This window comes from Adelges cooleyi, unplaced genomic scaffold (genome assembly GCF_023614345.1).
Source record: "Adelges cooleyi isolate 19-005CV unplaced genomic scaffold, UGA_ACOO_1.1 ACOO_flye_CR_arks_rails_tigmint_CR_PRNA_651, whole genome shotgun sequence".
Classification (NCBI taxonomy): domain Eukaryota; kingdom Metazoa; phylum Arthropoda; class Insecta; order Hemiptera; family Adelgidae; genus Adelges; species Adelges cooleyi.
In genome coordinates this window covers 12235953-12308041 of record NW_026096352.1, presented here as the reverse complement: position 1 = coordinate 12308041, position 72089 = coordinate 12235953, and the positions used below count along the sequence as shown (strand labels likewise).

General features: G+C 30.1%; 4 protein-coding genes and 2 pseudogenes across 4 annotated transcripts in view; all 6 read left to right on the top strand.

Moving 5' to 3' along the window:
* The window catches only part of LOC126845033 (probable cytochrome P450 6a14), a 3696-nt gene extending 1476 nt beyond the window's left edge, over positions 1 to 2220 (top strand). Inside the window, exons 2-4 of the mRNA XM_050583611.1 lie at positions 674 to 898; positions 981 to 1232; positions 1302 to 2220. Of these exons, the coding sequence (XP_050439568.1) occupies positions 674 to 898; positions 981 to 1232; positions 1302 to 1471 (647 nt within the window). The 3' untranslated portion in view covers positions 1472 to 2220. The remainder of the gene's footprint in view (positions 1 to 673; positions 899 to 980; positions 1233 to 1301) is intronic.
* Positions 2221 to 22597: 20377 nt separating this feature from the next.
* Positions 22598 to 24546, top strand: LOC126844828 (probable cytochrome P450 6a13; annotated as a pseudogene).
* An 894-nt stretch (positions 24547 to 25440) lies between these two features.
* Positions 25441 to 37030, top strand: LOC126845035 (probable cytochrome P450 6a14). The gene is made up of 9 exons (XM_050583614.1): positions 25441 to 26176; positions 26932 to 27156; positions 28761 to 29012; positions 29202 to 29343; position 32462; positions 33741 to 34653; positions 35572 to 35796; positions 35898 to 36149; positions 36241 to 37030. Exons 1-9 carry the CDS (start codon positions 25537 to 25539, stop codon positions 36408 to 36410), a joined length of 2820 nt encoding a protein of 939 aa, XP_050439571.1. The 5' UTR covers positions 25441 to 25536; the 3' UTR covers positions 36411 to 37030.
* An 840-nt stretch (positions 37031 to 37870) lies between these two features.
* LOC126844827 (probable cytochrome P450 6a14) lies at positions 37871 to 43850 on the top strand (annotated as a pseudogene).
* A 162-nt stretch (positions 43851 to 44012) lies between these two features.
* On the top strand, positions 44013 to 52474 carry LOC126844826 (uncharacterized). The gene is given in 10 exon segments (XM_050583250.1): positions 44013 to 44552; positions 44554 to 45277; positions 46663 to 46887; positions 46989 to 47149; positions 47151 to 47241; positions 47353 to 47508; positions 48958 to 49869; positions 51341 to 51565; positions 51668 to 51919; positions 52005 to 52474. Coding segments are annotated over 10 exon segments (3108 nt in total). The 5' UTR covers positions 44013 to 44360; the 3' UTR covers positions 52175 to 52474.
* Positions 52475 to 58742: 6268 nt separating this feature from the next.
* Positions 58743 to 62779, top strand: LOC126845034 (cytochrome P450 6k1-like). The gene is made up of 4 exons (XM_050583613.1): positions 58743 to 59721; positions 61672 to 61896; positions 62034 to 62285; positions 62350 to 62779. Exons 1-4 carry the CDS (start codon positions 58857 to 58859, stop codon positions 62511 to 62513), a joined length of 1506 nt encoding a protein of 501 aa, XP_050439570.1. The 5' UTR covers positions 58743 to 58856; the 3' UTR covers positions 62514 to 62779.
* The last annotated feature ends 9310 nt before the right edge of the window (positions 62780 to 72089 follow it).

Below are 72089 nucleotides of genomic sequence, written 5' to 3'. Positions count from 1 at the left end.
TAGTTTCGGTTCGGTAGACAATTCGTCAAAAGTGACTTCGTTTGAGGTGCCCCTAATGTGGGGTATCCTCCTCATGTTAATCATGTGTATAGTTTATTGTAAATAGTTTATAAAAATACTCATTGTAAAATATAATTTACAGATTGTATGTTTTTCAATAAAAGTCAATAAAAAAAAAAATTTTTAAAAAAAGTGACTTCGTATTTTAAGTCTTTATTTGTACTTGACGCTTTCCATTCCTCTTAGGAAATTTATTTTTTTAATTATTTAGAAACTTGGTAAATTATTATAGATTTAATAGAACATAAAAGATAAAATAATTTATATAATTTTTTTGTTAAATTGCCATTTGAAAATCAGTTTTGGGGCAAATATTTTACATTCAGATTGAAAAAGAGTGAATCTACAATACTTAAAAATAATGAAATAATTACAAATGTGCCAACAAAGTTTTTCATTAAAAAGACAAATTCAAAATTATTTACCACTTGACCTGTAAGGCACCGAAAGGTTCTTTTTCTCAATTTTTACCGCTAGTTGCGCCAATGGGTTCTATGGCAAATAAGTCATTTGCCTTATACATTAAGATCAAACAAATTGAGTATATACAACTAATCAAATTAGAACAGTAATGATTGTATACTTATTTTTCCTAAAACTATTTTATTTCCAGTGAACTTCACAGAAGTAGACATAATTGCCAATGCTTTTATTATGTTTGCTGCTGGATTCGAGACGGTGTCTACTACAATGAGTTATTGTCTGTATGAGCTTGCGTTAAACAAAACAATCCAAGACCGCGTTCGCAAAGAAATGTTAGTGGCAAAAACTAAGCACAACGGTGAAACGAACAGTGAACTCTTGACGGATCTCAGTTATTTGGGAATGGTGATAGCAGGTAAGCGGCCATCCAAAATTGAAATATTATTTTTTTTATTTTACATGAAGTATTTTCATTCTATGGTTGTTTGCAATTCTAGAAACACTGCGCAAGTATCCACCCACGCTTGTACTTATGAGGTCATGTACATCGACCTATCAGGTTCCCGGCGACAATTTGATAATAGAAAAAGGCACAAGAGTATTGATACCCGTTTACAGCATTCAAATGGACCTGAAATATTTCACAGACCCGACGACGTTCAATCCAGAACGTTTTGCTCCTGAAAATAAGTCTAAGCTGCTGGGCGGTACTTATATTCCTTTTGGAGATGGTCCCCGTCATTGCATTGGTAATACCACGCTGTGTATATGTTGTTTGAGTGGTTAAATTGTTTTAACAACATTGTGGCCGTTTACAGGAAAACGCTTTGCAGAAATGGAAATGAAATTGGCACTTACCGAGTTGTTGAGCAAATACGAAGTAGAGCCATGCGAGAAGACCCAAATCCCCATCGTTTTTGCTAAAAGAACTCCCATGGCTATACCCGAAAAAGGAATATGGCTGAAATTTAAGGCCATCGACTGCTAGCCATATGATTTGGTTTTGCCTTTTCTTATTTGCATCTAATTGAAACCGACTTAAAAACATTTGCATCCTAATTCCAAACTAGGTGTACACGGTGTATCGATTGAATGCATAATGTTCTATGATTATTGAGGCACTGTATATATTATAATAATTATAACCAATGTATCATAACAGTTTGTAAAATTAGGTCTGATATATTATGTATACTATGTGATCATTTTGACTCGATACATAATATTGTATTAGCTTAATCTTTCAGCTATAGTATTATCGGGCTCGAATTAAAATTATCGTCTAACATTGGCTATATTATATAGAAGTGTATAGCGTGCTAATAAAAACCAAGAGTTGTGGTTATAGTGAATGTTTTTATAGTCTCTGGCAGGTATATATTATAATATTAAAATATTATAATATTATATTATATTTATTGATTTTTAAGATAAATTATTATAATATTATAAATTCGGATCAGAGTGTTGGCCTCTCCAACTCTGTGGATTTGTGATTAGGTATCACTTAAATCGTTAAGGCTAAACATAAATACGATATTATATGTCTCTTTTTAGCTAGTAGTGATGTGTACTAACTAATTTATGCATACGACTAGTAGCTGGTAGGCGGCTGGATAGATCATAGATTCCGAGTGGGTTGTGGAGATCAGTGTCTAGCGGTTAGGCTAGCTATCTGTCAGATCAGAAAGGACCTACTAAGAAAGCGAGTGTCTGGTGCTTCTTGCTTAAAGACAGGGGTTAAAGTGGGGGGGGGGCGCAGAAAATCCGGATATTCACAAAAAAACGCTATTTAAGCTACTTAAAAATCATATAAGTGTTAAATAATTTTACAATATAAAGCTCTATATCTAAGTAACATTTTTTTGATAAAAATGTGAAAATAAAACAAAACACCAAAGAGATAAACTGCTTTTGAATTTCAGATTTGTTGAAATCCGAAAATCCGGAATCCGAAATCCGAAAGCATTTTATAGACAAAGTTAAGAGTTTTTTTTAAAAAATTTTATCAACAAATTTTACTTAGGTACCATCATTATATTGTAATAGTATTTAACAATTATATGATTTTCAAATGACTTAAAAAGCGTTTTTTTTAAAAATCCGGATTTTCGGATTCCCATCACTAATTTATTAAATTTAAAGGCTAAAAGTTTATATCAAAGTTACCGGGTGGCGTTTGCCCACGGTTGGCGTGTAGTAGGATTAATGAATCATCTTATTATAACAGTAAAGTTGGCGGCTGCCTATTACAAAAATTATGAGAACTCTGTAACACTACTACCGGGAAACACCGTACCGAATTAAATATTAATGTGATTTCGTTGTAAACCGTGTTAAACGAACGCCTCGACATAATTAAGACGTGTCGAGTTGACCTCTACAAGCCGCGGTGTATTATCTCAGTTTACCGTAAACACCCTTAGTCGGCTTTTGATTTACACATAGCGACCGCCCATTGTCCTAAGTATGCCGTTACTACGGAATTCATCCTATTCTGTACGGAATCGTTAATGATGCCACATTTGCTTCACGGTTTGCGGTTCAGCCGGATATGGATTACTAATATACTTATATCCTTTTTATTTAAAAATGTCTTGTGTACTAAAATATGTTATTGTGTAATATTTCTAGAACATGAAACTTCTGTCCAGGAAGTTTATTTTAATAAGATATTTGTAAAATGTTAAAAATATTTTCTGGAAAAATTTGTTTTGCTGTCTGGGTAGCGTTTTGCGAAGTTCTTTGATTTTTAATTTCTTCGCGAAACTGAGCAAGACCATAGTTTCACAATGATGTGTTAACTTGTTTTCCTCTGGGCCGATTTATTCGAGTAGCAGCTCTATAGATCTGAAATCATGTGCAGGTGAGTCTTTGGTTTGTAATCTATTACAATGTGTAAAATGTATTGGTTTTATATTTATTCTAACAGAAAAATCATTTTCAGGGACAAAAAACACTGTAGAAATTCGAAAACAACAATATGCATAATGTTATATCTCTTTTTCCATACGTCCATGAAGACTCGGGGGGGGGGGGGTGGGCCCGCTTGGTGAGGCATTACTGCCCCCCGTGTTTCTGACGCCGCTTATTAGGACACAATAAACAATTACAACTTTGATGAGAACGTGCTCCACACACCTACCCTACAGCATAATGTTATACCTATATCGGACAAAAAATTAATTGTTTTCAGTGAAATATTTTCGTTTTCAAATCATTTGTACAAATAAGAACAATATTACAACGACAAAAACAGCAGAAAACACTAAAAACAATTTCGTATACTTTGACCCTATTATGTTTTGGCTTACTCGGATAAAATCACTTTCAAATAATAGCTTTGATGCCAATCTGTGGACACCGCACTTCACTTTAATACATTCTTACTATGTCTTACTTCTCTGATTTAGAAAAAGAGATGGAGCTATTTGTGAGGATAAATTCTTTAGTTAAAAATTATAATATATTACAAAATAGTACAGTGGGGTCGGGGTATAGTGGGGATGTAGAGGTCACAGGGATACACGTATTATTATAACTGAAAGTAATAAAATCACTTTTGAATAAACGCTTCGATGCGAATCTGTGGGTAGTTTGTGTAAACCACACATAGAAACCTAAAAACTGACTACGGTCATAGTGTAATTTTCCCCTATTTTTTGGTTTTTCCTTAATAAAAAAAATGTTTGACTACAGATTTTTTAGGAAATTGTATATGTTATAGCCCCATTCTAGATCTACCTTTGGTCTCATTTTCATACATAAACCCTTAAAACTTTAATGAAAATGCGAAAAAGAGAAAAAAATTTCACCCATTCTAGGAGAAAGGGTATACGATAATTGTATAGATTTTCAACGTTTATCGGTAGTACTATATCTTAAGAAAGTTCTATACAAATTTGGAACTAATTGGACTATTTTGAAAAAAATAGGGAGCACCGTAATTTTAAGTTGAAAAAAAGTAAATTTTTCGGGGGTTTTTCTCGATTTTGAAGGGAAAGGGATGAACTTTTTAAATTTTTGGTCTAATTAAGTACCTTATAGGTACGATTTCTATTCTTAAGAGCTGCTACACGAAGAAATTGGTTCAGTGACTTAAAAATATCGTGAGTACAGACAAAAAAAAAAAAAACTTCATTGTAAATACGAGTACAATACCTTAGTTATCTTGTAATAATAATTCAGGTTTGCTGATAGACACTACTATGAAATTTTTTTAATCGATGTTTACTTAATTGTAGTTCTATTTGTTTAATTTTTTTTTTTAATCCAATAGATGCTGAGTTATTAAGTATTAATTATGACGATTTAGCTGTTGTGTAATAATAATAATAATAATATATAACGAACTACTCTTGCCTAGTAGCCTGGAGGGTTTAATAAAACAGTGGTTTCCATTATTGGTGCCACTTGCATAACTATATATTGTATTTGAACGCGGTCGATTAGTACGGGGCAAATATATATACCGAGCTCTCGGGGGTCGGTTAATTTATAATGGCTGACCCTCGGCATTGCTGTCCGTATGTGTAATTATTTAAAGTGATACAATTTAGTTAAGCTCCGGTCTATTAATGAAGGCTCGGCTTGTAAATCAGTTAATGACAGTCGAGCTGGTCGGTGTCGGGACGCGCAGAGGGCGTGTGCAGGACCTACTGTATGTTGTTGGGCCGGGGTTGCAATTGGAGAAGAGGGGAGGTATAAGGTATAGGATTATAACACCCTCCCTACCGAACGATGTGTTTTAAACAATATTGCGATTATTATACTATTATAATACATAGCCTAACCTAAACGAATGGCGTACCATACCGATATTTGTATGTTGGTGTGTGTGTGTATAATAGATACGCAATTTTGGCTATGACAATACACTGTTTTGACCACAGTGCACATATATAATGAATATATTAATTATTAGTTGGGTAAGTGAACGCCGATAATTGGACATTTGTTGGGCAAAAGCAGCAGCAGCCGGCTAGTGAGCAGGTATAGCTAAGTGCACACGACATACATTATATAAACGTGACGGTATAATATGTATAGCTGGTGACGGAGATAGCACGTAGGAATAGAAAAAGGGGAAGCCGATGGAAACTTACACACACACACATTGAATTGGACCTAGGGGACGTCGCCGACAATATACACGCGTATAAGCACTGTTCACTATTTTAACAGCTACCTCGTGCCGAAATTGTCCATTTTGTGGTACATAATAAAAATAACAGTTCTTTAACGTTTTTCACTCCTCTGTTTGTTCTATTTTTCTGCCAAACCCGAAAACAATGTCACCAGACTTTTGAATGAAAATATTCCAATCAACAGCTGCAGTTAAAACGATGTAATATTGTTATTGATAACCTACCAGTACAGTAGAATTAATGTACTACACAGCTGTAGTCAGCACATTTGATAGCCGAATACTTTATTAACGTGTCTATAAGAACCGTAGTCCATGCCTGTCGTAAGAGGCGACAAAAATGGACCTGAAGGTGGGCGGCAGCGCCTTCAGTAGTGGCTATAGGTGGATGCTTCGTAAGCAGGTACAGCTATAGCCAGGTAGTAGTAGTAGGCGTGCATGGAGACCATGAACACGGCTACTATACTGCGATGTGGAAGGCAACGGGAAACCACCACATTACAGTCCCAAGACCAAATTCCTACAAACTCACTATCTATGAGGAAAATAGAAGACAGGGAGGAATGGAGGAGAATTGTAGGAAGGCAATACCAGCCGGAAGACTGAAAAACCTAAAGAAGAAGATAAGAACCGTAATTTTTTGAAGCTACTTTCTTGAAAAAGTAAAGACAAGGTCGTCTTGTCGATCCTTATGCAACTGGGCAGATTTTTAAATTTAACTTTAAGAGAGTGTTCTCAAGGTATAATGTTTATAGAAACCACTATCAAATTATCGCATCTTTCACTAAGCAATGTTAATTTTCTAAAAAAAAAAATAGCTCCTCGCTTTCATACTACCACTTTCTAAAACACTCAAATTGAGAAATATCTTTTTAGCTTTTCGAAAAAACGGGAACTTCAACTGTTCTCCCTTCGAAGAGTTTTTTTTTTAAATTAATTTTAAAACTAAATTTTTCAAGTTTCAAAAAATCATATTTTTTCGCTATTTTAATTTAATGTAAAGCAAAAAATAATCAAGAAATGAAAAAAAACTTCAAGACTTAGACTTGGAGCATAGAATTGACCTTTTTTTTAATGTCAATACCTTGATTATATAATAAAGTATAATATGTTCAGAGATATATACAATTAATATTACTTTTTGTTTTTGCATAAAACAACGACAGCGAACTGTGTGGCGTTCTCTTAATATTGTGATATTTTTTATTGTTTTTTGTATATGTGATGCGGAAAGTGAAAAAAAACCTCTTTTGGTATTTTCTGAATCTAGATTAATTTTTTAACAACTTGAGATTGTTGACCTTAGATGAATCTTTGTAGCTAAAAACAATGATAGATCCTTTTCCCGAGATCAATTTATACTACTTTAGGTTGCTATTCGGTTCCATGTTTTAACTTATGTCCTAATCCTAGGGACTCCAAGGTAAATCTATTAATAATTATTAAGAATCGATACTTTCGAACTTCATAAATATTTCGGCGTATTTCTCGAAATCAATATTGTCCTTTTCGTTTTTCGCACAAGATATTGTACATCTAAATTCAAATTATTTTGTAAATGGATTTTACTAATTTTACAAATTGCAATGGAAGTGCAATCTTGTAAATACTTAAGTGCAACACAATAGTAATATTACTTTATTTTTGAAAAATGTTTTACTGACGAAAAATTGAATTCTTTCAATCGGCGATAATGACAGGCAACTGATATTTCTTCTATAATATACTCTTCTATGTATTTTATATTGAACACTGAAATGTAGGAAGCCCTTAAACATTTGAACTCTAAACTCAACAGGACATTTTTGTATGATTCTTATCAATCATATGACTCCTTCATATGATTGAAAATAATTATACAGGATGATCCATTATGGTCATGACATTACTTTTTTTTTTAATAAATGCTATTTTTTAGTTTTTCTTTTGGAAAACATTTTTGCTTATGTCATTTTACAATATTATAAAATTACTAAACATTGATATTTGTTTAGTAATTTCCAGTGCTCTATTAACTCTTGAATCTCAAAAGGGATCGTATATATATTTAATTCAAAATAATTTGCTGAACTTTTTGATTGGTCAATAGTCAATTATAAATGATTTCTTATAAAGTTATTAAAGATTAAAATTTAGGATGTGTGAAAGTGTGGAGTGTAGTTTAATTTTTATTAACCGCAAAAAAAACTAACACAATTTGAATAAATATCATAAACTAAATGCTTTTTGTTTCTCGAAACATTAGTTTGTTAGAACCGCGTACCGGTTTAAGACCTGCTTAACTATTTCGTTTTGGTTTTAAGTCCCATTATCGATTTACATTGGTGTTTTTTTTTTAGTGTTATATTAATTATAAAATGATTTTTAAAGATCTATACAAAATACATTATCAAGGAGGCCGATTAAAAAAAATCATTTTGAAATTTTCCCCTTGAAATGTGAACGATTAATTGAAGAATCCGCCAACAATATTATAGCATACACTTTAATTATTATTATTATATTTTTTCGGCCATCCGGTACTTAATGCAATAGCGAAATGAGTATACGTTGTAATAAGGAGAAGTCTATTTTCTAACCATTGATGTCAATCGTTTTAGCTCTTGACCGATGTTAGATATTACATCCACACGTGGAAACGCTGCTGTATCGAAATTTGCGACCGACTGAAACGTGGATTTCGCGTGTAATCATCCGGACGGTCGTTAATAACAATATACAAGTGCACGTTTCCAAGACAGGGCCGATGTTTTTCGGTTTCCGATGTAAAAGTGTTAGGAATCCTCGGGAAAACTTTCGGTCCACCCCCCCTAAGGTGGTTTATCGGTGGTTAAGTCGCGGTCGGAGTCATTTTTCAGGATTTCTTGCACGCGGCGGCGACGTCGGCAAACCGAACCGATTGCACCGCCCTGCCCGGTCGTGCGTAGTGTTGTTGGTTTTGCCTAAGCCCGGCCGGATACACGAGTACACTCATAAAGTTCACGTTTTATAGGTAGGTAGGTGCAACTCAGCTCTCGGTTCGCCTGTTGAATTTACGTTGCCCTCGGATGGGAATTGATAATTCGAATTACGAGCCGGAGCCGCGGACGTGGTGGGGCAGAAAATCGGAGACGGTATATATATTGTGCGAGGGTTTATGTGGGTTCGGCGGTGCCCGTGGATTTTTGGACACATCCGCTAATACGAAACTTTAGAGGTGTATTCGTTTCGGTTCTGAGGGATTTGGCTAAAGAGAGATAAAAATTTACGAGTGCTGGGAATTGCAGAACCTCGGGCGGGTGGCCTTAACTCGGTCGGCGCAGGGGAATGCGACACACGGTGGTGGTGGCGGCATAACGAATATATGTACAGCGGGTCCGCCGAGGCAGTATTATTCTATGTGGGCACACAATGTTTATTGCCAGGTGTACCTATATATATATATATGCGTGTGTAAGTATACGTTTCTTTATTCTTGGATTTAAATGGCTGTCGTTGCGGCTAATGCTTTTATATACCTCCCAAACCACGAGACGGATTTTTACAACCATTTGTTTGCGCCACACGAGAACGAGGAAATTGCAAGTCGCTCGAGCCACGACCCGAACTGCCTACGAACCGGTTAGACCCGGCAACATAATAATATTATTACAATTTTTGTACACACCAACCTAACTGTCAACTCTGTTGACGGATAAGATTGCCTGTATAAGATATATTTAATAGGTATTTCGATTCAGCTTAATAATTGTAAATGTTCGATAAAACGTGAAATCTACCGAATTTCCAAAGAAAAGCAAACGCTGCACTGTAAGCTTTTTAGTTAAGAGGACGCTACAAGTCTGTAATTTTTGGTGTCTATTTTACACTATATTTTTCTAGTACCAGAAAACCATGGCCACAAATTACCATATTATCTAATATATTATTGACCCTAAAAATGTAGAGTGCAATTTACTATATCCGTAAGAGTAGTCGAATTAGTTCCAAATGTACATGGAATACTTTTTAGTTATAACCAAATGTCTAGATTCTGATAACAAGTATGCTACCAGAATTAAAAAAATGTTGTGATGTCAGCTATGTTCTACGATTCAGAATTTTGGGTAGTGGGTATGAAATTGGAATCTTGACTTGTCGTTAAGATGAGTTAATGTTGAAGTGGATGTTTTGGCAAACTAAAATGGGTATAATATTATGAAAGGATTTTGAAATAGAAAACTTAAAGTGGTGTTTATTATAGAAAATATGAGAGAGAAGCGATTATTGTGGTTTATTGGCATGTTATGCCGAGAAATGAGAGAATCGCAGTAAGGCCGATACTGGAAATTAATGTCGAAGGCAAAATAAAAACAAATTAAGGACAATAATGCCGACCCCAAATAGCTGGAAGAAGAGTTGAAGGAGAAGAAGACAACTTGTGACGTTGACGTGCTATCATTTTGTTTGAAAATTATTTTTGCTGAACATCTCATATTTGACAATGTACCTACATAAGTGGTTTTAAATGTTATGTACTTCCGTGAGAATACAGCCACCGAATAATAGTAAATGAATCAGAAGAGATGAACTCGATTCCGCAAAATGAATATTCATATTAATACACTGTACAGGTATGGGACGATTTAACAGAAAATGACAATTGACTGTTGTTTTAGTAATAATGTTATATTACTATATCGTGCGCTTTGCTAACGAACGGATGAAATGACATGGGTATTGGACGGATCAAATATTGTGTTACCAACGATGCAGCAAGGACATCAGTAGGTACTTGACATTGGTATTATTATTATAGTTGAGAGTATAATATTATTATACATATAAGCACTATGTGCGGTTGGCACAAAATCAGCGGTGTAACGAGACTCCAGTGCAATACTACAGTAATTCAATGCAAATTCAATACAATATACAATTTATGACTTGACGAATTTACAATACAATATTGTCGAGAAGCGTTTTCTTTTTATTTTCCCTTAATAAAAAACCGTCGTGTCGGGGGGGGGGAGGTGCACAAGTCAGGGTTGCAATATTATTTGATTCGGTTATGACTTTGCGGTCGACGTTTTACATTTATATTTATTTATAACAAGTCGACGATAGAGAAGAACTACATTACATAGCATAACTTTCGTTTTGTTTTTTTTTTTGACTGGTTAGGGTTTATTACATCATCCGAATAGCGTTATGTTTATTTCTATTTTATTCCCAAAATGTATTACAACACAAAACTGTCGTTCTATCGCTAAAATCTTATACCTAATATTTTACAGCATAACGTTGACAAATATGACAAAATACACAAATTTAACATTAAAATGTTCTTATAATAAATATTATATTTATGTTTAAGAAAAGAACGCTGTTTAAATTATTAATTTCAAGGAATTATGTATAGGTGTTCCTTCGATTTTTTTTTTTATTTAAACAACTTTTATTTATATTACATTTCAGTTAACTCACCAATTGTATGTATTGACTTAAAACTAAACAATACAATTTTAACCTGGTTGATTTACACAAATTACCGAGTCAAAGTCTCTATGATAATAATTATACACGGAATCGCCTATTAAATATAATCTGTTGTAATCTGTTCTATAAAATCTGCATTGTTTATGAGCTAAATCAATAATACTCATAATATATTTTGCGAACTGCAGTGGGTCAGCCACCTAATTTTAATCCTAATGCTAATTGAAATAACCTCCATTTGTGCGTCTGACCATCTCATGTGCGGTCCAAGCCACTAAAATGGAATTAAAGGGATTATTTTCGGAAGTACCTAATAATTCAGGCCGGTATTATGTTATTATTACATTGGTTGGATTACTACGTGTGTATTAAAACGTGAACGTTGTGTTATTATGGCTTAGTATTTAAACAATCTTTCATTCTACATTTTTACAGAACAATGATTAAATAAGACAAATTATTGATTTACAAAAATAAAAATATATCTATAGATGTATGTTGTGGCATAAATCTTATGTTTTAAAAAACATGTTTATAAAATATTGTTATACTATGATTTATATAGTAAAAATATTTTTAAAACGTTTTGTAAATAACATGTTTGTAACACTAAAAATTTCGTGTCAATACATTTCTTTAGCATATTCAAAAAATATCAAAAACGTGTTTGACAGCAATGATAATTATCTGATATTTACACTATTCACATATTTTTCGGTTTCTTAGTTGAAAAAATTGACTTGTCTGTAAGTTTTGTTTTGATTGACAAATCAGTCTGTGCAAGTGGGAGTAACCGAAAAATATGTAAATAGTGTAAATACAATACCCAATTCAAGATTCAGTATTTTTAAATCGCTGTTAATATTAAAATTGTTGAGTTTTAAAAAAACTGTCGTGAAAGTCTGAATGAATTTTTAAGAAGGCTGTTTGATTGATACAAACATATTAATAATATAATGTTTTTACATGATTTTGTAAGGTTATAACCAACAAAATTTGCCATTAAACGTGTAAAATGTTTAAAAAATATTTTCAAAACGAAAAAATAATTTCTTCAATTGTACCCCCCCCCCCCCCAAAAAAAAGGGTTTTAAAAATCTAGTAAAATATATTATACAGTTAAGTAAACATTGTTGTATTTAACATAGTTTGACAAATTTCGATAAAAATATGTTTTCCGTATTGTAGAATAAAAATAAAAATGCTAAAACCATAAAGATTAAAGTAAATACTGAAGCCTTGTACATAAAATATTTAAATGTTGGTTCTAAAATATTTTACAATGCATTAAAACTGGAACATTGTGCCGTACTTTTACATGAATTTTTTTCAACATTTACACTCTACTTTGGTTATTAATTACTGTGTGCATTATGATACATTAAAAGTAATGTTTACAGTGCAGTCCTTATAATATTATCAGTTACATAAAAGTCATTAACCTCCTCATAAAATATTAACGCCGCTGACATAAAAATAATAATCTCAAATATTCGTCATATTTAACCTCCCTCTCTTGGTTTGCGGTTTAGTTTTGTGTGCAACAATGTATGTATCTATATTTATTTATAATAAACTCAAGTGCTATTTTGACGGACAAAGGGTGATAGATTTTTCAACAAGGGGAGTGGGTCCGTGTGGATCGGACAGCGGAGAACGTGTCGTAAGTGTAGCAGTCAATTGCAATTACATTGGTTCAAAAAATGTATATTTACACATACATTTGAATAAACACAAGTCGGAGGATTAGTCAATACATATATGTATAGCACAACGAAGGAGTAGCGTGCTAGTTAAGTTATCGGTCTTGTGGGAGAGCTCCTCGTGGACGGTCTGGAAGAGGGCATATGACATTTTTGCTACCCAGCCTGATAAATATTAAAACGGCCCCGGTAAAGGGACACGCGATCGCGTTATTAGCAAGGATCATTTCGTATAATTAAACAGTGTCATCAGACCGAGTGGCAAGAGATGGTGTGATGAGCATCACAAGAATGGTGGGAAGGCGTCTTGAATTATCCAGTTCAATGAATGGCAAACGAACGACGACGACGACCGCCGCAGATATAATTTATAAAATATATCAGTGTAGGTACGGTTAGTAGGTTCCACAGGCTCGTACCCTTTTTCCCGGGGGATCTTTTGCCGATAAGCAGCGTGGCTGGCGTGTGGACGGAATACGGCCACCGTCGGTCTGTAGAATGTGCCGGTTCCTTTTCTATTTTCAATAAGGTAAAGTAAAGCGAGTGCATATTATGTATAACGGCGATGATACGCGAAACAAAAGTACACAAACGTTACCCGCTCGGACTTTGAGAGAAAAAACCACCAGCTCAACGTTAGTAACAGACCAACGACATGTTTTGTTTCTTAATTCACAGTCGATAGAGTCTGGCAATGTGCGTTGGTCCCGAGCTAACCGCGCGGTGGTAATTTAGAAACGTTGTACACTTAGCTATGGGTTGCAGAAGTCGCCGTGCCGTTTTCAAAGGCTCAACTGGGTGTTTTTTTTATCTACGATAATGCAAAACGTTTTAATATTGTAACCAAGAAAACAATTATAATAATTAGCAGAACAAAACGTTATAAAGTGAAAACATTATATTACACAATATTATTTTTAAAAAATGTAACAGAAAAAATAATTAAAAAAAGTAAAATAGTTTAGTGAATTTAGAACGTGGCGCTTATAGAGCAAATGTGTATAAGTTAATTAAAAAAAAAATCTTAAAAATATTCACTAGAATAAAAGTTATTTCATTTGTCGAATCATTGTGGAACACCTTGTATAAGGTTTTTAATGAGTTATGTGTAAAAAAAAGTAGAATGTTTACTAGATTTGATCATAAATGCTATTAATAAAAGTTATAATTGCTTTTTAAAGAGTATTTATGGAGATTAAAAGAGATTTATGGTTTTCAGATAAGCTTAGCTGGCCGATAACCCGGTTTGAACAATATTGATATTTGTCTTATCTATTGAACTACATTATTAAAAGTGCCATCAATCAGCATGATTAGAGTACCTTTTTTGTCTAGTATCTACAATACAAGAAAATATAATGTTGTTGGTAAAAGTGAAACGCTTTAGCTCAATTGTCGTTTAACTGATTTTGGTTATTTCTTTCTGTGGCCTTAATTAACATATCTTTTAACTGACCATGAACCACATTTATCCTACCAGTTCATAGTAGCACTTGGCCGGAAGCTCAGTCATGACCTTATTATTGTAGGCCATTTTATTACTATTATTATTCAACATTTTTCAGAGTTGCGTCGTAGACATCCACTCGTGTACGTCATAGTGCCACATCAAGGTCAAACAATTACGCCTACTCGTTTTGAGTGAGTAACAAAATACATACCAACGTATATTACACGACCAACGACCAGCTTCTTGTCTGATAAAATTAAATCAAATGAAATTTACACTCTTGGTATTTGTTAATAATTCAATAGAATTAACTGAAAGTCAACTAGGTGCCGAATTATTACCGTAACAGATGACAAACTATTAATAAAAATAATTATCGAAAGACCTCATACGAATCGAGAACGTTTGCATTTTTTGTCGGTGTGTGAGTGCTTTTTACATGTCTACATTTTTAATTTGGACGATTTTTCCGTTCGAACCGCTCGGCAGTAAAACATGTGTATTGACGTTTTACTAGAGAAGTAATAAAAAAATGAAAAAAAAAAACGGACGAACAAAAACAATCTGTTGTCCATATATAATATATGAAGATATATGCGATCAATCTGTTATTGATGAAACGAAAAAAAAAAATAATAATAAAAAAAAAACATTAATGGGACTGAAATCAACAAACCAGCAGGTAGAAAAATTAATATTGTTATGGATGTTCGGTGCAGGTAAAACGGCGGACGGCCATCCTATACTTTATGTTGTTATATAGAACAAAATATACACAATATAATAATAATATAAGCTGCATCCTTCTGGCCGGGTCAGGGGTGGGGGCGAATCGACAGAACAAACATGCCAATGGCAGGGCGGAAACTCACTACAAATAACTTGATCAGTGAGAAATTTCACGTATCCCCCCGAGGGTCGTATATGCACAACGGTCCCGGCCGAGTGATCCCTTTAAATAAATTAGCTAACGTGATTAATATGCGAGCAAACAAATCTACAGCCGTATTGATATGACCACGATTCCTTCGTATTCCAGTCGATGCTTTTGTGTACGATGTTCGAATTAGCGAAACATAATATAACATAATATACGGCATAGGTCGCGACCGGTTGTAGTAGTGGTCAACAGATGGCTGTTGGCGGGTTGGGAGGGGATTGCCGGCAAGTCTGGACCCCTTAAGTAACTCTTACAGTTCTCTTAGAATTTCGGTAAAAACTGTGAAACGTCACGCAGCAGCAGCAGCAGCTGATGCTTGATTGGTTTATCCAATTAATTAAACTATAAAATACAAAAAAATATAATTTATTTTATTTTTTTATCCATACGACATAACAATGAGGTGATGACATATGATTTAAATTGAGACAGATAGAGATGTAACTATTTCAGGTAACAAATGATGAAAAAAAAACTAATAATAGGTAATAAGACATCAAACAGAGCGACAATGATATCAATTTATAGGTCGATATCTAGATTTTTTAATCCACTCGATAGCTTCAGGGGACGCATTGCAAATCCTGCCTCTCTTCTAAGAAATTTTGACAAATGCTTTTTATTGAATAATTATACAAAATTATGAAGCTCTGAAAATAAACATTGAAATGACATAGTTTTCGTTTTAAAACTGTTCTCCGTGAACGATTTATAAGGGTGTTGAGTGACCTTTTCAAATTATAATTTAGAAACACTACTTATCACACTTACGCTAATAATGTAAGATTCGTTCAGTTTTAAAATTGCGCCACGATAATCGATGCCTTGAAAATGTTATGAAGAATGAAAATAATTTTTCAAAACCCAAATCGAAGTATTTTTATGAACAGTATTCTTGAAAGTAGTTTTTTCTAGCTTTAAATTAGCTTGGCATTCTAAAACCGTAGGTACGCCAAACGTTAGGTATTATTGCCAAAAGCTATTTGTATAGCGTGCGCATGCATGATATCATCGACCACATTACAAATCACTCGATACCATATTTGAAAAGAAAATAACACGATTATACACATAATTAGGTACGATTTGCTTGTTTTTAATCTTTTTATAATAACGGCCATTGACAACGATGCGGCAATGTTTGAAAATAACTATGAAAACCAGTTCTTTATAATAATACAGTTCGTTTGAAGACTTCAAGGCATAAAGATTATATTAATATTATGACGTCAGTCCACCTTAGTTTGCCATTTACATGCATGTCGCCTACACTCTTTAATCTGTTGTTTTGTACCTACACCATGTCTACTCGAATGAAACGTTATAACAAAATATTATATAATCTACACTAGCCCATCCGTAAAGTAGATAACCCCAAAAGTTAATGAAGCTTACCCCTACCCCCTTCGAACCCGAATGAAATCACAATGCAGTGGAAACCTGTTTTACTCTGAGACCAATATTTTACTACGAGTCATCTTTAAAACTGTAACGACATTTTAAATAATGATTTCTTTTTATATACCAGATCTAAATAATATGTTTTATCGTTTTACCTTTGATATGAAGCTGAGAAGGTGTAATGTGTTTTAATTTTTTTTTGTTTCTGGACCCCCCGATATCTTTTAAACCGCTGAACCGATTTCTTCTTGTATCAACTTTTAGACCAGAAATCGTAACTGGAAGGTACTTTAAAATAAAAATTCACCCCTTCAAATTCAAGAAAAACACCCAACAAATTTACATATTTTTCAACTTAAAATTACAATTCTCAAAAAATATTTTTTAAAAATAGTCAATAGTCTTTAAACATAGTACTACTAATAAACGTTGACAACCCAAAAAAATATCAAAAACCTTTTCCCCTAAAAGAGGTGAAAACTTTTATTTATTATTATTAATACTTTCTTACTTTGCTTGGTTTGGACAGTACTGGTTTGTACTTACTATCCACGGATTCGCATCAAAGAGTTTATTTAAAACATTTAAATTCATGTAGATCTGTGCCTCCCCGTCCCCACTGTACTGGATTTTTGTTATTCTTATACAACATAATATTTACACGGTTTTGTGAAATTACTCATATTTAAATTTAGACTGGAAAAATTGTTATTTTTAAATAACAAGTTCAATTCAGCATTTATGAGCTATATGTTATAGTTTAACTAAAGAGCTTTTTATCATCCTTCGAAATATCTTTATTTAAAAAGTTTGATTTGTCATGAAATCTCATTATTTTCAAATAATAGAACTTTATTCTATTTAGATTTTAACGGGAAACACGTTTTCTAATCGATTATTGCATTTTGGTTTAGATTTGAAATATCTCTTAACTTATATTTAATACTTTTCACTATTAATAGGCCACGAATCTGTTTTTAAATGTTATTTTAATTACCGGATAATTAATTACTGGAAAAGTACCAGTTATAAAATTCACTGAAACTCCTTGGCCAGTTTACATACCGGGTTATTTTCTGGTATAATCTTAGAACAGAGAAATACCTATACCATCAGTAGTTGAGCATTAGTCTATATTAAAAGACAATAGCAGCTATTTAAGTTTTTATTATCGACAGTAATTATAATTATAGTCTACTCGTTTAAATATATTGTTGTTAAATAGGAAGTCAATATTACCTATTAATAATTATTTTTTACTTCATTACATATACTTTAATGTAGGTCAACTATAAACATGAAATATTACAATGCTTCCTGTAAACAATCAATATTCATAACTTTGAGTTCATTAAAATATAATAAATATATAATTATTATAATATAACATTATGAAACATTTATATTGTATTGTGATGTACATCTATAATGCAGATATAGCCTATATGAATGGGCGTATTTTGATTGTTTTCATTAAGAATAGTGGCTTTTGTTAATTAAGATATTGATTTGTTACTACCATATTTATACAGTTCTCTAACAGCATTTACCTAGTAGCTAATAAATTGTTGGTAGTTTTGGGCTACAATAAAGTAAATTATTACAGTGACCTTCTAGTGTTTTCAGTAGCCCATTTTGATAATCTAAAGATAATCCTAAATGTACTGATTTACCATAAGACTTAAATAGTCCACAATTAATCATTTTTGTTGTTCAGTCGGGAGATCATAAAAAAAATGTCCGCCAAATTTCAAAACTTTCCGATTTATTTCATTATAAAATCGTTTATCGTACTGGACTACTTAATATAAGATGCCATCAAATAATGAGTGGTCGTCGCCATACATTAGGTTAGGTTACATTACATTCGAAGGATTGACGGAAATAATGATAAATGTTGCCAGTAAATCCAGATATTATAAAACTACTAAAAATCTTAATCGCAAGGGGTTATAGATCAGAAATAATCGCTATTCAGGCTAAAGCATTTTTCATGTTTTATAATTTTAACCGTTAGGCTTTAGGTAGACTGTAACTTTTTTTTTATATTATAGTAAAATAATAAATAATATTCAAATTGTTATCTTTATTGGTATTTTTAGAGCCTTATAAACTTAAATGGCACCGTACATATTTTATTAACTTTTATTAAGAACATTTTGTTGAAAATATTGACTGTTCGATAAACAATTTTGAATAAATAGTTTTACAGTTATGACGAAGGAAGGATAGAGTTATGGTTTTTATCTGCGTTTATTACTCAACCGCACTCCACCTCCTGTCCTAAATTTTAAACTTTAATAACTTTAAAATAATTATTCAAAACTGGTTATCGACCACCAGCATTTTTATTACAGCTTTGAAGTATTAATTTATTGACTTACCGAGAATAATTAATAAATAACGCTTTTATCCAATATTGTGGGTATAAAAAATAACATAAGAATCCAAATAAACACTTGGAGATTTAAATAGAAATTTTTTATTTGCATTCAAACCTAGAAGGGACCTCCTGGATGACTTCTCGGGTAATCTGGAGAAATGTTGCACAGATACCAGGGGAGTAAGCCTTTTGAATCATCTTTTGATCTTATAAAATAAGATTTTTAGCACTTAATACTTTAACGGCGCTTTATACTTTAATAGTTCATTCATTTATCAGAAAATAGCGTAATTAAATTATTGTATGTCGGTAGTTATCAGACTTCTTTACACGATGGTCGCACAATGCGTATATAACCTGGGTCAAAGAGTGTAAGTTATCTTTAAAGTATTTATTTTTAATTAGCTGCAAATTTTAGGTATAATATTCTTTTACTATATATTTCGTATAATGGTGTTCATGTGTTAAGCGCGCAACCGTGTTGGTGAAATATATAAATTAAGATATATTATACCTTATGCCATTATTATCTTATTTCACACATTAATTAATTAGAAAACAAACAGTTGAAAAATATTAACAATGAGAGAACTCGTTTGTATATAATAAAAAATGAAGTTTTATATATTATATTAGTCAATAGAATATATATGTTTAAACTGTATCTTCCTTAGGAAATAGTAAGGTGAAAACAACACTGACTTAAGGTAAGGAACGATTCAAATTTCAAGGTAATAGGTGCATCCGGTTTGAAAATGACATTTTCCACAGAAAATTAAACCGTTCTAATATTGACTTCTAGCTGTTGTTAAAAAATTATTGTCAACCACTGCATGAATTTTTTTAATTTTTATGAAAAAATTAGAAATTATTAATATTTTAATAAAAATATATACAGGGTGTTCCAGCATGAATGGTAATTAATAGGTGATTCGACATCTGGAGGACCCCCAAATAAGCCCCCCGTCAGATAGCGATGTAAGAAAATAAATATTAATCATAATCACAAAATTATATCAATATAAATAACCTAATACATATATGCACTTACGTGCACTTACTTACTCCCTTGCTTCACTTATTTTTCATTTCGTTTCTGCAGTTCGTTAATATGTCCTTTTTTTTGTTCTTTTTAAAATGAACTGATATCAATATTTGTGTGTTAATGAAGTAAGTCGCTCATATTGTAATATTTCACGTTGTACTCATAGCCCAGGTTGGGCGTTCGTTTTGAAAATAACAACGTAAAAAATACAGTAATACAACAACGTGTTATTAACGTTGTGTTATTTGTAAGAATACTTCAATATCAAAGCGGCAATTTAGTACATGGTACTAAGATATTATAGTAATAATATACTATCAATTACTTACACTACCGTCACGCGCCATATGATTCTAGTTGATGGACGAGACCTTGTGTACTTAATCATTATAGTTTGCCATAAGAGTTTTAAAGTGAACCTATTTAGATGCATTTTACATGTAGCATGTCATGTTATTAGTAAATGGCACTAACTGAAAACTCACTGTTTTATTCATAGTTGTATTATTGATGTTTCTTTAAGTTGAAAATTTGTCCAGAGTCAGAACTCATATGTATCCATAACATATTAAACGAAGAAAAAAATGGGAATACAGCTTTTTTTTTAATTTGCGGAAAACTGTGTTGTTTGCAGTTTTTAACATAAACACGTTTAAATTAAAAAAAATATGTACCTACCACAAAAACATATAATTTGACCACTTTTGAAGTCTTTTACACAAAAATCCAGAAAAATGTTTTAGCTACGATGCGGTTAGGTTTATTTTAAAGTGGTTTTTTCCGAGTAAGCCAGTACAGTGGGGTCAAGGCATAAAAGTATTAAAGCATAGTGGGATAGAGAAGTCACAGGTCTACAGGAATTATTATAAATATAAGTGATAAAACCACTTTCAAATAAACGCTTTGATGCAGCAAAAAGGAATGATTTTCCCCAAAAATACCAAAAACTGTGAAAAAGGACAGTTTCATACTAAAGAAATTCAGCCTATCAATGTACTGATATCTACATTGTGACCAAGCCCGCTCTTATTTTAGTCGATAATCTTACTTCATTCCTACTTTCATGAGAAACACTGTTTTTTACATTTTTATTGCTTAACACTTGGCCATTGTTTCACGGTTAGGTTTTTGTTTGGGATAATAAAAACAATACTATATTATAACACATAAGGTATGTTTTTGATTTGAATGACTTGTTAAAAGGTACCTAAAAGACGGTCTAAGATTTAGTATACTTTTGCAGAGTAATAAACAAGGTATTCATTTTCAATAAGAGTCCATTTTCAAATCTACCGATAATATTAACTTTTAGTATGATAAACATCTATGGGTATTTAATCATGTTTTTTCTTAATAAATGCATTAGCTTAGTATGTAGACTACTTATAGATATATTATTTTTTGAAAAAATTATCTTATTGATATATTACAGTTTTGTAGGTGTAATAGAACTAGATAAGATAGCAAAAACAAACTTTACAATATTACACCGTGAGTGCATACAAATTTGATTAGTTTAATCAATCAATCGCGTGACGTTTAATGATACATAAAGTTCTACTAATATTTATTAAATCATTGAATAACTTCATTATCGTCCATTGAATGCCACAAACTTTTGATTTTTAATTAACAATCTCTATGTTTTAAAACAAACTATCGACCAGTCATTTCAATGTAATGTATATAGGGTGATTGGTTTAATATTGCCTCTAAAAAAACATATTAGACTTTTTTTAAATATTTTATTTTTTATTTTTATTGTTTTTAGTCATCTCAAATACAATATATTTTCCCACAATATAACCCCATCCCTTTCGTGTTAATACTTGATAACCTATGAACTTAAAACTTTTAAATGGTAATGTAGATATACATTATATTAACTTTTAAAATTTTGAATAATTGATTTTAAAGTTATTAAATTTTAATATTTTAGGTAGGGATGTAAAGTGGAATATAGTGTTATTTATGCGTGTTATTCAACCGCACTCTACTTCCCGCCCCAAATTTAAAACTCTAATAAATTTAATAGTAATTACTCAACGCTGATTTGTTTTGAACCAGTCAAAATGTTCAGTTCATAATTATCAATTTTTAAATTATCAGATACTATACGTTACCGTTTAAAAATCGTATGTTTTTTGGTTATTATCATGTAAAGGGTGGATTACAATGTTGAAAAAGATATCAGAATTAGGTGAATTATTAGCTAAAAAAAATAAAAATGAATAATTTTTTAAAACTATTTTTAAAATTATAAGAGTTTAAAAGTTAGGATAGGAGAAGAAGTGTGGTTGGGAATTGCGCGCAGATAAAAATAAGACTACACTCCACCTTTCCTCCTGCCCTGAACTTGAAACTTTAATAGCTTCAAAAACAGTTATCAAAAACTGGTTATCGACCAGTCAAATGTTTAATACATTATTCTCAAATTAAAAATTTAATAAAATGTATGCGTTACCATTTAAGTTTCAAAAGTTGTTTTAAAAAAAACTAAGATGGCAGGGGAGTAAAACAAAAATGTGGAAAAATTGTGACCAATTAATCAAACATTTAGAATTGAAATTAATTCAATCGGACGTGTTGGAAGTGCGTGACATCATGGGTGATTATTCGACGGACGTAATCGGTACTTGTGCTTTCGGGCTGCAGTTAAACAGCATTGTTGATAATAATTCTTTATTTCGAAAGTTGGGAAGAGCTATGTTTGCACCGTCAATAAAACTTCAACTGAAAGATATGTGCACGTTTATCTCACTTCAGTTAAGGAAAATGTTAAAAATTACCGACTTCCCTAAGTTTGCAACAGATTTTTTTGAGAATTTCTTTCGTCAGACAATGGAATACAGAGAAAAGAACCATATCACATAAAATGACTTTGTGCAATGCATGCTACGGGCCAGGACAGACTTGGTCATCAATAAATCAGAGCCATCAGGTAACTGATAAATACTATAGATGTTAAATATTAACAATTAATAATATATTTATATGAATATAGCCGAATAACATTACATTTTTTACTTGGGCCGTTAGACAAAAAATATTAATATTTGTTGAGACTAATATTATGTGGTTGCGTTTTAACATTGACATGTAATAGATATCAATATACAACACAATACAAATTTAATTTAATAGTTATTCGTATTAGCTGAGCAATTTTATTAGAACATTTTTCGACTGAGTACCACTTGGTCTTCTAGTACTTAAATTGTACTACCCATATGAACTTAGATGATTGAACAATTAATATTGTTTTAATAATATTGTTATGTTATTATTTTATGACAGTCAGCTATAAAGAAATGGATATAATAGCCAACGCTTTCTTTATGTTCCTGGCTGGTTTCGAGACGGTATCTACGACTATGAGCTTCTGTTTATATGAGTTGGCTTTGAAAAAACACATTCAAGATCGTGTTCGCGAAGAAATCATAACCGCAATGTCAAATCATATCGGTGAACTTAACAATGGTCTCTTAGCAGAGCTTCCATATCTCGATATGGTTAGAGCAGGTTAGTAGCATAATTCTATATCTAGCTATTAAATAAGGTCAGTTAAATTGTAAATTTTGTAATAATAAGTAATATGTTGTCCAGAAATTTGCTCATTTAAGATAAGACTTTTAAGTTACTATACATTTTAGTTTCCGTTCTTTGAAAATAAGAGAAAGCAGATCCATGATCCGTGATCAGTTTCATTAATTTTTTATGACGGATAATTTATTTGTTTCTACATAACAAATAAATTATTCTAATTATACCAGAATACCTGAATCAGAGGTATGACATAATTTGACACGTGCCACAAAAAAAATTGATTTTCAGAATTAAAATTTTTAATGAAACTCTAAGGATTTGTCCATATTGAAAAATTGATTGAGAGTATAATAAGCTAATTTAAACTAATATATATTTTTCTTTTGTAGAAACTCTACGTATGTATCCATCATTAACGGTACTTAACAGAGAGGTTTCAAAGTCCTACCAAGTTCCTGGAGAAGATTTGGTAATAGAAAAAGGAACTAAAATTGCTATACCTGCATACAGTCTACACATGGATCCAATGTATTTCCCTGATCCGATTACCTTCAATCCGGAACGTTTTACTCCCGAAGAAAAAGCTAAGAGGCCAGGTAAAAGGTGTTGACATGCCTTTTGGAGACGGACCTCGTCTGTGTTTAGGTAAATGCAGCTTTTCGGTTATCATTAGATGGCATAAGTAGAAAAATTAATTTAAATCATTTAACGATAAAATATTTGTATTGCAGTCGGAAACCCCGCATTAATAAGTGTAAACTACTATATTACTGATTATAAGTTTATCTGAGTTTACTAATTATACAATTTTCAATATTCATAGGTAAGCGTTTTGCCGAAATGGAGATGAAATTGGCACTTTCAGAAATATTATCAAAATACGAAGTAGGTCCATGTGAAAAAACTGATGCTCAAATAAAATTTAAAAACTAACTTGGCCTACTGTGCCAGAAAATGGGATATGGTTGAAATTTAAGAGCTTTAGTTCCTAATAAAGTAACATTAAAAAACTGCAAAACCTGATTATTTTTTAATGTTGAACAACGAATAACAAATTATACGCTGTTTCACTTATTAATATTCAAATGATTTTTGATTGTCTTATTTACTATAAAAAGTTAATAATTTCTGTCCTTATGATCTTATTTATGAAATGTATCAATATGAGTTTAGAAGCGAAGACCACCAGGGTAACTTTTTCCATGTCTTATCTATATAACCACCATTAAATAAAGATAATAATTTTCATTGCCACTTAAAAAGAGTATACGCAGTAGTATAGAAAAATAAAAGTACATATTAAGACTTTTTTTTCACAAATTCACTCTTTTGTTACCACAGATAAATTGAAATCTGAATGAAAAGCTGTTCTGTAAACAAAAAATGGCGACAATTCTTCTCAGCGAAAAGAAAAAAAATAGATATAGATAATAGATATACAAATAATAGACCTTAAAGTATATCAGTCGCATGGATAATGCGTCCTTTATTTCTTATGTTAAATTATTAATGAATCCATTCTGATTTCGTTTATTCAATGTTCGACAGTTTAGATCAGCACATTTAATTATTAATAAACACAGCTATAAATATTTAATATTTAAACTAATAATTGAATACAAAGTCAAACTACGTCATACGTTATTTACAACAACAAATTTATAGAATAAAAATATATTACAGAATTACAGCTTTAGTTGTATATTGGATGTAATGCAATCATGTTATCTATAGTAGGTACATCGATTTTAACCAGTAGCTGGTTTTTGTACTCAGGCGCGTTGTTCGTAGTTTTAGGATTTCTATTGTATTACTTTAGCATCTCCACTCATGGATACTGGCTCAAAAGAAACGTGCCCCACGACCGGCCAGTGCCGCTATTGGGAAATTTTACCCGCAGTTTGATTGGACTTGATCATCAGACGGAGTTCTTTGGAAGGCTTTACAAACAGAGTTCCGGGCACAAATACTGGGGACTTTACATGATGAGAACGCCAACCTTAATGCTTCGCGATCCGGATCTTATCAATAAGGTGCTCAATAAAGATTTCTGGCATTTCACCGATCAGGGTTTTCCCGTAGATATCAACGCTTCTCCTATAAACAACGGCCTGTTTTCTATGAAAGGTCAGGAATGGAAAATCATGAGAAGCAAATTGAGCCCAGCTTTCACATCCTCAAAACTAAGAAGCATGCTAGATCAGATAAAAGATTGTAGTGACCAATTAATCAGAAATTTGAAATTGAAATTAATGCAATCGGACGTGTTAGAGGTGCGTAGCATCATATGCGATTATTCGATTGACGTGATCGGCACTTGCGCTTTTGGACTGCAGTTAAACACCATCGTTGATGACAACTCGTTATTTCGTAAAGCGGGAAGAGCTGTATTCGCGCCGTCACTTAGACTTCTACTAAAAGATATGTTCCAGTATATCTCACCAGTATTGAGAAAAATGTTAAAAATTTACGACTTCCCTAAGTTTGCAACAGATTTTTTTGAAAATTCTTTTCGTCAAACAATGGAATACAGAGAAAAGAACCGTATCACAAGAAATGACTTTGTGCAATGCTTGCTACAGGCCAAGACAGACTTGATCATCAATAAATCAGAGCCATCAGGTAACTGATAAATACTATAGGTGTTAAATATTAACAATTAATAATATATTTATATGAATATAGCCGAATAACATTACATTTTTTACTTTAATATACAACACAATACAAATTTAATTTAATAGTTTCTTATTAGATGATCAATTTTATTAGAACATTTTGACATTTTCATGTATTAGCTCTGGCACATAACCCTGGCACATTTCCGAAAAAAGCGTTACCAAAAAAGAAATGGGGTTGAAGATGAAGTTGGGGTGGGAATAGGAATGGGGTGGAATTAGCTGTGCAAATAATCGAAAAAAGCATAACGAAAAAAGTGTTACGAAAAAAAGCGTTACGCTGTTATCTGATATGAGATAAGATAAGATATGTTGTACGTTCAACGTTCAAATTAGAACTAAATAATAAATTCAAAATAGTTTAATTCTCTATGTTAAGTTACTTTTGGCCAGATAATAAACACTACAATTTTAGTCAGAAACTTGATTGTACATAATTTTTTAATCTCCTTGGCCTTAAGCTGTAACTGGAAGCTCCATGTAATTTTTTTTTTTTAATTATAATTCCACAACTAATCTAAATTTATTCGGTACTTCAACGAGACATTAAAATGCTCTTTCGTGGTTGCAGACTTGACTGAAAAACTTTTTCGACTGAGTACCACTTGGTCTTCTAGTATTTTAATTGTACTACCTATATGAATTTAGATGATTGAACAATTAATATTTTTATGTTATTATTTTATTATTTTATGACAGTGAGCTTTAAAGAAATGGATATAATAGCCAATGCTTTTTTTTTGTTCCTGGCCGGTTTCGAGACGGTATCTACGACTATGAGCTTCTGTTTATATGAATTAGCCTTGAAAAAACCCATTCAAGATCGTGTTCGCGAAGAAATCTTAACCGCAAAGTCGAACCATAACGGCGATCTTAACAATGGGTTTTTAGCAGAACTACCATATGTCGAAATGGTTTTAGCAGGTTAGTAGCATTAATCTATATCTAGTTATACATACGAGGTGTGTATGACAGGGGGATATTTTAAAACGTACTATTTCTATCTTTTGTTCTTTCCAGAAACATTGATTTTCTGTCGTAGCTTTAAAATATACAAAAATGGTTTTGTAGGTTTTAAAACAACTGGAAATAGTACCCTTCGCATTTACTTTAACTTCTTTTGCTATATTTATAGTATAGAACCTAAAGCGTTTTGACGTGATCGTTTGTAAAATATCTGGAATGTGTTTTGCCGCATTTAAAAAAACAATCACTTATTTGTCATGGGAAGTAGAATGTTTTGATGCAATTTGTAAATAGTTAGATTTGACATAATATTGGACATGGAAATAGTACTTTAAGTCACAATTACCGATTTTTAAATTCAATTAAACATTGGAAATATTACGTTTTGACAGATATAATTTGACCACACCATTCAATTCCTCGTCTATTTTTTCATAAAAAAAGATGTATAAATAAATTTATGCAAATTTTGTAATACTAAGTACAGTGTAGGCAATATTTTTAAAGAAATTTGCTCCTTTAGGATATGTTTAGACAATTAAGTTACTATATAAACATGTTTGCATAGCCTCTACATTTTAGTTAAATAACAACATGTTTGTTAACAGTCAACGAAAATGTTTATGAAAATCCTGAGAAGTAACTGTATGAAAAACTTAATTTAAAATAAACATAAAATTTAGTTCGTCGTTCCTTACTGACAGATCGGCACGACGTTGTTGCTGACCGCAGTTTATCGACAAATGACAATGTGTTGTGTCTTTGTTTAGCTGTGACGATTTTTGTGTGTTAGGTATTTTGTGGTATTAGTTGGTATTGTTGTGATATGATCTGTAATTATTATTATTGTATTCAAAGTATTATATTTTACATTCACATATACTCGTATAAAAAACTACTGATATCCCAACAAAAACACTTCGTTAACTCGGTGTAAATAGTTGCTAAGTAAAAAAAACAAAAAGTATTTCAACATAAGCCTTAAAATACGTTATATAATATAGGAACTAAGTAAATACCATAATGTAATATATGTAATATGTATTATATATTGTTGCCAACAAATAAAAATCTGTCTACATATTATTACAGTCTTGAAAAAATGTAAATTTAGTTTACTTGGCCGGAGGTCGAAGTTTGTTTTCCTACTTCCGACTTAGTAAATATACCAGTTGTTAAAATAAGAAATCTATAACAGGAAAACAAACCTATATTATGGTATTTACTTTATGTTGAAACACTTATTCATTTTTTTTTTTGACTTTGCGACCCTTTACACTTTTAAATAACTCTACAATCTGGTATGTTATTTAATACGAAGTTTCGTTAATATATTTCTACATAACAAATATTTTTTTATGAATTACTCAAGAATACCCAATTCAGAGGTATGGCATGATTTGAAGCGTGTCACAAAAATTATATTATATTTACTAATGATTTTTTAAAAAAAATACAAAAGTGCTGTCCATACCGAAAAGCTCTTTAAGAGTAAAATAAGCTAATTTATATTATTATATTTTTCTTTCTATACATTTTTTACATACATGATTTTTTTGTAGAAACTCTACGTATGTATCCACCTTTATCAATAATCTTCAGAGAGGCCTCAAAGTCCTACCAAGTTCCTGGAGAAGATTTGGTAATAGAAAAAGGAACTAAAATTGCTATACCTGCATACAGTCTACACATGGATCCAATGTATTACCCTGATCCGATTACCTTCAATCCGGAACGTTTTACTCCCGAAGAAAAAGCCAAAAGGCCAAGCGGGGTTTATATGCCCTTTGGAGAAGGACCTCGTCAGTGTTTAGGTAAATACAGCTTTGCGGTTATCATTAGATGACATAAGTTGAAAAATTATTTAAAATCTTTTCACGGTAAAATATATTTTGTTTTGCTGTTCACTAGACGGAAACCTCGAATTAATAAGTATAAACTATTATGTTACTGATTAAATGTTTATCTGAGTTTAATAATAATACAATTTTCAATATTTATAGGTAAGCGTTTTGCCGAAATAGAAATGAAATTGGCACTTTCAGAAATATTATCAAAATACGAAATAGAACCATGTGAAAAAACTGATGCTCCAATGAAATTTAAGAAACTAACTTTGAATACTGTACCAGAAAATGACATATGGTTGAAATTTAAGAGGCTTGATTTATAATTCAGCATCATTAAGAAACTATAAAAAACTTATTGTTTTAAAATGATTTGTAAAATACTTTGAACAACTACTAATAAAGTATACACTGTTTTGTTTATTGCTATTATTTCATTTTTGATCGTCTTATACACTATAAAAAGTTAATAATTTCTGTTCTTATGGTCTCTTTTATATGAAACGTGGTAATATGAGTTTAGAAGCTATTGCCACCAGGATATACTATATCCATATACTATCTAAATAACCGCCATAAAGTAGGGACAGTAATAATTCTCATTGCCTATAAAAAAGAGTATACTTAATTTCTTAGAAAAATCTTAGTTCATATTAGCACTTGTCTAATTGATACTTACTTAATTTGCTGACTGTTGTTTTATTTTTAACTAAATGAAATCGTAATTGGTCACTTCGATTCCCTAATAATAACTAAGCTTGGTAGTTTATGAAGCTGTAAATTGTATTTATTTATTTTATTGTTAAGATAACGCTTCCGGACCATAATTAATTGTTGTATAAAAGCAGAGTTTGCACGAACGAATATTGTGGCAATGGTAATAGTACTAAATTCACCTTATTTTCTTAGAAAAGTATTTTTTTCTACACCGTCATTTAAAATTTTTAAAAATCGAATGGAACATGAAGATAGATATTTTTTAAATAGAATTCATAGAATGGGACACTCAAAACAAATGTTTTTCTTATAGTTCAGACATTGTATTATTAAAATAGGTATTTTTGGAAAAAATTTGAATTAAAATAAAATATTCTCTGTAATTGATATTTAATTCATTAAGTAAAATAAAAATACAAAATAAACTTTGTCTACGTAAAATTTTCTTTTTCTTTTGGTTTTAGAAGTATTACAATCAAAACGGTGTTCGTGAATTCCTCTACCTCTTACATATGAACAAAAAAAATCATATTAAATACTACTCTAATAATAAATGTATTAATTTAAATAATCTATTGACAAAAATAAATTCTTGGCATAAATTGAAAAAAAATATTTGAAAAAAAAAATTCCATAATATGACTACTACCGTTTTTCCCCTGTGCCCTTCAACTTTTTTTTTGAAAAATAACAAATTCATCTAAAGACAAAATAGGAGTAAAGAAAACAATTAGAGATTTATAAAATACACCGTGAAAATGTAATAAATGTTTTGTAGGTAATAGGTTAGGTTTAAAGAACATAAAAATCAAGAAGTGCACCAAGCTCCAGCGAGGGACATTTATTGGATACTAATGTAGTATAAAATTAGTAAAATTTCTATAAATTATAAATAATTTTTAAGCAAATCATATTAAAGAGGCAATAAAAATGTTAAAAATTAAGAATAATTTGTTTACTGTTAAGTCTATTACATCTCACACATTTTACTAGTTCGTTTTTGTTTGGCCATTATCAGTCTCAGTCTGTTGTAAACGCTGATGATGATAACATTAGTTAAGGTTATTTTTAAATATTATTATATTATTTACTACGTATAAAAACAAAACAAAAATCATGTAAACTAAAATCTGAAGATTAAGTTAGTTAATTAATTATGTATTATTAATTCTTACAATTATTTCCTTCTAATTTAGCTTTAAATTTTCAAATTTTCTAAAATTTACTAAAGAAGATAAAGCAATATATATATATATATATATATTAAATAATTAATAATTCATCTATCCTCAAATTATATATTCAGCTTATATATAAAATAAACAAAACAGGGCGTTATAATAACTCATTTTGGGTATAACATACTCGATTTGTTTTTTATTAATGAACGCACTATTTACACTAATTTTTTGTTTTATATTTTTAAATAGATCATACACAAATATAAACTTTATTTCGAGATACCAATACTTGTCATTATTGTAATTAAGCTACTCTAATCCACTTGTCAAAAGCTTTTGCTATATCTAGGAAAACTGCAATTACGTTTTCATTAATGCCAATATGTTTTTGATAAACTAAGTTGTATGATAAATCATTTACCTGTGTTGAACCAAAATGGTTCCTTATTATAGTTTTATCATCTTCTAAAAAGTTTATAAGTCAAATAAAGTCAATCAAATTGGTTACAAGGTTTAAAAATCCAAAAATTATTTTATCGAAACCAGCGTCCTTCAATTAGTTTATCATACTTATCACTTATTTTTTTTCTCTCGTTGTATTATTAATTTCTTTCTAAGGAAGTTTAACGTTAGGACTAACTTAAACAATTTAGATTTAATAAATTAACTATTGTTGTCCTTATAAGAATGGTAAATTTGTTTTTGTAAATATTATAGAGTTTAAGTGATGTTTTATTATGAGAAAACGATTAAAAAAAAAATGATCACCTTTTCTAGTGAACATATTTATAAATAACTTGAGGCCATAATGAGCCATCATATATAAATAGTCATTATCAACGTTTGGTACCTACAATTTCAATATAAATATCTCCTATTATTTCAGTACATTCATTATATTACTTTTCTCTATCATTAATAATGCCTAGCCTTATTATAAAAACATAACTATTATTAGGTGATGATCTGTACACATAATAAACAAACGTATGTTTACTGATAGCCTTAATATAATATTTCACTAGCCAAAACAATATTATTTATATAGGAATACCATTACAGCATTTTTAGTAAAAATAATCATTCCATCATTATGTTTTCCTTTATTAGTTGAAAAATACGTATTGTAACCAGAAATAAAGTAGTTATATTAAGTTCTCAATATTAAATATCAACTTTTTATCATGTATATTTAATATATATATATGTATGTATATATAGTTCCCCAAGAATAACAATAATTCAAGTTTGCATCGACACTAAGTATATTAATATACATTACACTTAAAAACGTATTATTATTATTTTTGTTTAATTTAAATTGTTTTATGTAATCTATTATATTATCTATTACGGTCACATTAAAATAATAATTTGTATAGTCATTTGATCATTGAGGTATACATATCAATACTTTATTGCTGTTGATCCTATAAATATTTTAACACTATAATAATGCAGTGTTGGTAAGTTGTGACAATATTTTTTTCATAATTTAAATAAAGTGATTTTATTGAGGGTTGATAAATAATGTTTATACAAATCGATTGTTATTTTTCTTTGAGTGTTGTCGAGTCTTTCCATGTTGTATCAATATTCTTAGCAAATAATTTTTTTTCTTAGTATGTACCATAGTTTTAAGTTTAAATTCTGCCAAGTTAATAATACGCAGACGTTTTTTCTGCTTGTCTACAACTTTTAAAACAATCCGAAAATTATTGTTAATTGTAAAGTTTATAACTAACTTAAATATGTTTGTACAGGTTTCATGTTTAGAATCTGGGACGCCAACAATATTTACAATATTGACACAAGCTTTTTTACTTAAATTTGTTAACTTCTCCTACTGAAAATTAATTTTTTTTTTATTTAAATTATTGACATATCTTTATTAACTCTACAAACCTCTAAGAAATTGCGTGTTTGGTTTTTTTCCGGAATAAATTTGATGTACGTTAACTATTATGATGTAATTATGTACATAACTTGTTTCTTTCATACTCAAATTGATTATTGATATCATATAAGACAAATGGTTTAATCATCTGGAATACATAAAGGTTTAAGCCAAACAGGTTTTGAATACAAAAAAAAAATGGACTATACCGTATGGTTAACAACCTTGGGTATGATATTAATAACTGAAAGTCGTGATCCCTTTCTGAGAACTTCTAATGCATCAGCTATTAACTAAGAACCAGGTAAGAACTTTAAAAAAAAACTGATGTTCCCACAAAGTAGAAAAAGCTAAGTGTAACTACTATTCCTGATAATCGGATGTGGTTAAGATAAAAACTAAATAGATCCTTAGTTTATTATTATTATAGTTAAATATTCATAAGTCATTATTTTATGTTAAATGTATTTTTTTAAATGTAATAATTCATTATATTGTAGGATGTGAAATTTTAGGAGTGAACACTAAGAGTGGTTTCATGTCCTTGGTCGGAACCATCTAAGTCCCATTATTTATATGTGCACTAAGTTAGTGGCTGCAATGCTTTCAAACAAATAGGAAAGTATAAACAGATCGCAGAGCAAAAAATTCCACGATTTGAAATAATAGTAATTATAAAGTTAAGATACATTAGGGATGTCATTGCTTCTCAACAATTATTAAATCATCATTATTAAATTGAAAAATATAATTGAATGTGCGTGATACGACAATGGAAAACGCTCTCACTCAAAACCAGTTTCACTACACGACATGTTTTTATACATTAAAATAAGTAGGGACTGAGTTAACCGTACTCACAATTATTAATTTTTACTTTTAGTCTCCTTTCATGCGCAGAATAAATCAACCATGTTATCGTTAGCCAGTACGTCGATTTTTAACGGCACTTGGTTTATGAACACGTGCGCGTTGTCCATAGTTTTAGGATGTTTATTTTATTACTTTAGCACTTCTACTTATGGATATTGGCAGAAAAGGAACGTACCGTACGAACGGCCAGTGCCATTGTTTGGAAATTTCACAACAATCATATTTGGATTCGAACACATTACTGATCTATTTAACAGGTTGTATAAACATAGTTTCGAACACAAGTACTGGGGAATTTACCAGATGAGAACGCCAACGTTAATGCTTCGCGATCCGGATCTCATAACTAAGGTACTCATAAAGGATTTCTCACATTTCACGGACCACGGTATACCTGTAGATATCGACGCTACTCCTTTGTCAAACCATCTGTTCGCGATGAATGGACAAAAATGGAAAATCATGAGAAACAAAATGAGCCCAGTCTTCACATCTTCAAAACTGAAAAACATGCAAGATCAGATTAAAGAATGTAGTGACCAATTAATGAAGAATTTGGAAATGAATTTAATTCAATCAGACGTGTTAGAGGTGCGTGACATCATGGGTGATTATTCGACGGACGTAATCGGTACTTGCGCTTTTGGGCTTCAGTTAAACGCCATCGTTGATAAAGATTCGCCATTCCGGAAAGCCGGAAAAGCTGTGTTTACGGTTTCACTGAGGTCGGTTGTAAAAGATTTGGCCACTTTTATTTCACCATCATTTAGGAAACTGCTGAAAATTGCCGACGTCCCTCCAGAAGCAACAGATTTTTTCGAATCTTCGTTTAACCAAACGATGGACTACAGAACAAAAAACAATATCGTGAGAAACGATCTCGTGCAGTGTTTAATGCAGGCTAGACAAGATTTAATCATCAACAAATTGGAACCATCAGGTAATCGTTGAGTTTTAGATTGAAAGCTAACATTTTATTTTCACCATCACTAGTTACATAATAATTATTCATAATTGTGGATTGAATGGGCGAACCATCGTACTGTACACAAAATAAATGAAAAATTTCTAAAAAACAATTTAGAGATTTAATATCATAGATTTTAGACATATTTCAAATAATTTAGTATACATTTATTATACTTAAGATACTAAAAGTATGATATTATAAAAACTCAAACAAAAATAAAAAATGTAATTTGCAATTAATATATAATTCGAATTATTTTTATCATAAATAGTTAGAAAAAATATTAGTTTGGTATAATAATTATATTTTATCTTTTAGTTAATTGTTTTATTTAGATATTAGAATTTTTTTTTTTTTCAATAGCAAAACAATTTAGAAGAATATTTAAGTATATGGTATATGCAGTAAAATATAACGGCTACTTAAAATTAAATTCATTTTAATTTTATCCTAACGAATGGCAACAATTCAATAAAGTAATTTTGTATAGATTATCTAAAAATATATTTTTAGAGAAAATACAAAACACCTTAATAATGTTTTGACAATATAAAAAATTTCCTTCTTGAATATACTTTTAAAATAACTTTTTTACTTTAATTTCTCTTCTTAAAACCAAACCTCCATTTACTTTACTATATAAATATAACAAAATTGTTCTATCTTTTAATTATTCATAAAAATATTCCACTATTCCGTTTTAATAAATTAATCTATAATATAATATGTGGATTGTTGTCACAGTGAACTACAGAGAAACAGATATAGAGGCTAACGCTTTTCTGATAAACATTACATTATATACTGTATCGCCTCCTATAAATTATTGATGAGAATTATTTTCCCACATTTTCGTTTATATAATTTGTCATTTATGTTACTCTGTAGTGAACTATAGAGAAACGGATATAGCTGCCAACGCTTTCCTTATGTTCGTTGCCGGATTTGAGACGGTTTCGACTACCATGAGCTACTGTTTATACGAGTTGGCTCTAAAAAAACACATCCAAGACCGTGTTCGCAATGAAATCTTAACCGCAAAGTCTAAACATAACGGCGAGTTCAGTAACGAGTTCTTAACAGAACTTTCATACCTGGAAATGGTCATATCAGGTCAGTGTCGTAGATTTTTTTTTTCGATATTTAACTAAGATTACCGAATAACTTTTTGAAAGTAAAATAAACTAATTTGTGTACGTACCGGTTTTCCGTAGAAACTCTACGTATGTATCCACCTTTATCGATTATTATCAGAGAAGCTTCAGAGTCCTACAAAGTTCCTGGGGAAGATTTAGTAATAGAAAAGGGTACTAAAATCGCTATACCTGCATACAGCCTACACATGGATCCAATGTATTACCCTGATCCGATTACCTTCAATCCGGAACGTTTTACACCCGAGGAAAAATCCAAAAGGCCAAGTGGTGTTTACATGCCTTTCGGAGAAGGACCTCGTATATGCTTAGGTAATAGTTATTATCAGATAAGAAAACAGGAACAAATATATGTATTATTTAATGATGTTTTACCTAATAATGTTCATTATAATATTTCTAGGAAAACGTTTTGCCGAAATGGAGATGAAATTGGCACTTTCTAAACTATTAACTATGTACCAAATAGAACCCTGTGAAAAAACTGATGTCCCGATGAGACTAAAGAAGCTTGCTCCGACTACTGTCCCCGAAAACGGAATATGGTTAAGATTTAAACGTATCAAATCTTAAATAATTTTTGTTATGATGTCAAACCTATTAATCATTATTGATAAATTAAGTAATTTTCATTTGTCATGTATTTATTTTGTTTATTAATTCAATGTGTTATGGGCTTTTACTTATTTATCATGACTAATAAAATTTTAAACAAATTTAACATGCTCTGAGACAACAGTTCTAATAAGGTCTAAGTGAATATTATGTTTATGAAATTTGGTTTGAGAAATTTCCACGATTACTTGTAATGTTTTTACAATACATATTTAAAAATTCTAACTATTAAAATTGTACAGAAATTTTAATTGGGTGTAAACATTTTTAGTGCTTTTTTTTAACTAATAACAGTGTTATTTGTTATTAGAAAACTGTATCCGATCTGATTAATTTTCCCGACTTTGACATAGTTATATAACCCTAGTTCTCTTAGGTTTTATACATAAAGAAATGAATCTCTAGACAATATATTTAACAAATAATAATAGTGATTAATGTATGTTTATAAATACATTTTTAATTGTAATAACTCAATTGTCATTGATTAATTCTATTATAGTACTTTACATTTTTACTATGTGTATAAAAGACAAAACATAATTGTATTTAGGTATCGATATATGTATTTTCTGACAACTATTATATGAAGTGTGATCTATTAGAATTAAATAAATGTTTAAGCGCTTTAATTGAATTCATATGTTTGAGCTATGTGTACAAGGACTTGCAATTTCTTATTTCTACTAGGTTAACTTTTATGAAAAGAATGATAAAGTCAAAGGTCTCTAAATTTTAGAGACGAAAAATAAATGAAAAATTTCTAAATAACAATTTAGAGATTTAATATCATAGATTTTAGACATATTTCAAATAATTTAGTATACATTTATTATACTTAAGATACTAAAAGTATGATATTATAAAAACTCAAACAAAAATAAAAATTTTAATATGCTATTAAATTATAACTCTGAATTATTTTTATCATAAATAGTTGGAAAAAATATTAGTTTGGTACAATGATTATATTTTATCTTTTAGTTAATTGTTTTATTTAGATATTAGAATTTTTTTTTTATTCAATAGCAAAACAATTTAGAAGAATATTTAAATATATGGTATATGCAGTAAAATGTAACGGCTACTTAAAATTAACTTCATTTTAATTTTATCCTAACGAATGGCAACAATTCAATAAAGTAATTTTGTATAGATTATCTAAAAATATATTTTTAGAGAAAATACAAAACACCTTAATAATGTTTTGACAATATAAAAAATTTCCTTCTCGAATATACTTTTAAAATAACTCTTTTACTTTAATTTCTCTTCTTAAAACCAACCTCCATTTACTTTACTATATAAAAATAACAACATTTTTCTATCTTTTAATTATTCATAAAAATATTCCACTATTCCGTTTTAATAAATTAATCTATAATATAATATGTGGATTGTTGTCACAGTGAACTTTTTTCGAATCTTCGTTTAACCAAACAATGGACTACAGAAAAAAAAACAATACCGTGAGAAACGATCTCGTGCAGTGTTTAATGCAGGCTAGACAAGATTTAATCACCAACAAATTGGAACCATCAGATAATCGTCGAGTTTTAGATTAAATATTCTAATTTTATCATCGCCATTGTATTGCACACTTGGTTAACTAAAAACAGATCGTGTGTACAAAAAGCCAACACAACAATTTAGAGATGTAATACTATATTATTTAGACATATTTATAATTGTCTAGTATATTTTTCTATTTTATCTCTAAAACTTAAAATTGATTACTATTAAAGTATTATGTTAGTTTGATACACTTAAACTAAAAAAACTAAATTTTCATAAATAAAATTAATAATTATAACTCAAAGTCTTTATGTCTTTGTAACTTTAAAAAAAAATAGTTGCAGATACAGTAAATATATTTTTTTCTTGGTAATTTTTTTATTTAAACAATTTATTGTTCAAACGTATTTGAAATTAAGATTTTTTTCAAAAATACTAGATAATACAAATGAAAATGCAAAAATAAAATATTTCATTTGAATTCTATGTTTTTAGATAAAACTACATTCAGTCCATATCTAAACCAGATTATATTGTTTTTACAATAAATAGTTTATTTTTTAGTATTAAAAAAAATATTATATTGTTTTAAGATTATTTATAAAAATATAAATTATTAATTAATAAAAAAAACCGTGTGTGTACATCGTATAATATTTTATGAAATTTAAAAAAACGGCTATTAAAAATGAATCACGTTTGAATTATAGCAAACAGAATAGCTATAATTTACATAAAAATAGTTTTGCAAGTTTCATCCTCTTCGAAAAAAACATGAAAAGCCCTTATCATTTTTTAACAATAATATAATTATAATCCCGAATATCCGCTTAAAATAACTTCTTTTCCTTGTTCCTTCTTAAAATCAAATTATTTTTATTTTAGAGTATTGAATTAAAACAATTGTACCAAATAATAAAAGTACATTTTCTTGTATTATACAAAAAGAAACCTGATCATATTTTTTGACATAATTTTAAAAAATCCATAATATTAAATGAAATTTCAATACAGTACCATAAACAATAGATTCATTATATATTAGATACAGTACCGGCGCCTATAATTTATTAATAAGAATCATCTGACTATTCCGTTTTTATAATTTGATCTACTTGTGTATACTGTATCGCCTCCTATAAATTATTGATGAGAATTATTTTCCCACATTTTCGTTTATATAATTTGTCATTTATGTTACTCTGTAGTGAACTACAGAGAAACAGATATAGCAGCAAACGCTTTCCTTCACGTTCGTTGCCGGGTTTGAGACGGTTTCGACTACCATGAGCTACTGTTTATACGAGCTAGGCTCTGAAAAAACACATATCTAAGACCGTGTTCGCAATGAAATCTTAACCGCAATGTCTAAACATAACGGCGAGTTCAGTAACGAGTTCTTAACAGAACTTTCATACCTGGAAATGGTCCTATCAGGTCAGTCATTGCTTTTTTGTCATTATTTAACTAAGGTTACTGAATAACTTTTTGAAATTAAAATAAACTAATTTATATAAATACATGTTTTCTGTGGAAACTCTACGTATGTATCCACCTTTATCGATAATTATCAGAGAAGCTTCAGAGTCCTACAAAGTTCCCGGTGAAGATTTAGTAATAGAAAAGGGAACTAAAATCACTATACCTGCATATAGTCTACACATGGATCCAATGTATTACCCTGATCCGATTACCTTCAATCCAGAACGTTTTACACCCGAAGAAAAAGTCAAAAGGCCAAGTGGTGTTTACGTGCCTTTTGGAGAAGGGCCTCGTATATGCTTAGGTAATAATTTTAATAGTTTATAGTTATTATCAGATAGGAAAACAGAAACCTAGAAATTTACATATAATTATGTTTTAGCTAATAATTTCCTTTTTGTTATTTTTAGGCAAGCGTTTTGCCGAAATGGAGATGAAATTGGCACTTTCTAAGTTACTAACTAAGTACCAAGTAGAGCCTTGTGAAAAAGCTGATGTTCCCATGAAACTGAAAAAGCCAGCTATCACCACTGTTCCCGAAAATGGGATATGGTTAAAATTTAAACGTACAGATTTTTAAATAATTTTACTGTAAAAGTTATAAATGATTATTACGTGATAAATCGATTCATTTTCAATCATTATTAATTAATATCCATTGATTCTTTTTGGCTATGGTTTTTACATTTTTACCATAGTTAATCAAATTTATAAAAAAAAATTTTTTTTTGAGGTAGGATAATTTGCTGTTACCACAAAATATATTTAATGGTTTAACTTTTATTAAAACAAGTAGACACAATTTAACAGAATTGTGTACAATTTATTGGACATTTATTTTTAACTACCTATAGTTGGTGTTATTTTTCATTTGGAAACGGTATCCGATTCAATACAATTTCCTAACTTTGACATAGTTACTTTAATTTATTTACTTTAAAATTGTGTAAATCATACGTTTTGATAAAGTGCGCCTAGTTTTATTATGTGTTATACGTCTTATGATAAGGAAGTTCTGAGAAAAATTGTAGGAGAGAACACTATGTATGGTTTTGTGTTTTTGGTCGTAGACTCTTTGTCACATTGTTCATATGTGTATATAATCATTGATTTTATATTAATAATATAAAACAAGTTTAGCGTTTCACTAAAAACTAAACAAAATTTAAATAATTCTAAAAGAAATATAAAATTGTAATAATTAAAAAAATGATCGATTTACAGCACTATAATTTTAACGAACATAAGCCAGATTAGTTTCCTGTATTGTTATGTTTTAAATAAGTATTCTATTAGGTACACATTGTACGCTATCGGCTGGAATGCTTCTGAAGGTATAAAATATTAAACGGATCAAACAATTTTTATTGAAAAAATAGTACTTATAAATTTGAAAAAACCGGTGATGTCATTGCTTTGAAATTATTTTATTGTTTAAATTACATACTTGAATGTTCGTGATAGATAAAGCTACTCCAATAGATAATGTTTCCACTCAGAAACAGCTTAATTACTCAACAAGCTTTTATTCATAAAATAAACAGGGTCTTAGTTTAAAAAATGATAAGACCATACAACAGAATTCATTTTTACTTTTAGTCTTCTTTAAACCGCAAAATAAATCAACCATGTTGTCATTAGCCAATACGTCGATATTTACCGGCACTTGGTTTATGTACACGGGCGCGTTATTCATAGTTTTAGGGTGTTTATTTTATTACTATAGCATTTCTACTTATGGATATTGGCAAAAAATGAACGTGCCGTATGACCGGCCGGTGCCAATGTTTGGAGATTTTACAGCAATCATCTTTGGATTCGAACACCTTTCTGATCTTTTCAAAAGATTGTATAAACATAGTTACGGACACAAGTACTGGGGATTGTACCAGATGAGAACGCCAACGTTAATGCTTCGCGATCCGGATCTCATAACTAAGGTACTTATAAAGGATTTCTCACATTTCACTGACCACGGTATACCTGTCGATATCGACACTACTCCTCTGGCGAATCACCTATTCTCGATGAATGGACAAAAATGGAAAATCATGAGAAACTATATAAGCCCCGTTTTCACATCTTCAAAATTGAAAAACATGCAAGGTCAGATTAAAGAATGTAGTGACCAATTGATGAAGAATTTAGAAATGAATTTAATTCAATCAGACGTGTTAGAGGTACGTGACATCATGGGTGATTATTCGACGGACGTAATCGGTACTTGCGCTTTTGGGCTTCAGTTAAACGCCATCGTCGATAAGGATTCACCTTTCCGAAAAGCCGGAAAAGCTGTGTTTACATTGTCACTCAAATATGTTGTGAGAGATGTTATCACTTTTATTTCACCATCGTTAAGAAAAATGTTGAAAATTGCCGACGTCCCTCCAGAAGCAACAGATTTTTTCGAATCTTCATTTAACCAAACGATGGACTACAGAACAAAAAACAACATCGTGAGAAACGATCTCGTGCAGTGTTTGATGCAGGCTAGACAAGATTTAATCATCAACAAATTAGAACCATCAGGTAATCGTTGATATTTTATATGATATCAATTAAATATTTTAGTACCACCTACTATAAATTATTGATAAGAATTCTCTGATTATTCCGATTTTTTAAGTGAATGTACAATTTATGTTGTCGCAGTGAACTACAAAGAAACGGATATAGCAGCAAACGCTTTTCTTATGTTCATTGCCGGATTTGAGTCGGTTTCGAACACCATGAGCTATTGTTTATATGAACTAGCGATGAAGAAACACATTCAAGACCGCGTTCGGGATGAAATCTTGACCGCAAATACCAAACATAACGGCGAGTTCAATACCGAGTTCTTAATAGATCTTCCATACCTCGAAATGGTCATATCAGGTTAGTTTGATTGCTTTTTATACAATACTTAAGGGTATTGAAAGCGGTCTGCTTTTAATATATTTCGGCCATGTTAGTTAATTTACCAGTTTAATTGTATAAGCATCAAGGTATTGTTTTTATTAAAATAGTTTTTTCTATGAGTAAAGCTTTTTTGATTTATTTTATACCAAAAAAAACAGAAAAATATCGACCATGTTATAAAGGATGCCGATTTTCATTTCAATATTTTATTTTATTGTAATTAAATTAAATACATTTGCAATTTTTCAGATTGATTTTTTTACAAATAAAAGCAAACATTTTTATAAAATCGGTTTTCTACATAACCCAGCTTTGTTGCTGGAGAACTCATGTATTAAAACAGAATTTAAATCAAACCATCATAAATAGTTGCCACTTTTTTAACTTTTTGGTCAAAAACGTCAAAAAAATTGAACGCATGCACAATCCTCTTAAGAGGACGTCACACACTGGTTATTTTCTTTAAGAATCCCGCCTTGCTTGGATACATTTTACAAAAACTGTAATCAAAACTAAGAAACCTAATTTTCACATAATATGGACAACAACATTGAAAATGCTCTACCATGACCTTTTTATAAATATTTCAACCTGTTAATGAACTGAAACTTATATTGAAAAAATACAGATGCAAGAGCACAGATAATTTTGACATATATATGTATAAATTTCTTTCCTAAACTATACATAAGGCCTTAGAAAAATTAATCTGCGTAAAAATGAGGAAAAATTTTTAATTTATCCTATAAAAATGACTGTGATAGTCTTACAAAAAAAATGGCAATCAACAAAGTATCCTCATTACTGTATTAATAAGTATACATTTTAGTTCATTTTTCGAAAAATTGCTTATTCTATACTCCTTAGAAACGGCCTGGGTAAAATAGACAAATTTATTAACACACATTTATTTTTCATAGAAACTCTTCGTATGTATCCACCTTTATCGGTAATTGCCAGAGAAGCTACAGAGTCCTACAAAGTTCCCGGAGAAGATTTAGTAATAGAAAAGGGTACCAAAATTGCTATACCGGCATACAGTATACACATGGATCCAATGTACTACCCGGATCCGATTACCTTCAATCCGGAACGTTTTACACCCGAAGAAAAAGCCAAAAGGCCAAGCGGTGTTTACATGCCTTTCGGAGAAGGGCCTCGTATATGCTTAGGTAATAATTTTAATAGTTATAAAATTATGTTATAGATAATAATTTCTTTTTTGATATTTCTAGGCAAGCGTTTTGCTGAAATGGAGATGAAATTGGCACTTTCTAAACTATTAACTAAGTACCGAGTAGAGCCTTGTGAAAAAACTGATGTTCCCATGAAACCGAAAAAGTTAGCTCCAACTACTGTTCCGGAAAACGGAATATGGTTGAAATTTAAACGTATTGATTCTTAAATCATTTTTGTTATGATGTAAAACTTAATAATGATTATAATGTGATAAATTAATCGTCCTGGGTAAGAAATAATAACATAATATTTAATTCATAAGTTTTTTTTCTAATTAGTGAATAAAATTTGGATCTTCCGTATCACTGCATTATTTCGGGTTTTTACAATTCTTAAGTACACTTATTATTACAACACAGAAAAATAGTTAAATATTAACACGGATAAGTTCCAAGGAAAATTTGTTTAGAGTTACAACAATTGGGTTTGACACGTTAAACGTGTGTTCTCACCTATGGAAGTTGTTACTCACTATCATCTCACCTTTTGTAATCGATTTTAGATTTATGTAATGCAATGGTTTACAAAGGTATGGCCTATTGTACCTTATATATCTCAGGCTTATAATGCTATGTAATTTATACATATTAAACTCATTACAAAACAATAATTAATAATAGTAATTAGAGATACGCCGCCGGAAAACGTTCCCACTTTAAACCAGTCTGATAACACAGCATCGACATATTAATAATAATAAGTAGGGACTCGTTGTATATAACGTAAGACCATCCCGATCAATTAATTTCTACTTTTAGTCTTATTTTATGTATGCATAAATTAATCATGCTATCGTTAGCCGGTACGACGTTTTTTTCTGGCACATGGAGTATGTACACGGGCGCGTTGTTCTTAGTTTTAGGGTGTTTATTTTATTACTTTAGCATTTCCACTTATGGATATTGGCGCAAAAGAAACGTGCCGTACGGCCGACCACTGCCAATGTTTGGAAATTTCGCAACTGTCATCTTTCGGAATCGAACACATTTCTGATCTTTTCAACAGATTGTATAAACACAGTTCTGGACACAAGTACTGGGGAATTTACCAGATGAGAGCGCCAACGTTAATGCTTCGCGATCCGGATCTCATAACTAAGGTACTCATCAAGGATTTCTCACATTTCACTGACCACGGTGTACCTGTAGATGTCAACACTACTCCTTTAACGAACCATCTATTCACGATGAAAGGACAGAAGTGGAAAATTATGAGAAGCAAAATGAGCCCAGTTTTTACATCTTCAAAGCTAAAAAACATGCAAGATCAGATTAATGAATGTGGTGACCAATTGATGAAGAATTTGGAAATGAATTTAATTCAATCGGACATGTTAGAAGTGCGTGACATCATGGGCGATTATTCGACGGACGTAATCGGTACTTGCGCTTTTGGGCTTCAGTTAAACGCCATCGTTGATAAAGATTCGCAATTCCGGAAAGCCGGAAAAGCCGTGTTCACGGCGACACTTAGAAATGTTGTGAAAGATTTGATCACGTTTATTTCACCATCACTTAGGAAAATGTTGAAAATAGGCGACTTTCCTCCAGAGGCATCAGGCTTTTTCGAATCTTCGTTTAACCAAACGATGGCGTACAGAACACAAAACAATATTGTGAGAAACGATCTTGTGCAGTGTTTGATGCAGGCTAGACAAGATTTAATCGTTAACAAATTAGAACCATCAGGTAATCATTGAGTTTTAGATTTAAAGCTAAAATATTTTTGTCATCTTCACTAGTTACACAATAAATAAAAAAGTGTGGATTAAGTAATCGCACCATTGTACTGTACCCCATTATCTAAAAACTGAATGTTGGCAACCAAAAAAAAAAAACAAAAATTTGTAGATAACAATTTAGAGATAAGTAAAAACATACATTTTCATAATTATTGTTTAGTGTATAACTTTTTTTATTACTATTTTATAATACTTACAATACTACTTTGATAAAATATTTAATGATATACCTAATATAAAACTAAATTTTTATAAATTATTATTTAAAAAAATGTTTGTATTTAGCCAAAATAGTATGGTACAGTAAATATTTTTCTATTCAGATAATTTATTAGACAAAATATAAGATTTATTTTTATTTTTTAACTATGCAAAATGTAATTTAATTACTACATTTTTAGTTAAAATATATGTTCAACATTTTGGGTTTTTCCTAATATTTTTAACAGATATTGTTATGTTATACCATATTTTTCCCAACAAAAATACTTAAAATTTAAATAATACTACTCCCTTTTCTATGTTACTTTGAAAAAAATTGTCTAATTTTTAGCCAAAAAGTTGCCAGTTGTTTTGTTAACATAAAAATAATTTATGTTTGGCAAAAACCTATTTTAATCTTGGGTAATATAAATCATCATATTATGAACTCTTAACCTATTATTACTAGCTGATCTGTGGGATTTACTATAATATAATTGTTTTCTTTCTTACATATTCACGTAAAATTCCAGCCAAACCATTTTTTTAGTGGTTATAACTTTATATATTCGTCGACAAACTTTAACCAAAGTCTATGTTTCTCCCACACCCTACCTAAAAATTAAACTAAGCATTACATTTATGAAATTGTAGTTAAAAAAAAATTTATACTCTTTCTCGTACAATAAGAAAAAAAAACAATTATTCCTTGCTTAGTTTAAAAATATCCTTAATAATAATATCTCTGTTATTATAAATATAATATGTACAACTATAAGCAGATAAACATTATATTATATGAATTGTTTCATGCAAAAAGGGCATAAAACATCATTTTATCAAAAACGTGATTATTACAGATTCGTTATCACTTTACTTATCCAATAATGTTAAAACGGCTTTAGTCTCATTACTAAAGCCTATTGTAAACAAGCATTTTAAATATCAAAAAACATATAATCGTATCTAACATATCAAACGTTTTTTCGTTTTCCAAAAGTTTAAAGTTAAGAACTAAGGCCAATTTTGCATAAAGCTAATCATATACTATATCGCCTCCTATAAATTATTGATAAGAATTAATTTCCCACATTTTCGTTTATATAATTTGTCATTTATGTTACTCTGTAGTGATCTATAGAGAAACGGATATAGCTGCAAACGCTTTTCTCATGTTTCTTGCTGGGTTTGAGACGGTTTCGACTACCATGAGCTACTGTTTATATGAACTGGCTCTAAAAAATCATATCCAAGACCGTGTTCGCGATGAAATCTTGACCGCAATGTCTAAACATAACAGCGAGCTCAATAACGATTTCTTAACAGAACTTTCATACCTGGAAATGGTCATATCAGGTCAGTGTCGTTGATTTTTTTTTTCGATATTTAACTAAGATTACCGAAAAACTTTTTGAAAGTAAAATAAACTAATTTGTGTACGTACCTGTTTTCCGTAGAAACTCTACGTATGTATCCACCTTTATCGATTATTATCAGAGAAGCTACAAAGTCCTACAAAGTTCCTGGAGAAGATTTGGTAATAGAAAAGGGTACTAAAATCGCTATACCTGCATACAGCCTACACATGGATCCAATGTATTACCCTGATCCGAATACGCTTCAATCCAGAACGTTTTACACCCGAAGAAAAAGCCAAAAGGCCAAGTGGTGTTTACATGCCTTTCGGAGAAGGGCCTCGTATATGTTTAGGTATTGCTATTTTTAACAGTTTATAGTTATCATTAGATATGAAAACAGGAAAATAAACGTTTTCATAAAATTATGTTATAGCTATGGTTTTTTTTTTTTTGATATTTCTAGGAAAACGTTTTGCCGAAATGGAGATGAAATTGGCACTTTCTAAACTATTAACTATGTACCAAATAGAACCTTGTGAAAAAACTGATGTTCCCATGAAACCGAAAAAGCTAGCTCTAACTACTGTTCCCGAAAACGGAATATGGTTAAGATTTAAACGTATTGATTCTTAAATACGGGCTAATAAGTTCCGTTAAGCTTGATGATGATGTTTTTTAAGATTTTATTTATTTTTCTGTATTTTAATTATTATATTTTTTTTTCATTCGATTTATTAATTATAGAAAGAAATTTTTTTTATATATGATATTGTTTAATTATTATAATAAGATGAATTTTTGATTTATTGAATTAATAACTTATATTTGACAATACAATAATAAAGTACATACTAACAGGTTACACTCTTATAATAATTGTTTTTATTACATTTTATTTAAACAAATTGTTTAGGGTTTTGTTGGGCCCTAACCTAACCTAACACGGATAGACGTTACCAACTGATAGTTTTTAGTCTGTTCATTTCTCACATCTGGTACACCGTGTTTTTAGTTAAAAAAAAAAAAATTTGAATTTGTGTAAACTTAAAGTCAAAAATGGATACATATGAGTTCCAACTACTGGCAAATTTTCAACCCAAAAGTTTTAAAATTACGGCTAAAAACCCCAAAAAAACAAAAAAACTTGTACCCCCCTCCTAGGGGGGTGGGAAATGGATATAAATTAAATTTGACACAATTGACGTGTGCGGGAATACCAAATAATTATTTCTTATGCATTTCAACTCGATCCGACTCTTTTTCTCGAAATTATAGCCAGTAAAAGTTCCAACTTAAAAACTCGTACGGTTTTTATTTTGTTTTTTCAAATTTCGTCTGTGAAGAATTAAACTTTTTCAACTTTTACCCCCCTAAAGTACAAACTAGATAAAATTTGTGATTTTATAGAATTGCTATTCGAAGGAATTGGTCTAGTATTAAAAAAGTTACAATGCGTACAGCTAAAAAAAAAGCCCACATCAGAGTAAAACCAATACCTTCTCGCTTTGCTTTGAAGCTAAAAATGTTAATAAAATAAGTAATAAAAATAGTAACAATAATATTAAAAGTGAATTTTTGTTCACAATATTATATACTTGAAATAATGTTTTAAAACAATGTTGAGTAATTAATTAATATACAATTAGTCTATTTTAAAATAGATAAATAGAAATCTTGAAATACTGAACTTTAAATAATAATTAAAGTGATCAAATATTTTTTTCTACATTTCAGAATAAAAATTATTTATTCTTAATAACAATGAAATTCAAATTAAATATTTTAATCCTTACTGCCATCATTTAAGTTATTTAATAATAACTTTAAAAACCGTTCCGTTTTATTAAAAATTATTTTTTATGATTCATTTACAGACAAAAAGATAAAATATTTTTTCATATTTAAAATTCTCTATAAGGTAGTAAGGAACACGCTCCCACTACTCAAAACCAGTTTAACTACACGTCATGTTTTTATAAATCAATATAAGTAGGGACTGTGTTTGAAAAAATGCTAAGGCCATACTACAGAATTTATTTTTGCTTGTAGTTTTCTTTCATGCGCAGATAAAGTCCAATCATGTTATCGTTAGTCGGTACATCGATTTTTACCGGCACTTGCTTTATGTACACGTGCGCGTTGTTCTTAGTTTTAGGGTGTTTATTATATTACTTTAGCATTTCCACTTATGGATATTGGCGCAAAAGAAACGTGCCGTACGGCCGACCACTGCCAATGTTTGGAAATTTCGCAACTGTCATCTTTGGAATCGAACACATTTCTGATCTTTTCAACAGATTGTATAAACAAAGTTTTGGACACAAGTACTGGGGAATTTACCAGATGAGAGCGCCAACATTAATGCTTCGCGATCCGGATCTCATAACTAAGGTACTCATAAAGGATTTCTCACATTTCACAGACAAATTTATGCCTTTGGATGTCAATGCTACTCCTCTGTCGAACCATTTGTTTGCGATGAAAGGACAGAAATGGAAAATTATGAGAAGCAAAATTAGCTCAGTTTTTACATCATCAAAACTAAAAAACATGCACTATCAGATTAAAGAATGTAGTGACCAATTGATGAAGAATTTGGAAATGAATTTAATTCAATCGGACGTGTTAGAAGTGCGTGACATCATGGGTGATTATTCGACGGACGTAATCGGTACTTGCGCTTTTGGGCTTCAGTTAAACGCCATCGTTGATAAAGATTCGCAATTCCGGAAAGCCGGAAAAGCCGTGTTCACGGCGACACTCAGATTGCTTATGAGAGATGTTATCACGTATATTTCGCCATCGTTTAGGAAAATGTTGAACTTTAGCGACTATCCTCCAGAGGCAACACAATTTTTCGAATCATCGCTTAACCAAACGATGGACTACAGAAGAAAAAACAATATTGTGAGAAACGATCTTGTGCAGTGTTTGATGCAGGCTAGACAAGATTTAATCATCAACAAATTGGAACCATCAGGTAATGGTATTATATTTTTATTATCACTGTAGTTTCATAATGAATATAAAACAATGAAACTAAACTTCTTAAATAATAATTTAGAGTAGTAATAACATACATTTCAGGCATATTCATACCAAACTAAACTGTGGTTATCGTATTATGACCTATTATGACCTTGTTCAGACTTATCAACACACAAACACGTTGATTTTAATTTTTAAAATTTTTAAAATTTGTTAATCATTTTACCATGCAAATCTGGGATTTACCATCGAATGTAATAGATGCCGTGACATTTTTCCAAGATCATGGTATTTTACCTATAAGACGTGTGTGTGGGTATGGTCATGAATCAAAGTTGTATATTCGAAAACAAATATTTTGGAAATGTAACGTTAAATCATAGAAGTAATTAAAAATAATATCAAAATAGACACAACTGTTTCATTCTGATTGTTGGCGTGATTAAAAGACAGAGGAGTTAAAGTCTCAGGTTTCAACCACTTAACAGTAAACCACACTTTCAATTTCACCTCACTATTACCCCTCACATTAATTATTAATTAAAAAAATTATTGTATTGTATTACGGTGTTCGTCACTGGGAGTCGCGGTAACGGAATTGTGATACCCATTGGTAGTCCACCAGGGTGAGATCCTTTTCCACCGCATATTCAAGTAGTCGCGATAACATACAAGTACCTTCATTACTGTTTACTTTAAACTTAATAATATATAAATATTTAATTTTATAAACAAATTTAAATTTATAATTTGCAATACGCGATAAAATAATTTTTTGAATTATTTGTTTCATTAAATATTTGAAAAATCTACATGTATTTTGACAATATTGTATGGTACAGTAAAAAAATTTTTCTTCCGTTCATTCTTTTTATTCAGATTATTATTTAGTAAAACATTAACAAGAATAATCGATCGATCGTACCTTGGCTTTAGTGGTTCGCCCCTAAGGGGTCCCCTACGACCACGGACCGACTAGTAGCGCTAGGCGCTAATTGCGGGCCGGGGAAGGTGTGTCACAAGAGAAGTGGATCGGCTGAAGGCTCGTTCGGCTCGACGTCACAATAGTCGCCTTTTACGATAGGCGCGAGAACCTGTAACAAGAATAATTTAAAAAAAAAATGTATAGGCGCGTGGTGGACTGAGATAAGGCAGCAATGTATCAACGCTCAACGCAATATATTTGTGTTCTCTCTGCAATATCTATGTATGATTCATGCCTAACAATTTTCTTAGTAACTAAAACTTTATGTTTATGTTGACAAACTCATCATTTTTTGTCTACATTCCTCGCACACCTCGCAGTATTTTTTCTAAATAATTTTCTTGTTGAATAATAAAAGAAACTTAATCTTACTTCCTGATAAGTTAAAAAAAAAACAATTTTTAACTATTCAAATTTTAATACTCCTAAACGTTAATACAATACAACTGCTATTTATCAATTTTTTTGGTTGTCGCAGTGAACTACAAAGAAACAGATATAGCAGCAAACGCTTTTATCACGTTCCTTGCTGGGTTTGAGACGGTTTCGACTACCATGAGCTACTGTTTATATGAACTGGCTCTAAAAAATCATATCCAAGACCGTGTTCGCGATGAAATCTTGACCGCAATGTCTAAACATAACAGCGAGCTCAATAACGATTTCTTAACAGAACTTTCATACCTTGAAATGGTCATATCAGGTCAGAGTCATTGCTTTTTTTTTATTAATTAACTAAGATTATTAAAAAAACTTTTTGAAAGTAAAATAAACTAATTTGTTTGCACGCATGTTTTTTCCGTAGAAACTCTACGTATGTATCCGCCATTATCAATAATCTTCAGAGAAGCTTCAGAGTCTTACAAAGTTCATGGAGAAGATTTGGTAATAGAAAAAGGAACTAAAATCGCTATACCTGCATACAGCCTACACATGGACCCAATGTATTACCCGGATCCGATTACCTTCAATCCGGAACGTTTTACACCCGAAGAAAAAGTCAAAAGACCAAGTGGTGTTTACATGCCTTTTGGAGAAGGACCTCGTATATGTTTAGGTAATAACTATATCAGTTCATAGTTATCATTAGATAGGAGAACAGGAACAAATAAATATACATTACTTAATTGTGTTTTACCTAGGAAAGCGTTTTGCCGAAATGGAGATGAAATTGGCACTTTCTAAACTATTAATTAAGTACCGAGTAGAGCCTTGTGAAAAAACTGATGTTCCCATGAAACCGAAAAAGATAGCTATAACTACTTGTCCCGAAAATGGAATATGGTTGAGATTTAAACGTATTGATTCTTAAATCATTTTTGTTATGATGTAAAATCTAATAATGATTGTTATATGATAAATTAATCATCATAAGTAAGAAATAATAACATAATATCAGACATTTTTTTTGCCTATCTGTTCTTAGTTAATTTTAGCTATGTATTAGTTTGTATTATTATCTTATGATAAAATAGTTCATTTTCAATCGTCTTCAATTAATATTTATTGACTTTCTATACGATATTATGATCTTTACTATAGCTATTAAAATGCAATAAAATGTTTGTATTTATAGCTATATTCTTTTTCAAAAAAATGTATGTACTAACTCTAAGTGAATATTGTATATTGTATAAGTTTTTTGTTTGATAAATGCCTACGATAACATTTAATTACTTTACAAAACACATTTAAAAGTTCTAAAAATATTATAGATCATTTAAAAAGTTTTTAGGAAATTGATTTAACTAATGTTAATGTTATTTTGCTTGTATCCGATTTGATTAAATTTCATGAGTTTGGCATAGTTCAAGACTTTTGCCTTGATAATTTTCACGTTTACTTAAGTGTATTACGTATTATACGTAAACTAATAAATCTCTGACCCAAGTTATTTGACCACGTTTTCAAGTAAAAAATTGTTGTTATTAAATACTTATAAATCAATACCTATAAATTTGTATAGAAAACCGTTATAAAGTAGCTAAAATGTTCATGTAAAAGACCACTGAGTTATAATAATTTATTTTATCTAAGGAATGCTATGATAATTTTATAAAATTATTACATAAAAAAAATGTTGATTGAAATATACTGATGGAATATACCCATTAGTTAAATAAACTCCGTGATATTAAACAAAACTGGATGAGTTGTAATCATTTTATAAAATGCAATGATATTATTAAATAAGAGTATTTAATGACTTATTTAATATTAAGAACCAATTACGCTCCCACTCAAAACCGGTTTGATTACACAGCATGCCCTTGTACATTATAATAGGTAGAGACGATTACAGTACATTTTTCCGTACTCATTTTCTGTATCCAATTTTCTGTAAACAAATTATTCCCGCATGACCGTTTCATCAAATCAAAAGTTCACGTACTTGAACTTGGCCTACAAATATTATTTGATCTGATCAAAAATTATATCAAAAGTTTGCAAGTAATTTGCAAAAAGCAAGAAATTCTATTATCATTCTATTATTATTTATTCTATTATTATTATTCTATTGCATTTATATTTCAGTTAGTAATTTACAGTTATATGTATATATTATGAGCCAAGTTTCTCAAATATTGGACTTGTGCGCCATCTTCAGCATGTTACTCGTATGATTCAACGAATCGCCGCAGTCGTCATTTTTGAGAAATATATGATTTTTGAGATTCATACGAATTTTTTTGAATGATTTTTGAGAACAATAATTTTTCAAGAAATATATGATTTTTGTGTAATTTATACGATATGCGAATATCAAAAATCATATTTTTTCTTAAAAATCATAATTTTCTCAATAATCATAATTCTCAAATGTCATAAATTTCTTAAAAATCATATTTCTCAAAAATCATTTATCACGAACCGTTTTTTTTTTTTTAAATTGTATTTTTCTCATAAATCATATATTTCTCAAACGACTTCTGTTCTATTCATCGATCAAAAATTAAGCACAGTGTATTTTTGAAAATTGTCCATTATATCATTTGCGTGGTTGTATTATATTTACGGTTGGCGACAATCTACAACTGTCAACTATTGGTCATTATGTGTCAATGTGCCGTAGTAATAATATTTGAGAGATTTATGACGACATGAAATTAAAGCCCATCGCAACATAAAAACGCTTGATAATGTAAATTTAATTACGTACTCTAAATAACACAGTGTACAAATGTATAATTTTATTTTAATTTAGTTTATTTAATGTCATAGAATTAGATTTAAAAAAATAGGTAAGTTTTTAATATTACATTCTTCACTATGAAAGAAAATTGTTAAAATGTATATTAGATAAAAGTAATAATTTCCCATGATAGTTTTTCACTATGAACTTTTTTATTATGCTCGTATAACAATTATATTGTTTTTTTGTATAATATATAGGTGTTTATGAATATTTTAGTTCTTATTTTCTTAAATAGTTTGAATTCTTTACTCTCTGAAGAAATTAGTTTTAAATAAACTGCAAATGAGGGTTTGGACTTGCAAATAGTTCCGAACTAAAACGAATCGAGTGGCACCGGTCCGGAATCAACCGAAGCAATTTTTTTTTGTATTATTTCTAGTAGTACAATTTAGTGAATTGAATAATTTAGTTAGCAAGTCTACAATAATTGTACAGAATCATCCTATAACATGTAAAATACTCTACTTATCAATTTGCAAGGCACTAAATGTTTTCAAAATCATATTAAAATACAATTCATTTAACTATTTATTACTTAAAAAATTGAGTGATTTAATTTTCAAACTTATTAAATGTATTTAAAATTATCATACAATTAACTATTTAATTTGCAAACAAAATTGTGGACCTGCAAATTCTAAAACTAAACTTGCAAATTGAAAAGTAGAGTTTTTCATGTTATAGTATGATTTTGAATACATTTAGTGGACTTGCAACTTATAACTCTTAATTTGACACTATTTCGGGATCTCCGGAACAGCTTGGGTGGTACAAAAGCATCTAATAAGTTAAAATAATTTTTTTTACTTATGTCTAATTTTTTATCATTTTATTTATTTCTATATTTAAATTAGGTATTATATAATTTGATTCCTAACTATTGAATGCATTTTGTTTTATATATGATATTAGTTGATTATTATAAAAACGTTTAGGTTGTCTCACTCTTATTGTCTTAAATAATTTGACTTTTTGCTTTTGGAAGAAATTAGTTTTATATAAACTTCAAATTACAGGGTTAGACTTCCAAATAGTTGCAAACTGAGAAAAACCGACTGGCACGGGTCCGGAGTCGCTCGGAGGAAGTTTCCGGGCTACATGAAGTTGGCCCACCATACGTAAAATTTGTCTTATCTCGTGTAATATTTACTTGCAAACTTTGAAAATGGACTTGCAAACTCTTGCAAATTACTTGCAAACTTTTGATATAATTTCTGATCAGATCAAAAAATATCGGTGGGCCAAGTTCGTGAAAGTTCTAGTACATTATCTTTTTCTCGACGGATACGGAGTGTCGAAAAGTGTGCGTTCGAAGGAGTGCAACACTCGAGCGATAACAAATATACCGGTACTAGGTGCAGGAATAATAGTTTAGAGCTGTCGCTCCTCACTATTCACCAGTACTGTGGAATCAGTACGACACTGCGCTAATTGGAGACCAAAAAACCAACAATCTTAGCGAGGGATGGCATAATAGGTTCAATGTTGTCGTCGGAAAAGCACATCCGGACTTATGTATTTATTATTGACAGAGTTGCAGAAAGATCAGGCTCATTCGGAGAGCGTTATTGTCGATTCAAGCGTCGCGAAAAGAATGAAAGCTGCACCTCAATAGTAGTGGTTGGACGCCCAGACACGACTGCGGTGATTCGTTGAATCATACAAGGAACATGCTGATGATGGCGCACAAGTCCAATATTTGAGAAACTTGGCTCATAATATATACTTATAACTGTAAATTACTAACTTAAATATAACTTTAACAGAACTGTGATATAACTGCAATAGAATAATAATATTATCTAGAAAAAACATAACATGTTATTATAATACTGATTTGACCAGTTATTTTATAATATAAATATGTATACTGTATTCGGTTTTGTATAACAACTGCACGATTTTGAAAAGACTAATTTCATATTTAGTACTCAATATATAGAAATTATATACTTATTTAAAGTATTACCCCGATTACCACGAGTAATACTCATTAGAGTATCTTTCTAGTTTTCTTTTTTGAGAACGTAGGCGATAAAATGGGCTTCTTTTATCAATGAAATCTTAACGGCAAAATCTAAACATATGGTTGAGATTTAAGCGTATCGATTCTTAATTAATTTTTGTTATGATGTAATATTAAGTAATGTATAAATAAATTTATTTTTAATGTCTTATTTTAACTGTCATGCATACAATATATTCTCTACACAAGTATCTACTGTCTATCCACAGGCCACACAACAATTTAGAAATAAAACATTTTCTAAAAGTGTTTTTTGTGAATACCAGTAATACCTAGATGTTTTTAAATATATTATATAGCAGTTATTAATAAAATATGTCATTTAGATAAATTCATTGACATTTTTATGATTTGAAAAGGATCACTCTATATTAAGGCGTTGAGTATGTATATGAAATGTTATTTTTTTAATTATAACATTATTAAAAGAATATATACAGTCTTTGCTACAAGGCATTATAAGCAAAAAAGATAACATATGCTAATAAAGCGGTGATATCAAATGAGGAGGGAGGCCATTCAGTAATAGAATCCAACATGTTTTTTTTAAGTCTTCTTAAACAAGTAACTCGGCTAAAACTATATTATATATTTATTATTTGTATAACATCATTACTAACAGTATTTTATCAGACTATTACAGCATTGATTAATAATAATAAACAACAGCCGATTTTTTTAATAATATTTTTACAAAAAAATCAGAAACAATCTTTTTTTAGCTTTTTGAAAATAAAGAAATTCAAATTATACTTATTTCAACTTTTGGTTCCTCTATAAGTATTATTTTGTCAATATTTTTTCCGTGTACTTTGACTCGAAGAGGAATCAAACTTTAACCATAAAAATAAAATAAATTCCGATCGTGCTTAGTCTGATGTATAATAGTTCTATAAGTATCGATTCATGGTTAACGGCTTCGGAAAAAAACTCTGCACTACCGTGACAATGTCCACTAAGTTATGTTAGTATGTCTGTCGACGGTCATCATTCTTTGATTACACAGTCACTCACAAAAAAAAAGTCAGACCTCTGACGGACTCGACTTGTCAATTCCTATGTCCAAATCTAAAGTCGGAATTTAAAAGATAGCTCTCACTTTCAATATAACCTTATTTTATTATTTCGTTATATTAAAATATAAAACATTTTTATCTGGTTCTCCAAAGCACCCACTTTTGTAGAGCAATATAATAGGCTTTTTACTCTTCACAGCCTCCCCCAAGCGAGTGGTCGAGCAAACCAAACGAGTAAATTTTCATATATTTCGCTGTAATGAATTTGTATGTACGGATATATTTGCAAATTTAACTGTTTTTTTTCCATACCAAAATAATACAAATCATCGTTGATGTATTACTATTTCCTACATAAAATGATATGTCACTTGAGTGTGCTATTTATTTTTAAGACAAAGAAAAACGTAACGGAGTATAGTATGTTTTTGACAATTATTTGTTTTTATAAGCAAAAAATAATTTAATATGTTAATATAAATGGGGCCAAATGTTGTTTATACTTTCAATTAAATGAAAAAAGTTAATAATTTTATGGAAAATTAATTGTTAACTGTATTCGAATTTAAAGTGAACTGGAAATATAAAAATACAGTACAGTGTGGTTGGGGCATATTGGGTCAGGGAAGTTCACATTTCTATATGAATAGTTACAACTAAAGGTGATGAAGTTAATTTCAAATAAACGCTTTGATGCGAACCTGTAATAGTAATTACAAATATCGATAAAAACCATTGTAATAACATAACGAGCTAAAAAAACATATTTTTATTATAAGGGTGGACTAGAGTTGACCGTATGTCTATAATAATTTACTGCCAGTGTTATCCATACATTGTAATTAACAATATAATGAAATATAATGGTTTCAATACCTGTCCACTGTTGATTCACTCACACATAACAACTTAGTAATTTACAACGGTAAACAATTGGCACAAAAACGTCCAGAAAAAGGGGGTTTTGATATTTATTTGGTTTGCTAACGTTTATCGGCCGAACTATGTAAATTTGTTGGTTGTTTTTATAAATTTTGAAGGGGAACGGGTTAACTTTTCTTCTTTTGACATACCAAAGTACTAATCGAATACGATTACGGAACGATAGGGTCGCTATTTGAGTAAATCAGTCTAAAAGAAAAAAAAGTGGTTTGAGATAAAAATAAATAAAAACACATTATCGTTAAATTAATACCTTTTTATCTAATGCATGATAGCTAAAAACCAACAACAACAACAGCAATTATTATCATACACTGAAATAAATCAGTATTTAATAATCGTTTATTATTATGAATTCGTACGACGATTGCGTAGTACACTATTTAAATTGAGCGTTGAGTAATAATAATGAAATAATTGTGAACAAACGAACGGTCTATCTAATTATAATATAATTTATTAACTAGTATCACTGCTATTATTAGGTTCAGAGTCAACAATAGCTCATGCTATAGCTATGAATAATACTGTACGATAACAGCGTGTATATAAAAAAAAACAATACCTACATAATTGCCGCCTAATACTTGTTCAAAGTCTGTGTATTTATTTTGTAAGAGTACAACGTCGAACAACACAGAAACATCGAGCCGAGCTTCTTGGACGCTATGTTTGAAATTAAAATAATTAGTGGTCAACGTTCAGTGTTATGATGAATCAATAACAACTGGAGGGGACTACTATATAAATTTGTCTCCAGAGTAGCAGACAAAATATGTTCGAGTAGTAGAAAAATAGCGAGTGTAGCACAAACATGCTGACGTTTTGGGACACGACCGTGTTGCTGGTCGCCTTTTTGTCGGTGTTTTATTATTTTTGTACTTGCACTTATGACCACTGGCGTAAACGCAACGTACCGTACTTGCGTCCTGTGCCGCTTTTTGGAAATTTCCTTAAGGCCGCCGTCGGCCTGAGACATCCGTTCGAAATTTTCGAAACCGTCTACAGACATCCGTCCGGAAGGAAATGCATCGGCTTCTATCAAATGCGGGCGCCCCTGTTGCTAGTGCGCGACCCAAAGCTCATCAACGACATTCTCATCAAGGACTTTGCGCACTTCACCGACCACGGTATACCCGTCGACGAAGAAGCACCACTGGCCAATCATTTGTTCAGCATGAGAGGCCAACAGTGGAAAATAATGCGGGGCAAAATGAGCCCGGTGTTCACATCTCGCATGCTGAAGAACATGTACGGGCAGATTGCAGAATGCAGTAGCGGGTTGTTGAACAATTTGAACGCACACTTAGCCAAAACCGACGTGCTCGAAGTCAGGAACATCATGGCAAATTATTCCACCGACGTCATCGGCACGTGTGCGTTTGGTTTGCACCTAAACGCCATAACCGACCACGACTCACCTTTCCGTCGAGCCGGCAGAGCCGTGTTCAACCCTTCGTTTATGACGATTCTGGCCAATATGATTACGTTTATTTCGCCGGCTATTAAAAAGAAGCTGTACCTCAAGGACATGCCGCCACAAATAACTAAATTTTTCATAAAGGCTTTCACGGACACGATTGAGTACAGACAGAAAAGCAGCATAATGCGAGACGATCTCGTGCAAAACCTGATACAGGCCAATACGGATTTAGTGATTAACAAGACTGAACCATCAGGTAATGCGAATTCTATGTAAATAATCCAGAGTCTAGAGAACAGCAATTTTTGTTTGATTTATGGTATTATTACTATTGATAGACAATTATTATAAAAAAACAATTCATTACATATTAAACAATGATAATAATTTTAATGAAAAAAAAAACATCACAAAGTCTATGTGTACTTACGACGTTTTATGTACAAAATTTAACTTTATCTAATTGTTATAAATCTAGAGTGTCATATTAATTGAATGAATCGTGATCCCCTACCAAGAAATATGCTTCTAAACTATACAATGTCCCATTTTTTCATGACTTTTATTTTGGTTTCCAAAAATTGCAATTATATCTTTTAAACATGAAAATATTTAAAAAAAAATTTTAATTATGAATAGCTCAAAACAATATATTTATTGTATACTGAGTGGTTTGGAATCCAATGTCATACACCCTTGGCTAGGGTCTTACTCCTCTGGAGGTGTTAAAATGGATTTTCTGAAATTTAAAAAATGTGTGGTTTTTTTTAAATTCTTGAATGCAAACAAAAAATTAGCAATTATACGTTACGGCGTAGTCGAAAATAACAAAGTTTTATTTTACTGCCTGAATTTATGTAGTCTTAAAAAGCACACATTTGTTTTATATCGTCATAGCCTAACAAACGTACTCCGTAATTATCAGAAATTATTTTTTTATGATTGTTTATAATTTGTTGTCTCTGGAGCAAAGGATCCAATATAAAGGCAAGCCCGAAGCCTTTCCAAACAAATATAAGAGTTATTTGGTCTTTACTCGTTGTTGTGTTTTTAACATAATAAAATTGAGATGTTGTCCGGACAAAGGGCCTAAATGAAAATTGACGGCTTTAATAAAAGTCAAACAAAAGTTGACATGTTTATACCTTATTTATAAGATACATAACATATGCAATAACTAGCCGTCTGATTTTGGAACCATACGTTAATAAGTTTTTACCAAAAAATTGAAATAAACAAAACAGTTTAAACCGTTTAAGGAAAAGGGCTAATGATATTATTAAATTATACAGTTTTTATACATTTACCTTTTCAAATACGTTTTAGAGCTTCATAAACTTATTTAACTTAAAATTTAACATATGTAGGTATAATATAATAATCTATTATGTTTTTTACTTGACGACTTCGAAATCATAAAATTATAAAATAATAAACAATAATATTTGCAAAAAGTTAAGTCTAATTAACTATTAAGTTATTTAATTTTGATTACATTCAATTAGAAAAGAAAATGTATATATATATAAACTGTCCCGACCCGGCGTTGTCCGTGTATTAGACACACAATCAGCTGATCGGATCACTGTATCATATAAATTAATTAAAAATTAAATACATGTTCTATCGGATCAAATTGTGAATCTAAACTTTTCTCGAATCAACTTAATCGCGCACACAAAATTTAATAAAAATCTGTCCAGCCGTTTAGGGGGAGTTTGAATACTTACACACGAACAGAAGAAATGTATAAATAAATATATCATATATAATCATACTAAGGGTAAACATTGTACAAAAACTGAATTTTTTTAAAATAGTCAAGCAATCAGGCTGGAAGATTTAGTTAGGATTAACCTTAGTTTTTTTTCTGTTCATACACATTTTGTTACCTTCCAAGTATCAATTACACTAAAATATCAATGAATAATAAAAAATCACAGTAAATAGATAAAAACTTTAGGTAGTTTATATTGCTCTTACAAAATTCCTACGGCAGCGTAAAATCAGTGTTTTCCAGACTAAATTAATAATTATAACGCAAAATAATTGCATATTTTGAGTTTCATTGAAAATAAAGCAACTTTAATAACTTTAATTTGCCTATTATAAAAGTAATTATTATGATAATTTGGCCTTCAAGACATGTTAAGCTACACGATGATGATATCTATTAATAAGTTTGACGTATTTTGTTTTCTTATAGTTGTCTTTAAACAAACGGATATTATCGCTAATGCGTTCTTGATGTTCCTTGCTGGTTTCGAAACGGTATCATCCACAATGAGTTACTGCCTGTATGAGCTCGCCCTGAACAAGACAATACAAGATCGGGTCCGAGAAGAAGCCACTCATACTAAAACCAAGTACAACGGAGATATCAGTCAAGACTACTTGAAAGACCTTCGCTATTTGCAAATGGTTATATCAGGTTTGCCATTTTTGTAATTCATTGTATAACAACCGGCGTGGCGTGCCCAACTCACTTTGATCTTGCCAACAAATAGCAATGTGGTATAAAATAAAAATGTTCAACGTACCTACAATAATTTATCGACTGTTTAACAGAAACGCTGCGAAAATATCCGCCGGCCACTGTATTAATGAGAGAATCGACAATTGCCTACAAAGTACCGGAGGATGACATTTTAATTGCCAAAGGCGAAAAACTAATAATACCCATTTACAACATACACATGGATTCGAAATATTATCCTGAACCGCAAAAATTTGACCCCGAACGATTTACTCAAGAAGAAAAAGATAAACGACCGAGTTGTACTTACATACCGTTTGGCGAAGGACCGCGCCTTTGCTTAGGTAAATATCGAACATAATGTATGTTCAAATCGTTTAATATTACAATAGTTATATTTTATTACAGGCAAACGTTTTGCTGAAATGGAAATGAAATTGGCTCTGGCAGAGTTACTTACCAAATATGAAGTGGAACCTTGTGAAAAAACGGTCGTGCCCCTTGCTTATAATGTAAGAACGCCAACGTTATCGCCAATTGGTGGAATTTGGTTAAAATTTAAAGCCATCTAGTCATTATTATTTAAACTGTAAGATAGATTTTTATCTGTATTATAATATTGTGATTTATTTAGTTGTATCAAATCTCTGTAACCCGTTCTTAATAAATAATTATTACTTAATATTATTTATATATTAAGCTTACTATGTTTTAGTAATGTCAGCCAACTGCCATCCTAATAGTTGCCCCTTTTAGTATTAAATAATCAAAATGTATTTTTAAAAATAATGGCATAACATGAATAAGACAATACTGAGCTCAGACTCTTTAGTTACTTTATAGCTACATTATAATATACATTTTAGTAATTTTAGTATTGAACAGTTTCTTTTAAAGAGTAATCCATGCCTACTAATAATAATATTTTAGTCAAGTAATCAGTTTATATTTGTTTGTATTTTGTATATAGTCCGCTAAAGGGATATATTGAAACTCTTATTTTTTTTTTACTTGGCGACCTTTTACACAGAGTTAACGAAGTGTTTTTGTTGGGATATTAGTAGTTTTTTTTTATTATTATAACTATTATTAGTTTTAGTAATAACATTTTTTTTAATCAATATTTTTTTATTATTTTCGTTATTTAATTAATTTTTTTTCTCAATTCTTTTTTTTTTTCGTATCTTATTCTTCTAAGTAATCTTTGTTTTTTATTAGTCAAAGACAAAACCATAATTTATTATTAGCGTTAAACACATTAACCACAAACTAACCAAAAATTGTTTTAAAATAATAACACAATAATAATATTGATGTTATAATATTATTAATACACACAACTTTTGTAAGCACAAGGCAATAATTACATAATAACACTACTGCACACACACTAGTACACAGATAATAGTATTAACCGCCTGTATTAACATTAGCAAATTAAAGTTTAAACCCAAAAACAACATACCACAAGGTACAGCATAATACACAACAATCGCCAGCAAGCGTCGTTGCTGTAGACATAACAATGCCTGGCACCGCGCGGTCATAATAGTTTTTTGACAAAAACAAGTATCTCGAAATCTCAGAAATGTTGTACTATTTTGCTTGTAATTAAAAAAGTATTCAACCAATCTACCTAATTTGCCGGGTCCCTTCTGTACAACTTTTTCAATCTACTGATATTTCATATGATCAGTCGTTCACTCAGAATCCGGTGACAAAATGTATGGTAAAATTTACACGCGTTTAATGGTATTGCGATGCTTCGTTTATAGTATACACAGCGGTGGACACTACGCTATTTTTTTTACTTAGCTCTCCTCCACTACTGTGTCGCTGGATACTCAGTAACTTTAGTATTAGAACATACCAATTAGTTAAATTCGATATGGTTCAAAAATTGTGTTGTATAAAAATTATAATTAAAAACAAAAATATGAATTTTATCAATTTTTACAAGAATTTTAGAATTTACACTAAAATTCAACTATATGGAGATACATCACTTTACAATTATTGAAATATTTTTTAGGTTAATACAATTCATACTGAAAGTTTTATGTATAATAATATATGATGTTATCAGAATTATTAACGAAAATGTTCGTATTGATAAAATTAACTTCCTTGTGATTATTTAATATTTCATAAAATAACCACTAATAGTAATTTAAATGAACTATAATTATTGCCTCATTAACCTTTGTCTGTTAATTAGTATTCAAACACATTTGCCTACATTCGAATTAAGTAATTTAAACTAGATAGTACCGCTCTTTTATTGTTATTATTTATCTAGCAGGTAATTTATTTATACCCGCCCAATCGAAGTACTTGAAACGATCGAACAGGAAATACATAACCTAACCTAACCTATCCCTCCCCCCTCATCGCCTCGCCATTAAACATTTATAATAATAAAATAACACAGTAACGGAGTAAGAATATTAAAAAAAACTGATATTATGTACAACTATATTGAAAAATATATATAGTTTTATTAAAATCCAAATGAAATTAGAATCCACCTCATAGGTTTGTTTTTAATATACTTTGGCAATAATTACAAACATAATTTAAATGAATAAAAAAAAATTGTTTAGATTTTTGACTTGAAACAATAAACAATTTTTTTAACTTAATTTACTCGTTTATTTATTTATTTGAAAAAAAACATAAAATTCATCTAGCTAAAACATGAGCATATTGAATAAATTGGATTTTTATACTCAACGATATCATTTTAATAAATTGTGCGATTCATTTGGTCCACCGTTCAATTAGTGTCAATAAAATCATATAATATAATATTATCTGCATGTTGTTAATATTTTTACTGCACTTAATTCAATGATACAACCATTCGGTCCGTACAACACTCGTTTATAGTCTTTGCATATTAAACTTCGAGTACTGACGGTGTGATACTGTTAACAACTGAGTACACTGCACACCCGTTAAAGAACCTTGGATCTACAACAGCTGGATTTATACTGTTTTGCTCAAAACACAATATTACCATTTCCGAATGAATTTTTATTTTTATTTTGAACGATTTTTTAACAATAAACAACCAACATGTTTGATTATTTCATAACGTGAAGATAAAACAACTATTTAAAAATGTTTTAATTCTTCGGCAATGTCTAAAAATTGAATAAAACTAACGGTATAATTGATAATAATTTTTAGACATTTCGTTATACATGTATGGGTCTATTATATCTTCAAAAATAATCAACATTACTTATTTTAAATGACTCCGCGAATTGAGTAGAATTATATTTATGACAAACACCTGACAAGTAGTTATGTCTTTGACTAGATAAATTATCTGAAAGGAATTAAATTGAAGATATATTAATAAATTGTGTGTTAGTTAAGACCTTAACAGATTGAATATTTTTTTGTTGTAAAATATTCTTGCTATATTTGTACGTACACTATTCGTATTATGGCAATGCCATAACTTCCACAACCTACACAAATTAATTATATTATATTGATAATATTATTATTCATAATACTACAAAAATAAATAGAGTTATTTAATTAAACAATCATTTATTTTCCATAGTCTTTCTTAAATTTAAACAACATATTATACACATTATAATTAATAATACATATGAATATTTTTTGAGAATCGAGAAAACAAATTAATTATATCAAAACGTTTGTAATGTATATCGGTTTTAATAAAATCTACAAATTTGCTAAAGTTTTTGCTATCAGAAAACGTAGTATTCATTTTTTGTCTAATATAATAGTCAAGACTAGAAAGTGGTAATTTCTTCATGAAAAAAACAGATATTTTCGTTTTTACATCGTCAAGTAAGCCCAACATTTTAGTTTTATATTTTATAATATTCTGCAGATCAAGAAAAGTAATCGGTGACATATTATACAAGTCGCTAATACATTTTAATTCTTCATCTTCTTCTTTAAGCTGAAAAAAATTAATTACTTCATAATAATTTTCAGACATCTCGTTATTGTATTGTTTTATCATATCTTCAGAGTCAATTGCAACCAAATCATTTAAATGGTTCCACGTGTAAAAAATAATTATATATTTAATAATATTTATGAAAATACCCTGACAATCGCTTATGTCTTCGACCAGTGACTGAACTGAATTGAATTTGAAAAATTTTTCGTTGTAACATATTCTTCCTATATTTTCAGCTATACCTCTCCAATCCGAGACCTTTGCGTAAACGTTCAGCAATGATTTCATAATATTGTCAATACCCATGATAGCATATACACGTAAATGGGGCAATATAAAATATACTTTATGAGATTTGACTGCCGTGTTAGTACTAAATGTATTTATCCTTTCATTTATTAATGTTTTTAATTCATTAATATATTGCTTTGTTTTGTTTTTGGGTTTTGGCGAATTTCGGAGCGTTTTCAATATTTTATCATACTCGGACCCGTCGTATTGGTCATTGTAGATGTTTTCCGTTTTGCAATATTCTTGAGTGAAATTTGTAAGTGTCTGGTAGACAACGTCGTGATCGACCAAAATAACTGGACTTTTCTTCATTTTGTCGACGCTAGTTTTCTTCATTGCAAGAGATTGTAAGCACTCCGCGTACATATACATAAACCAAAATGGATCAAAAAAAATATTTGCACCAATATTATATACAATGTTTATAAATTCAAGAGTTTGTTCCGAAAAGAAAAATACACTGTTATCTTTGTGTTCTATCAAAGCTTCTTCGGCCATTAGATTTTTGATTAAATTCAAGTAATGACAGCTATTGAACAAGAAACCACATAAGAATTGTTCGTGGACCTTACCTTTTGCAGTTTCCGGACTTGTATCTAACATGTTTGATGAGCTTCCTAAACCATCGTGTAAATATTTTGTATTAACTTGCAGTAAATTTTCTTCCTCGGGTTGGACCGTTTGAACATTTTTCCAGAAACAAGTAGCAACTATTATGGGTAACAATAAAACGGCTAGATTAAAATACATTATTAAGTTGAATACGTTATCAATTAGGTAATCTACTTTAACAAGTTTATTCATCGGCGATGTTTTCATGTGTTTTTACAAAACAATGTACGTGTTTTTTCGAAATGTTTTTGCGAATCATAAAATTTGTTTGTAAGCAAAAATAGAAAAAACGCTGTATTATTTACATATGACTTAAACATATTATTATATGGGTAAACAATATGACGTACTTAGATACAAATTGTAAAAACATAGCACACTAAAAAATATTTGTAATACATTGCAAACGTACTATTTGGCGTACGTCCAACAGATATTTTGTTTGAAAAAAAGGTTAACTTTAATATTGTTTTGGTAGAATTTTGTATATTACTATTACATTGATAACAGGCAAAGATCAATTATTATTTAAAATTAAAATTGAAATTTGTAATTTATTTAATGATTTGTTATGTTTATATATGTTTGAAGAAATGTAGAAAACAAAATAGATTATTTCATTAAATAGTTTTCAAATATAATTGATAGCAGATACAGTCAGAGATCAATGTAATGTTATATGATAAATGGTTAACTTTCACATTATGATTATTTAGTAAATACTGAACTAGCGGAGCGTGGTGAATAACACTGAATTAACGGATTTTTTTTTATCGATTCAGGAAATATTTATTTTATAAATGTTTCAGTTTTACTACAATTATTTTTATTTACTACGATAATGCAACGCCAAATTTAAAACCAAGTACACAACAGTATACATTCAAAATCAAAAACTACACGGTACACCTTATTGTAGAGTGTATTAGTTTTTGTAATTGTACACAAGTAATTTAGTTGGGCCTCGATGAGTTAAAGTGAAATAAACAAATTCCCGTTGATAATTAATTTCGTAGCAACAATAACTTATTCAATTTTCTGACAACTTTAACAAAACAAAAGCAAGTTTGTAGAATACCATTGGAGTTATTGCCGTTTAAAAGTGATAGCGGATAAAGGAAGTGTAATGAGTGGAAATAGTGTAATGTTACATCCGACAAAATTATTTTCGCATCACCTCATTATAATTTACTTGACATCTAATTTGTTTAAGCGCTAATAACTCATGATGATAATGATGATGATGTTGACAATGATGATTCATCTTAGTTTTATTACAATTTTAAAATGAATAAATTGAAAAATTTAATTTTAAAGTAGAATGTGTTTTTATTGAAATTCAGTTTTTAGGAACTCTCAAAATATTGTCCATCTTTAACTTACTCTACAAGTATTTTACTTAGTTAACTAAAAGGGTTGTACCCTAAACTTCCTTATCGAAGAATTTTAAGTGTTTACTGCTTTACCTTCTTGAAATTGTTTTGTGTTGAGCTAAACCAGTTTGTACTCTACTTGGTTTAAGTATGATAATTTAATGCTATGCTAGGCTTAAACATTTTTTTTTTTACTTGGATTTTTCGTAATCGTTTTACACAAAATAGTCAATGTCAAGATTTTAACATATAATACATATAATTTTACCATATTATATAAATGGTAATACTTCTACAGAAAACATACATTTATCCAATAAAGGCTATTATAAGAAAAAAAACATACATTAATACTACTATTAATTCTAAACCCCGAAGTTAAGTTTAGTAATTAATTTAAACAAAAATTAGAGTCTTATAAATTATAAATTATAATACATATGAATGTTTTTAGAGAATCGAGAAAACAAGTTAATTACATCAAACTGTGTGTAGTGTATATTGGTTTTAATAAAACCAACAAACTTGCTAAGATTATTTATGCCAGAAGTCATATTTTTTTTTTGTTCGACACGATTGTCGAGACTAGAAACTGGTAATTTCTTCATTGAAAAAACAGATATTTTAGATTTTACATCATCAAGTAAACCCAAAATTTTAGTTTTATTTTTTATAATATGCTGTTGATCAAGAAATGTAATTGGTGACATTTTAAACAAGTCGCTAATATATTTTAATTCCTCATCCTCTTCGTTAAGATAAAAAAAATGTATTACTTCATAATACTTTTTAGACATCTCGTTATTGTATTTTTTTATCATATCTTCAGCGTCAATTGCAACTAATTCATTAAAATGATTCCATGTGTAAAGCAAAATTATATATTTTATTATATTAGTGAAAATATCCTGACAATCGGTAATGTCTTTGACCAGTAACTGGACTGAATTAAATTCAAAATTTTTATTGTTGTAACATGTTTTTAATATAGATTCAAATGCACTTTGCCAATCGAAGACCTCTGCAAAGTCGTTCAACAACGGTTTCATAATATTGCTACTACCCATGATAGCGTACAAACGTAATTGAGAAAATATAATATATTTCCTATAAGATTCAACGGTCATGCTAGTACTTAACGTATTCATTCTATCATCAATTAAAGATTTCAATTCGTCAACACAATGTTTTGTGTTTTTTTTATTTTTAATTGAACAAACTAACTTCGTCAGAAAAGGGCATTGGGTTTGTTTTGCTGTGTTTTTGGGTTTTGAAGACTTTTGGAGCGATTTTAAAATTTCATCATACTTGGACCCGACATTTTGATCATTGTAGATGTTTTCCGTTTTGCAATTTTCTTGAGTGAATTTTGTAAGTGTCTGGTAGACAACGTCGTGATCGAGCAAAATAACTGGACTTTTCTTCATTTTGTCGATGCTAGTTTTCTTTATAACGAGTGACTTTAAGCACTCCGTGTACATATACATAAACCAAAATTGATCAAAAAAAATAGTTGCACCGACGTTATATGCAATGTTTATAAATTCGAGAGTTTGTCCCGAGAAGAAAAACACACTGGTATCTTTGTGTTCTATCAAAGCTGACAACTCATGCTCATTTTCTTCGGCCATTAGATTTTTGATTAAATTCAAGTAATGACAGCTATTGAACAAGAAACCACATAAGAATTGTTCGTGGACCTTACCTTTTGCAGTTTCCGGACTTGTATCTAACATGTTTGATGAGCTTCCTAAACCATCGTGTAAATATTTTGTATTAACTTGCAGTAAATTTTCTTCCTCGGGTTGGACCGTTTGAACATTTTTCCAGAAACAAGTAGCAACTATTATGGGTAATAATAAAACGGCTAGATTAAAATACATTATTAAGTTGAATACGTTATCAATTAGGTAATCTACTTTAACAAGTTTAGTCATCGGCGATGTTTTCATGTGTTTTTAAAAAAACAAGGCAAGTTTTTTTTTTTTAATGTTATTGCGAGTCATAAAATTTATTTTTTGAAAAAATTGAGCAACGCTGTATTATACATATGACTTCGACATAATATATGGGTAAACAGTATGACGTATTTTGAAAAAAATTCTGTATTTTGTAAAAATACAGAAGACTAAAACATATTTGTAATAGGTACATTGCAAACGTACTTTTCGGCGTACGTCCGAAAGACAATTTTTTTAAAAACAATTTTGTACTTTAATATTGTTTTGTATATTACTATTTCATTGATAACAATGAACAATTTAAAATTAAAATTAAAATTTGAAACTTACTAAACGATTAGTTTAGTAAGTTTTTTTCACATAATATGTTTAAAAAATATAGAAAACCAATATTATTTTATTAAATAGTTGGCAAACATAATAGATAGCAGGTACAGGCAGAGATCAATGTAATGTTAGGTGATAAATGGTTAATTTTCAAAAACATTATGATTATTTAGTAAATACTGTAAAAATAGTTGCACCTATATTATACACAATGATTATATATTCAAGAGTCTGTTCCGAGAAGAAAAATACACTGGTATCATTGAGTGCTATCAAAACTGACAGCTTATGCTCATTTTCATTGGCCATTAAATGTTTGATTAAACTCAAGTAATGACAGCTATTGAATAAATAACCTTTTAAGAAATGTTCGTGGACTTTACCTTTTGCACTTTCCGGGCTTTTGACCGACATGTTTGATGAACTTCCTAAACCATTGTGGGAATATGTTGTATTAATTTGCAGTACATTTTCTTCTTGGGGTTGGACGTTTTTCCAAAAACAAGTAGCAACTATTATCAGTAACAATAAAACTACTTGGTTAAAATACATGGTTATAGTTTGAATATATTTCTAATAGAAAATTGCAGCTCTATTATATGCCTACTATTTGGCGATGTCTGTGGTGTATAGAAAGAAGTATTATATCTTTATATTTGGAACTGCGCATTAATTATTTGTATTTTGTTTAAACAGACGCGAAATGTCTTTTTTATTCAACTAACGCGTATAAACAGTGTGTCGTATTTTTGTTTGTGATTTGTCTTGACATCTACTTGATATTTATATTCTGAATATTTAACATTATTTTTCCCTAGTTGAAACCGTTTAAAATTCAGTATTAAGGAAGTGTCCAGTTAAAACTAGTCATATAATCAATTTACAAATATATTATTAAATATATATTATATAATAACATTAATACTATAGTCAAATATAAATCACCATCAACGTATAAAATACAAGTTATTGAATGACTGAATTTTATGAAGAGAGATTTGGTTGACTATACATTTGCCATAATAACCGTTTGGTGTATGTATTATAATTAAATAAGAAAAAAAACCCAAATAAAATAAGAAGAATAGGACAAATACATTTTTATTTTATTTTAAGTAAGCCTCGACTACTGGATCTTTGGCTAAACAATTAGGTTAACTACAATTGATACAGTAAGGTATGATTATTATAATAAATTACAAAGGTTGGTCTATATTATATTAAATAACGTTGTATGCTTGATAAATCCAATTTCATTTTTTTTTCTGCTTGTGTGTTGACTGATAAGGTTTCTTGTAAATGTTCTGGTATATTGAATTCAACACGATTGTCAGCATATTTTCTATATTCCGTGATGTTATGTTTCATTGTATGATAAATCAATTGTTAACATAATCTAAGAATCATAATATGATACATAATTGTCAAATATTTACATTCACTTGATCGTGTGTAATATTACTAAATATGTTTTTACTTATTTTATCGATTATTTACTTAAATTTATATTGTACAATGCATACTCGCTACGTTACACAACTATCGGGTGCATTTCTTCAAATCATGGTTCATGTTCTAGTATTATGTAATTATTATTGTTAAATACTGTATGTACAAAAACGATGGATTATT

Coding starts and splice junctions, on each gene's coding strand:
- LOC126845034 (XM_050583613.1), top strand. CDS start 58,857: ATGCTGACGTTTTGGGACACGACCGTGTTGCTGGTCGCCTTTTTGTCG. Junction 59,722..61,671: donor TAACAAGACTGAACCATCAG/GTAATGCGAATT, acceptor GTTTTCTTATAG/TTGTCTTTAAACAAACGGAT. Junction 61,897..62,033: donor TTTGCAAATGGTTATATCAG/GTTTGCCATTTT, acceptor ACTGTTTAACAG/AAACGCTGCGAAAATATCCG.
- LOC126845035 (XM_050583614.1), top strand. CDS start 25,537: ATGATGAGAACGCCAACCTTAATGCTTCGCGATCCGGATCTTATCAAT. Junction 27,157..28,760: donor TGTCGAAATGGTTTTAGCAG/GTTAGTAGCATT, acceptor ATTTTTTTGTAG/AAACTCTACGTATGTATCCA. Junction 36,150..36,240: donor AGGACCTCGTATATGCTTAG/GTAATAGTTATT, acceptor TAATATTTCTAG/GAAAACGTTTTGCCGAAATG.